This window comes from Herpailurus yagouaroundi, unplaced genomic scaffold (genome assembly GCF_014898765.1).
Source record: "Herpailurus yagouaroundi ecotype Mexico unplaced genomic scaffold, PumYag 140, whole genome shotgun sequence".
In the NCBI taxonomy this organism is placed as follows: domain Eukaryota; kingdom Metazoa; phylum Chordata; class Mammalia; order Carnivora; family Felidae; genus Herpailurus; species Herpailurus yagouaroundi.
The window spans coordinates 85,631,952-85,683,132 of record NW_024412395.1 but is presented as its reverse complement, the minus strand read 5'-3'; the positions used below and the strand labels follow the sequence as shown (position 1 = coordinate 85,683,132).

Sequence of the window (51,181 nt, the reverse complement as noted above, 5' to 3'; positions counted from 1 at the left end):
CACAAGTTCTGGGCAGCCCTGGGTTTTATTATGAATGATAAAGGAAGGAATGCAATCATTCATTCAGCACATACTTTTATTTCAGACCCTGGGTGGGTAGCACGTAGAGGCTGGAAGAAGCCCTTCCTTTCACTGTCCCCAGTAGAGAAAACAAAGCATACCAGGGAAGCTTAATAACCTCTGCCCACCAGCTGCTGGCCTCCTGCCTCTGGGAGGCAAGGATAAATCTGGTGATCCACTGACTACTCAACACGTAACAATGGCCACTGGAATGAAATTACTATTGTCTTTTCACATTTCCACTGGACCTAACCTTGCGGGTCCAGTGTTATGTCTCCGCTTCAAGTTCTCAGCTTGAACATGAGCCCTCGTTCAAATTGCGAATGATCAAAATAGATAAAATATTTAGTGTCTTTTTATTGCCCCTCTCGGCAACGTGCAAGGTCCTGGTTGGCCTCACGTAAGGAGTATGGACAAGCCACTGGCTCACTTAGCAGCGCTTATAGGCTGCTGGCAAATGGCTCTGGCAGGTGGTGCGGTGGAGGGGGAGGGCTTGCAGTCTGTCCCTGGGGACCCCGCGAGCGTCTCCGGGTAAAGTACCATCTCTCAAGCTTGAGAAGCCCAAGCTCCCTGCACCGCCCCCCCTCCTTCAGCTTATTTTTCTCTCCTGACTCATGTCTGCTGCCTCATTTGAGTTACTGTGCAAACGTTTAGCCAAGAAGCCATACCAGGCCTTGCGTTTATTTACGACCGCCCCAGGACTTTACAGCTGAGACACCGAGGCAGCATTCCGAGCCTTCTGGTCAAATAAGGACAAAGTGAACCACGCCTTCCACTCTTGGCACTGAAGCACGTCCGTTAGAATGCTGTGTGCCAGACGCAAAAGCCTCCCCTACGCTGGGCCAGTCTTCCCTGGCTCCCCAGTGACCCCCAAATCTTGGAGCCGTGAATTAGAAGAAAGAAGCACAGAATACTGCGCAGGGACCGGGGTGCCGGAGGACAGGAAGGCTTTTGTTTCTTCCTCTTTCTGGGCTTCCTGCAGGAAGTTGATTGTGTATTCTCCAAGTTCTAAGGCAAAAGTGCTTTGCCATTAGGCAGTCTGGTTTGTCAGCAGGGAGCCTTCTAGAAAAACTCAAGGAGAGGCAAACAACGCGGTTGGTCTAAGACACATGTGTCTGCGTGCACACGCATGCATGCACACCCGCGAAAGAGCCAAAGAAACGGAGATGGATGGGGCTGCCGTCCTGGAGGGATGATCAGCCTCGTGGCAGACATAAAAACTCCCCACAGGAGGAGTTTATAAACCAATGGGGGGCGGGGGTACAATTACACATAAAACTACTCTGATGATTCCAGACCAAAAAAAATGGTTTGGACAGTCAGCACTGTGGCTAAGCTTTGGTGACCAGATGAGTGAGAGCCTTTAGAAGGTTCTGATGCTTTGCTGTTCCTCCATTTGCTCAATAAAAAATAAGCGGGGGGGGGGGGGGGGGCCGCCGGGGCGGCTCAGTCGGTTAAACGAAACGTCCGACTTTGGCTCAGGTCATGATCTCACGGTTCTTGAGTTTGAGCCCGGCACCGAGGTCTGTGCTAAGAGTTCAGAGCCTGGAGTCTGCTTTGAATTCTGTGTCTCCCTCTTTCTCTGTCCTTCCCCTGCTCATTCTCTCTCTCTCTCTCTGTCTCTCTCTCTCTCTCTGTCTCTCTTAAAAAGAAACAAACATTAAAACAACTAAAAAGTAATGAAAATAAAGAATATGTCTAATTTTGCAGCAGTTAGACCTACTGTGTGCAAAACCTCAGAGACAGGGTCTGGGGGAAACTGTCAGCTGTGGCCGTGCATGGACCCCAGCCTGCCTGCAGAAGGGGCCCAGTGCTATCAGATGTGCACTGCAGGAGGGGCGGTCAGAACGAGAGAGCAAACAAAATAACGAGCACGATCCTGCCTCCAACGCTCTAAGTGCTTTGCGGCCATTTGAAGACAAGAGAGTAAACAACCTCCCATCTCCTTCCTATACATTAGTGCTCGGCAAATATTTGGATGATCTCGGCAGGGACGGTTTTCAAGGAATCCTTGTGGGGTGGGGACGGAGAAGGCTTCTTTATAAGATAAATATTTATAGCTAAAATAAAAGAGCTAAAGGAAAAGGAAATGGACTTTAGACTTCCCATAGATATTTTCTTATCTCTTGGTCATTTCCTTTTGGGGACATTGCTTCCTGTCCCATCCTCTCTGCCCCCGGCCCTCCACCTGCTCCTCTTGTCTTGTCTCTAAGGGAGTTCCTGCCATTCCCAGCTGTCCCCAGGAGTCCAGGATCCTCACTCCTGCTGGCTCGGTGAGGTAAAAAGGGCCTACACTCCATCCGGTAATCAGCTTTCAGCCCAGCACTATCTATGGGGTTTCCGAGAGTCTTTGCGGCACACATACTTTCACAGCTTGGATAACAAGGGCTTTCTGCCTCATTCTGCTTCCCACCCTTCTTCTTGGTCCCCCGCCTCCTTCCCCCTGCTGCTCAGACTTTATCTAGCCGGCAGCCTTCAGGAGCCCTGGGGACTCCCACCACCAGGGGCAGCTGGGAGGCCACACAACTTGCACGGAGCACAGACCCTTGCCCACAGCATGGCTGGGATGTGAACCGCCTGCATGTACAGCAGGGATACACGTTCCTGAAGGATCCTTTTTGGGGGAGGGAGAAGGAGAAGGAGGAGACAAAAGGAGGACAAAAGGAGAAAGGTGGACAGCTCAGGACCGCACTTCTTTATTGTTCATTTCCAAATGGGATGGCAGAGCTCTGTCAAGTCCACAGGGGCTGTGTCTGGCATGAGTCAGCAACCAGTGCAATTTACTGCCAGTTGATTAAATTAGCATTTGTTATAAGCCAGAAAGGGGAGGGGGGTGTTGTGTGCAGGGATAGATGGAGAATGAAGAAAATCTTCTTCATGCCTTTTGAATTATTTATGGCCTGGAACTTTACATGCTAAAACCTAACCAGACTTGATAGAGAGAGCCTGGGAAGGATTCTCTCTTCCCTTAAAGCCACAGAGCACATGCTTTTGGTCTCCTTGGAGGACTAGGAGAGTGCTAACAATGACGGACTCTACCGGAGCGAGTGGAACTCTCCATTTTGCTGTGACCTTGAAAACAGATACGCTGCACAGAAATCCTGCTTCCATTAGGCACAGGAAGACTGAGATTTCTCAGTAAGCTTTTGAGCAATGGATGTGAATGTGTGAATGCATTCCGCTTGGATTCTGCCGAGTGGGAACTTGGGACGGCCGTCAGATGAGTGGACAAAGGATAGGTCTCTTGGATTCCGCCCCTGGCTCCCAGCCAGATGGGAAAGAAACAAAGACTCCAGAGCCTCTGCCTTCCTTCCCCCATGCGTCTCCCTCCTCCCTCCTCTACACGCCCCCCCCCCCTTCCCCTGCCTTTACCGCCTTGCAGCCCAGTATTTGGAGAGAGTCTGCTGACTCCTCTCACGTTTTGGGAAACCATGTGTAATTGTTTAGGATGTAAAAACGAAGTGATTCAATCTCAGAAAGGGGCTCCCCTTTTGGGAGGTGGGTGCCTGCAGAAGAGCACGAATTCCACGCAGGGTGTGTGCGCAGGGAGCCTGGCAGGGTGGAGGGGAGCAGCATGTGGAGAACACCTGGACGCACTCCAGCTGGGCGTCAGGGTGGCCTGGCGAGCGTCTTTGGTCCGTGGCTCTTCTGACTGCTGGAAGCAGCAGGGCAGCCGGCACACCAGCCCAGAGGAGCTGCCTCTGTGCATAGTCAAGATCTGAAGCTTTTGTCCGGTGAAAAGGCAAACTCTTGGGGTCCTCCTATAGACTCACAGTATACTTCCAAAGCTGCTACTTCAGGATAGGGCTCCTTCTCCTTACCTGAAATGCTGCCCGTGGACCACACTGGAAGGCAGGCTTTTCGCCCAGAAGCAGGTGACTCTATCCCGAGAGGTGCAAGAAAAAAAGAGCCAGGGGAGAGTGGCTGAATGAGGCGGGATAGAAGCAGCGGGACAGATAACGGGACTGGAGTCAGACAAAGAGTGGAGATGGGTGCTTTGGTTAAAAAAAAAAAAAAAAGGAACGCAATCCTTTCCTCGCCTCATCACTGCTAGCTCGGTTTACCCATCAATGCAATATGTATATAAAACCTGAATCCAAGGCTGACCTTTTAGTAAGAACTGAGTCATTTTTTTTCCAGTCGCTAACATAAGTCTTACATTTTCAGCTGTGTATAAGCTCAGCAAAGCAGGCGATGTCCACTGGAGTCCTGGCACATGCCAAATGACCTACGAATTTATAGTGGACAACGGAAAGGATCACAGTGCCGAGCCCCAGCGCGGGGTTTCCCTGTGCCCCATCTCAGCACCAAAAGGGGTCCATCCTAGGCCACAGGGGAAGGGCTTGCTTCCTACAGCCAGGATACCGTGCACTGCCCTCTCGTTCCATCGCTGCACCAAGAAGCAAGTTGAGGTCATTTTCATAATTGAGGCAAAACCTCCCTTTCTACTCGAATTACTGAGATATTTCAGGAAATTGTAGTTTCCCAAAAAAAAAAAAAAAAAAAAATTAAATGGCGCAATTTGAGTTTGGGAACTCATTAAAAAGCAGTGAGACTTCCTGTATTGCATCAATTATAAACAATTTGGAGGGAAGAGAGGTTGCTTTTTTTCCTCTTAAAGAAATTATCTGGAAAATTACCCAGGTCTTTGCTTCCTCTTTTCAGATGAGATCTGGACAGGCTATGTTAAGTACAATAACCTCATTAGGACAGGTTGAGATGATAAAACCAGGAGAGGAAACCGAGAAGCCCAAACCCTGTCCTTAGGCTTGCCTCCAGCCTGCCTCGCCTCTGATAAATCAGTTCATCTCTCCAGGCACTAGCATCTTTTCCTTTATCCCCCACTGAAATGGAGCCAAACCCCTTTGCCACTTGTCTACGATATAGGAATGCTCTAAAAATTAATATTCACTGTGAACCCAGGAGAACCTCAAAGGAACGATCCTATCTCAACGCAAAACATTATCTGTTTTGTTTCGTCTGTCGCTCTGAGTTGGCACTGATATATTGTTCAGAATCTTTCCAAAAATCTCCTTTCTGTTTCTGACCTCTGTGACCCATGATGATTGGAAACAGTGTAGTGGAATAAATCCATGAAAGAAATGTTTTTTGCCTGTCCATCAACTCAGCCAATAGGGTTGAAAGTGACTGTGATCATTTTAAGTGGTTCAATGAATGTATAAGCCATGTACTATGGAAGGAGCGCCAGTCGTTGCCAATCTTACCCTTCTTTGCCCAGGTTTTTCTTAGTGTTCGAATTGGTATGGAGAGGAGGATGGAGATTTGGGTCTTAGGGATTTGGGGAGGTGAGTCATGCTGAGGAGCTATGTGATTTTACTTACTCAGCGTTTCTAGAATCTATCCTCACCCTTTCCATCCCTAATACCCTACTCTGACTCAGGCTTTTATGGTCTCTTGCCTGGATGTCTGAAGCCCCGTTGGAGCTGGCCCTCTTGAGTACGGTGCTACCTGCTAAGCAGTTCTCCATACTGCTGCGAAAGAGTCCTTCCAGAAAGCAGGCTTCGCCAAGTCGGTGCCTCCATTGTCCAGAAACCACAGTCCAGGCTCTCCCAGGGGAGGGACTTCCATGCTCCGTCAACGCTTTGGTGACCTGTGCGTCCAGGTTCACTTCCTGCCATTCCCTGCCCTGCACATTCCTGTTCGCGGACGGCAAACTGCCTATGCTTTCTTGACATGGCCCATGCTACTGTTTACCTTTGGGCCTTCGCTCTTGCCATCCTGTCTGTCATGGGTATCTCAGAGCGAGCAGACAAAAACAAGCAGCAAACAATCAAGGAGCACCCTTAGCTCTTCAATCATCCTCAGGATTCAGATCAGGCGGTATGGGGCACGTACCCTCTGCGCCTCATTCCCCTTTCTTGTGTTCTCCTCCAGGGTAGGGCTGTCTTCTGAAACCCCCCTACCCCCCCTACCTTGGGCAAGGCTGTAGCATCAAGGTGGCATGTAAGGTTATATGGATCTTGATTATATGTGCATGTCTACCCTCTCTGAGAAGAGGGAACTTGTCTTTTTCATTTCTGTATCTTGAGTAGTACCTAGCTCAAGAAGGGACCCAGTAAATCGTTACATACACCCCTCTTAAGTAGCTTCTATGTGTAAGGCTACTGTGTTAAATGTTTGTGGAGAAAGTTTCCAATGCTACGCTGTTCAAAGAGAAAAACTGGTAAGTATATCAATGCATATTTAAATGAATTCCTTATTTTCCTTTGAATGAATGATCCAGAGTTATGCAAATAATTAGCAGTTGGGGGGAACCCTGTGTCAACAGCGGGCCATCTGGCAGTGTGAAGTCATAGCAGGTTGCTTCGCTTTGCTGCCACCACTCTGGGCCTGGGGCTTTCTTGTGGCTGTGGCCTTGGGTATAGAGACCTCCCCCTTCTCTGGAGTTCTCTGCCTTGTGTTCTGTTGCCATGGCAACAACCCACTTTTCATTCTGGACTTCCTGCATAGGAGAAGGGAATCTTTTACTACCAGGGCATAAACGAGGAGGGGTTATTCGAGAAGTAAGTTGACAAGGTTAATCATCAACACATTATACTAGTTCCATAAATCCTGCTTGAGCGGTAGGGGAGTTTTTTAGATGTTTGTGGCAGTCCTGAAAAATAGATTCGCTGTCCGGATATGAGATTTGGGGTACCCTTTGTTTAGATATCTATGTGCCTGTTGTGATTCTATTTTTAATGAGAAAAATATTTTTGCTCTCCAAGTATATGGAAAACCTATTTTCAGTAATTCAGTGTATTAAAGACGAGAGCAAAATTTCCAGGAGGAAGGCTGAATGATCTTGCAAGGTGTGGAAGGCTGGGATAAAGCAAGATACTAACACCTGTCCAACTCTATAATAAGGCTGTTCAAATCTGTTAAGGGATTATGTGGAAACATAATAATGTATCATTTGAATACTTTATTTGGAATAGAGTCACCTTTAAAAAAAAGAAATTGCTAGCAGACTTGCTTTCTACATACCTTTCTGTATCCAGGCCTGCGAGTGCAGGTGTCTCTTGCAGAGACTGATTCACTGTTTGGGGACTACAGAAGTCTGATACAGAGACGCCATGTGCTCTAGGCAAGATGTCTTAATCTGGCTGTGTGAGCCCAGCCTCCTTGTAGCTCAGCATCTTTTCCTTTTCTCCCAGAAGAATCGAATTTCTCTTTCTAGTTCAAATACGAGCTTACCCCTGGCCTAGGCTGAGTTCCCTTTGACTTTTTACCAAGGCCGCTTCTCTTTTCCGGTGTCCAGCTTTTACTCCCAAGACAGATGGAGACCTTGCTTTGTCAAAGAGGCAGATCTCTGATGAGTTTCACGGAACGATGCGGTTCTCTGTCTTTTGCCTCCTCCTGATGCCTGGGTTCCCCTTCTCTCCGATATGCCTCGCAACTCCAGCCCATTTGTCTTCTCTCGAAGGAGCCAGACAAGATTCTCATTTATTCACTTGCAATCAGCTACCCACATCGCACAGAGGCGCACAGCATACGTGAGCATTATTATACCAGGGGCATCGTATGCTCGGGCATGGGCCAGGGAGCGGTGGGGACTTGGCTGGCAGGCTTATCTGTGACAGACGTGATCAGCAGACAGTTTTTCTGTCAAAAATGAAGGTGATGCTTTGCTTACTAGGCATCATTCTTGGTGGCTGCCCTGAGTGGGCCGCCATATTTCGTCCCCTATGACTCAGTAGGTAGCCATAGCCATTTGGATTGGGGGGCAGCTCATGGACAGAGCCAATTGGACTTTGTGCGCTGGGATTCTTAAGAAATCCCAGTGAGGTAGTGACCAATGTGAGTTTGGAGTAGCCAAAGTGGGCCATGTCCAGGCTGTAGGTACAAGGGAGTAGGAGTTAGGATTAAGTAGAAGCTGTTGGGTACAAAAAGGCAACACAGAGCATACAGAAAGAATAAACTAGTTAGTAGGCAAAGGAGAACAGAGTACACACATAAAAGAGGGGGAAGAGAAATACTAAGAGAGTCAGAGGGAGGTGTAAAGAGAAGAGTGGAAAGAGGAGGGTGGAGGGAGAGAAGGAGAGAGAGAAGGAAGTGGGGAGAAAGTTAGACGGAAGGAGGGAGAAAGGGAAAATCCTTAATCTGCTTCCATTCCATTTGGATTCCCATGGAGTAGCATAAACCAGTACTTAAAGGAACATTCCTTGAAGCCTGCCCATTTTGGTTCAAATCCTGGCTCCTTACTTGCTAGCTTTTAACCTTGGCATTACTCTTTGTTTTGTTTTGTTTTTACCTTGGCTTCCTCATCTGTATAATGGGGAGAAGTACAGTATCTCCCTCAAAGGGCTATTGTGAGGAAGAAATCAGCTAACACACGTAAAGCATTTATCAGGGTGCCTGGCATGCTGTGTAAGTGTGATCTATTTTTATTACAGAAGATCTTGGTTTCAACAGAATGTCTCTCTTACTACCTCATGGGGCTTCCTGACTTCAGTCCCCTGGCCCCCAATCCGAGTTGAACGCATTTGCGGGTATCTGCTCCTTATCATCAAAAACAGCTTAACTGCAATACCTTAAGGGTACTTTCCGGATTTTGAATCTTCTAAAAAGTCATATTTTCTTTGGCATTTTATAAATTTAGGATAAAAAGAGAAACTGTGGGCCTTGTGGGAACAGAAATAGGCAGAGTGAAAAAGGGGGCTTTTGAAGTGTGTACATTGTCCAAACAAGCCATCTCTCATTTGGGCAGGCAGAGTGGAGGGGGACCTTCCCCCCCACCTGGGGTTACTTCTGGAGGCCGAACGCCACATGAACAATGATGCTTTCTTTTATGGCAGGTTTCCTCGCTTCTTCCGTATTGAATAGACATGCTCCCTCCGATTTGCTTCCCTCCAGCATATTGCTTCATTTTTACCCTAAAGCTTGTAGCCTTCACACTACTCACCTCGTGTGATTGTGTTTCAAGTGTTCTTACAAGGGCTGGCGACACTGTTCCACTTCCAAACCCTGAGCACAAAGCCCACAGAGGGATCCCACAGTAGCTAACACTGTCCCAGAAACCTAGCTTGTGTTTTGCCCACCCGGAGAGGAGACCCCTGCTGTGACAGCGTGCTGAAGGCCTGTATTGTTTGCTGAAGCTGCCTGGCCAAAGTGTCGCAAACTGGGTGGCTTAACAGAAATTTATTTTCTCGGAATTCTGACGAGAGGCCTAAAATTGAGACATGGCGCCCTTCCGAAGGCCATGAGGCCGCGAGCGAGAGTCGGTGTTTGCCTGTCTCCCGGCTTCTGGTGGTTGGCTGACCATCTTTGGTGTTCCTTGTCTTCTGCTCCATCAACCTGATCTCGACCTTCGTTTTCACGTTGGCGGTCTCCCTGGGCGTTGGGTGTATCTCTGTTGTCCTCTTTTTATAAGACGCTGGCCATATTGAATTAGGACCCACCTTGATGGCCGCATTGTAACTGGATTACCTCTGTAAAGACCCCATCTCTAAATTAGGTCTCATTCTGAGATACCGGGGTGAGGACTCCAACATAACTTATTTTATTGACACAGTGCGACCCATAACACTGATATATCTGAGGAGTGAATGCTGAAATGACTCCTGGGGTTGACAGGTGGGTGACTGGGTATAATGCTGGTTTCCTGATAATGGTGTTCTTGTGAAGTAAGCCCAGTGACTGTAGCAGTTGTAAGTCATACCCTCATTGCTTAACACTCTCTTGGCTTTTGTAATTTCATACCCTCTTGGTTTTTCTCTACTGGCTTTTCTTCCTTAGAATCCTTGGCTGGACCCCTAAGTGTTGCTTTGCCTCGGGATCTGCACCTTGACTCCTCTTCTTCTCCATCCACATCCTTACTTTGGGGAATCTCATCCAGTTCTATGGCTTTAAATACCATCGTTAGAGTCATGTCTCTCAAATGTATACCCCTATTCTTAAGCCCTGGTCCATTTTGGAAACCCACACTCATATACTCTGTTATGTATTGCTTTATAGTCATATTCCCTTAGATGTTGAAGAGGCCTCTCAAACTTTTAATGTCCAGCACTGAAATCTTGTTTTTCTCCCATAAATATGCTCCTGCCCCTGTGTCCTCTGTCTCAGTAAATGGCACCTCTGTGGCTAGTCTAGTCCTAGGAATCTTCCTTGGCCCCTTGCTTTTCTCCTCCATTCAGCCCAACTGCAGACCTGTAGATGACGGTTGCTTTGAGACCTCCCCAGCGCCTGTGTACCTCTCACCATCCCTGTGGCCCCCATGGTGCTCCAGGCCTCCTACATCTCTTACCTGTGTGACCGCAAGAGCCTCCTAAATGATCTCCCTCCTTCTGCTCTTGTTGGCCCATCCTTCCTGATGGTTCAGACTCATGTAGGTCAGATCCTGTTCCTCCTTTGCTTTAAATTCTCCACAGGCTCCTCATTGCACTGAGAAGAAAATACAAGCTCTTTCCTCTGACCAAGTAGCCCACAATGGTCAGGCCTCTGCCCACCACTCTCCTACTCCTTGTAGAAAGTCGTCCAAGTCCGTTCCTTCTTGAGGGCTCCCACTAGCTACATCCTCTTTCTAGAGAGCTCCTCTTTCACATGTTCAGTTGACTTTACTTCTTCTTGTCGTTTATGTCACAGCTCAAACTTTACTTCCCCAGAGAGGCCCTCCCTGACCACACAACATAAAGCACAACCACACCCCATGTATTTCCAGATTAATTTTAATCCTAGCACTTATCGCTGCCTGCTATGTTTTTATTTATTTACTGCCTGTCTCCTCCCACTAGACTAGAAGCTGCATAACAGTAGGTACATTGTCCTACTTACCCATTTTATGTCCTTAGGGCCTGAAGCAGTGCCTTGCACAATTTAAGCATCAACGTGAATTTGTCGAATGAATGAATGGACATTCTGGGCAGGAAAGGTGAAGGGAACCTATGGTTAGAATATGTACCACGTGTCAGGCATGGTTCAAGCCTTTACTGCCAGGATTCATTTTGACCTTCATAAAATCCTTTATTTTATTTTATTTTTTTATTATTATTTTTTTTTATATATGAAATTTATTGTCAAATTGGTTTCCATACAACACCCAGTGCTCATCCCAAAAGGTGCCCTCCTCAATACCCATCACCCACCCTCTCCTCCCTCCCACCCCCCATCAACCCTCAGTTTGTTCTCAGTTTTTAACAGTCTCTTATGCTTTGGCTCTCTCCCACTCTAACCTCTTTTTTTTTTTTTCCTTCCCCTCCCCCATGGGTTCCTGTTAAGTTTCTCAGGATCCACGTAAGAGTGAAACCATATGGTATCTGTCTTTCTCTGTATGGCTTATTTCACTTAGCATCACACTCTCCAGTTCCATCCACGTTGCTACAAAAGGCCATATTTCATTTTTTCTCATTGCCACGTAGTATTCCATTGTGTATATAAACCACAATTTCTTTATCCATTCATCAGTTGATGGACATTTAGGCTCTTTCCATAATTTGGCTATTGTTGAGAGTGCTGCTATGAACATTGGGGTACAAGTGCCCCTATGCATCAGTACTCCTGTATCCCTTGGATAAATTCCTAGCAGTGCTATTGCTGGGTCATAGTGTAGGTCTATTTTTAATTTTCTGAGGAACCTCCACACTGCTTTCCAGAGCGGCTACACCAATTTGCATTCCCACCAACAGTGCAAGAGGGTTCCCATTTCTCCACATCCTCTCCAGCATCTATAGTCTCCTGATTTGTTCATTTTGGCCACTCTGACTGGCGTGAGGTGATACCTGAGTGTGGTTTTGATTTGTATTTCCCTGATAAGGAGCGATGCTGAACATCTTTTCATGTGCCTGTTGGCCATCCGGATGTCTTCTTTAGAGAAGTGTCTATTCATGTTTTCTGCCCATTTCTTCACTGGGTTATTTGTTTTTCAGGTGTGGAGTTTGGTGAGCTCTTTATAGATTTTGGATACTAGTCCTTTGTCCGATATGTCATTTGCAAATATCTTTTCCCATTCCGTTGGTTGCCTTTTAGTTTTGTTGGTTGTTTCCTTTGCTGTGCAGAAGCTTTTTATCTTCATAAGGTCCCAGTAATTCACTTTTGCTTTTAATTCCCTTGCCTTTGGGGATGTGTCAAGTAAGAGATTGCTACGGCTGAGGTCAGAGAGGTCTTTTCCTGCTTTCTCCTCTAAGGTTTTGATGGTTTCCTGTCTCACACTCAGGTCCTTTATCCATTTTGAGTTTATTTTTGTGAATGGTGTGAGAAAGTGGTCTAGTTTCAACCTTCTGCATGTTGCTGTCCAGTTCTCCCAGCACCATTTGTTAAAGAGACTGTCTTTTTTCCATTGGATGTTCTTTCCTGCTTTGTCAAAGATGACTTGGCCGTACGTTTGTGGGTCTAGTTCTGGGGTTTCTATTCTATTCCATTGGTCTATGTGTCTGTTTTTGTGCCAATACCATGCTGTCTTGATGATGACAGCTTTGTAGCAGAGGCTAAAGTCTGGGATTGTGATGCCTCCTGCTTTGGTCTTCTTCTTCAAAATTACTTTGGCTATTCGGGGCCTTTTGTGGTTCCATATGAATTTTAGGATTGCTTGTTCTAGTTTCGAGAAGAATGCTGGTGCAATTTTGATTGGGACTGCATTGAATGTGTAGATAGCTTTGGGCAGTATTGACATTTTGACAATATTTATTCTTCTAATCCATGAGCAGGGAATGTCTGACCTTCATAAAATCCTTTAAATTATGTGTTCTTTCCCTTTGACAGATGAGGAAACTGAGGCTTTGAGAGACTAAGGAGACTGATCCAACAGCTCATAAATTACAGAGCTGAAGTTTTAACTGGTTTCCACATGTTTTCTACTATGACATAAGCTGGAAGTGAGAAGTGCATCATATAACCGATGTTTCAGAAATAAAAGTGAAAGCAAGTGATTGAAAAGTATTAGGTACAATGGTTGCTTCTGGGTCAACTAAAGAAGCTACTTTTTTTGACTTAATCTTTCTAAAACTGGAAAGTTTAATTGGAGGATTAAAGATTTCCACAGTAGAAGTTGTGCTAAGGACAGATAACCTGAAATGGAAGTTTTGACTTTTAATGAAAGGAAACTTAGTAAAAGCAAAACAAAAAAGTGGAATATTTTTATTATTATACTGTTTTGGGATTCAGGACCAAGAGACACATTGTATGTCATGATTGGTGGCGGTGGTAGGGGTGGGGTGGAGGGAGCGTGAATGGTTTTCCAACATGCTCTATGCCTAGTACAGTGCTACCTGGGCGTAGCACCATGGCAGGTGCTCAAGAATATTTGTTGAGTGAATGAATGGGGAGAAATAAGATATGCGAGTCTTTGCCTCCTTCCGTGTGCTCTTCACAATGAGCAAAGGTGGGATGGGGAAACTTCAACTGGCTGGGTGACTGGAAACAAGTTAAGAGACCTCACCAGGTTGCATCAGCAAGCCCCTGTGCTCAAAGTGTGTGGACGTTCCCCTCCCCGTTCCTAGGGTGCATTCCCCCCCCCCGCCGCCCCGACCTGCATGCTTGTTTATCCCTCTTATGCCTGTGAGGGAGTGAAGACGTGATGTGTTACTTTGTAAAGATTGCCGACTCTCTCTTATTATCCTCTAATGACCCAGCATCCATCTTTTGTTGGTTGTGGTTATGTTTTGGGAGAGCATGATTTAATCCATGATGCAGTGCATTCTTGGTGATAATGAGCTATGAAGAATGGGGTCCTACTGTAATTTATTTCAGTATTCAATAGATTTCAAATTACTGTATAGAAATACCAGGAATAATCTCATGAATAAAAGAAATAAAGGGGGAATTTATGCGATCTTTACATTCCCTAAGGAAATAATTCAAGTACAAAAAGAAGAAACTAAATTTAGGTAATCAAAAATCAAGGTGTTTAAAGAAGAGCTGTTGTTTTGCAAGATCTGAAATAAGCATGTGGAATGCAGCAAAAAGTGGGAAGGGTGCCAGTTTACAGGAAGCCAGTAGCATGAACCAGAACAACTGTTTGCAGAGAAAATTATCCAGGTCAAAACAAAGTAGGTGATTCAATTTACAAAGGACATAAAAGACAATAGGAAAAGATTCTTTATATACCCAGCAGAAAGCACCAGGGAAGCTTTACCTCCTGATTAGATGTGGAGATGTCAGGGTAGGCAACACCAAAGACATATTTTAATGGAAAGTTGTGCTAACACTGGGATTGTAGGCCAGGTTCCCCAGGCAGTAGACTCTGCAGCGGATATTTGCATGCAAGTGTTTTGGGGGCAGTGCGGTGGGAACAGCCCCTGTTTGGAGGGTGAGGGGATTGAACAGTGATGCACCCGCAACAGAGGCCTCAGTGGGTTTTACCTGGAGCTCTGGAGCTGGGATGGCCCTTCAGAGATGTCCCAAGTTGAGACAAGGGGATGGGGCCTTTGTACCCCTATACCAACCAGTTAATCAGACGTGCACTGTTCCCAGGAGGGGGCATAACCTCGAGTAAGGCAGCTCCCTTCTGTAATTCCTGGGGAGGAACTTAGCTGTGAGCCGTCAAGAGCTAACACTTTTGGCAGCTGGAGGAAGAGAGGGCTCAGTCTCGAAGGGGTGGGACCTCCACAGAGCACCATAGTGTCTAGTCTACTGGAACCAGCACTGAGGGCTTGAAAAGGAAAAAGATGATAGACTATTGCTTAACATAAGATACATACATTTTCTAAAGATTTTATTTTTGAATAATCTCTACACCCAACATGGGGCGGGCTCAAACGCACACTCCTGAGATCAAGGGTCACACGCTCCACCAACTGAGCCAGCTAGGCATCCCTGCATAAGATATTTTCTAAATGTGATTCCCTGTTGACCATCCACTTTTCCCGGGGTCACAAAAGTAGCCTTACTACAGCTCTCTCTCACTTGCATGCTTGGCCCCCTTTAGACTACAGGTGGAACAGTCTGGAAACACAAATCAAATTCTCTCATATCTCTGCTTAATATCCTTCCTGATTTTCTATCTTTCATATGATAAAATCCCAACTCTTTGGCCTGCCCTTTAAAAATAGGATGGCCATATAATTTATTATGCAAACCAGGACACTTTTGAGAATAAAGAGCCTTATCAGTAATTACTCAGGGACAACGGTCTAAATGAGGACTGTTCTTAGCAAACTGGGATGGATGTTCACCCAACCTGTAAGCTTCCTGATAATATGACCACCCCTTACCTTCATTTCACCCTCTTTCCAAAGTCCACTCCCATTTGCCTTCCATTAGGTGCTAGACCAGAAGAGGACCTCAGGGCCCTTGCATCCATCACTTCCTTCTACTCACTTTTTAAGGCTGTCCCTCCCTCTTGCACTCTCCAGAGCTCAGCTTAAAATGCTCCTATTCAGGGGCGCCTGGGTGGCGCAGTCGGTTAAGTGTCCGACTTCAACCAGGTCACGATCTCGCGGTCCGTGAGTTCGAGCCCCGCGTCGGGCTCTGGGCTGATGGCTCAGAGCCTGGAGCCTGTTTCCGATTCTGTGTCTCCCTCTCTCTCTGCCCCTCCCCCGTTCATGCTCTGTCTCTCTCTGTCCCCAAAATAAATAAACGTTGAAAAAAAAAAATGCTCCTATTCAGAAAGGCAGTCACATTTATTTTCCATCATAGCACCTGTTTATTTTATCCACGGTCCTAACTACAATCTGAAATTATAGTCACTAGCGTTTATGCTGTCTTGCATACCAATGTATCCCCAGTGATTAGCCCAGTGCTAGTTCATACATGTTTGGTAGTCAGTAAATACAAAGAAGTGAACGAAGGAAGAGCTTGGGAAATTGTTTTGAAACAAAACAGTGTGTGTGTGTGTGTGTGTGTGTGTGTGTGTGTGTTTTCAATGAAACACCCAAAGACCAGCAAAGGACAAACACATCACCTACACTGGGAATTGTAGATGTGCCTGCTGACCCTGGAAATGTGGACATAGAAGAATGCAAAACATTAAACAATCAATTTGCAAACACCTAGAGGATCACAAGCTGCTGGATAATAACCAGCAGTTTAGCGATGAAGAGATATTGTCAGAACAATCTAATTTCCTTTTAAGACAGAGGGACCTTCATCAAAAGCATTTATTAAGTGTCTGCACACAGCCAGGAGAAGCTGTCAGAGGTGGAGGGGCTTGTATTCATCTGTGAAGCATCAGATTTAATATGTGTCTTGACTTCAGCTAAAATCTGATTTTGTTTCTGCGATAATTTCCTTTCACAGGCCAAGCAAATGTGAGTTATTTACGGTAGAAAGTGGTAGCAGAAAGTTAGAGGGGTGAGCCCAGAATAATTACCAAGGCCTTTAAAAGTTGCCAAAACCCTCATGATTCTAGGTGAAATCAGTTTAAAGGTGAAAAAGGGTGGCCTTTTGTTCAGATCAACTGAGGCTGACTTTTCAGTGCTCTGCCTCCTAACACCTGCTTGTCCTGGGAAACAGAGTTGCCCTCCGATTAGCAGCTGATTTATTCTAGGTGCATTTGGAACGGTTACCGAATGCCCCTCTCTGAGAGAGGGTCCAAATGAACTATTGGAAGCACAAACTCTGATACTGATTCACACACAAGCCTCAAGGTCAAAATTGTAGGGTAAAAGTAATACCCTTGCAGAGATCCCAAAGCCACATGGATGCTCCCAGATACCGGTGCTAGGCACTGTAACCTTGACTTTTAGACACAGGCAACGTTTTGGGCCGAGCTGACACAGACTCAGCCTAGCATCCAGCCACACAGACCATGCATATGTGTGAATTGAATACAAAGCAGCTGAAAAATTCTGCAAGAAACACTTATGAAATCTTAAAGGTAAAGTCCTGGGAGATGGGACCCTCAGACATAATTTGGGGGTACGATTTGTCCCAACCGTGGGGATGGGCAGGTCACCAGGAAAGTCTCGTCGGCCAATGAGAAGTCCACATCAGAGAAGTCACTAGCAGTACCAGGAAACTGGCCATAGAGCAGCACTTGATGCTACACAGATTGAAGAGCGAGACAGGATCCTAACCCTGAGAAGCCTCAGTTTGGAGAATATTGAAAAAATGCCTCACATCTATCCACAGGGGGATAAGGTGGTGGCAGCTTGGTTACCAGAAGAAGCCATGTATAGTATTGATGATAGGAGGTCAAATGGGATTTAATGTTTATTCATGGACTCAAGTTTTGTGAGAATTTATTTGTGGGTGGGTACTGCAGTGGCGGCTGGGATACCGTGTAAACAGGATGGATGCCATCTTTGTTTTCAAGAAACTTATAGATTCCAGAGAATCCTATAGGGATTCACCTGAGGGGTCTTCATATTTCTGGGCCTTTGGAAAATCATGAAATTTGAGGAATAACTGAACCTATGAGAACAGAGATTAAGAGGAGTGGGGACAGCTGGTATTAAGGAATTCAACTATCCAGTGACAGAAGGCTGCTTTGACAGAGAGACTAGAGAATAATTTCACAATCCATTTTATGTTTGGGGTGTATCATTGTCCTGGAGAGGGCAATTCAATTGCCAAATTCAATGGTTTCAGGAAGGTTCTTGTCCTCTGTATCAGTCAGGAGTATTCAATACCATAGAGTAGAACCTCCTTTCTCTCTATTTTGCCCTCTTGATTTTTTTGGTGACACCATATGTCCCTCGTCATTTGCCCCTTCCTTTACTCTCTGTTCCTTCTCAGTCTGTTTTGCGGGAGCCTTCTCAGCTGCTCGGCCCATCGGTGGGGGTGTGTCCCAAGGCTCATCCTTGTGTATGCTGCTTTTCTAATTACTGTCCTCAGTGACCTCATCTAGTCCAACGCTTGTGGCATGTGCATGCCAGTGACCCCCAACCTATTCTGCAGTGCTGACCCCTCCCTAGGACTTTAGGCCCATGTGGCCTCCCACACACTTGGCCTCTCCCTGTCCTAACGGATGGACGTCCAAGACTCAAGCAGCCCAACCCTCAGGCCTGCCCTTACCCTGGATTCCAGTCTCTCCTTTGACTCCACACGGAACTCATCCCAAGACCGATTATTTCTTCCCCTAAACCATGTTTCTCTTAATCTTAATTACTATAACCATGGCCCAAGCTAAATTATTGCAGGAGCTTCTTAACTGATTTTCTTCTTCCACTTTTGACCCTTGAAAACTGCTCTATGTCTGGGAGAGCCGGGGTGGCTCAGTCGGTTACGTGTCTGACTTCCGCTCAGGTCATGATCTCACGGTTCCTGAATTCAAGCCCTGCGTCGGGCTCTGTGCTGACAGCTCAGAGCCTGGAGCCTACTTTGGATTCTGTGTCTCACTCTCTCTCTGCCCCTCCTCTGCTCATAGTCTGTCTCTCTCTCCCTCAAAAATAAACATTAAAAAACAACAAAACCATGTCTGCCACCAGCGGGATTCATTTAAACATCAATCACATTATGTTAGACTCTTGTTTCAAAAAAGTGATAACTAGGGGTTCCTGGGTGGCTCAGTCGGTTAAGTGTCTGACTCTTGATTTCAGCTCAGGTCATGAATGATCTCATGGTGGTGGGATCGAGCCCCGTGTCGAGCTCTGTGCTGAGCATGGAGCCTGCTTAAGATTCTCTCTCTCTCTCCCTCTAACTTTGCTCCTCTCCTCCTCTCATGCATTCTCTCTCTCTCTCTCAAAAATAAATAAACAATTAAATTAAATTAAATTAAATTAAATTAAATTAAATTAAAAAGTGATAATAGCTCACTTAATGCATTTGACATGAAAATCTTAATTCTTTTCCTGGCTTAAAAGCCCTCTGTGCTCTGTACCTCCTCTCGCCTAAATTAAACCTTTCTTCAAGAAGGAAGGCTTCCCTGGCCATAAAGCCAAAGTAGCCACACAGTTACTCTTTATCACATGCCCTTTCAGCGGCTCTGTGCATTACTGCTAGCTGATATTTTTATTATTTTATTGACTCATTTATTTATTTGTGGTTTGCGTTCCCAGACTGGGATGCAAACTCGAAGAGAGCAGGGACCTTGCATCCTCAGAATTTGGAGCAGTACCGGTTACAGAGCAGAAGTTCAACCACGATCTGTGGAATAAATGAGTACGTGGACGCCCGAAGGGTGGTATTACACCATCCCGTCATGCTGTGCCCTCTCCCTGAATCAAGTAAGTGTAACACTTGGCTCTTGCTGTGTTACAAGTCACCCGAAGTTAATGACTTACCACGACAGGCATTTGCTTTTGCTCACAGGTCTACGGCTCAGCTGGGCAGTGCTCTTAACTTGGGCCAGGTTTGGTTGATCCTGATTTGGCTTCCTCGGATCTGTGGTCAGCGGGCAGATGGGCCAAGGGATGCCTGGTCTAGGAAGGCCTCACTCAGAAGTCTGGCAGTTGTTTGGCTGTCAGGGAGAGTGACAGGGGGACCGGGGCAGTGTCTCTTTCATCCAGCAGCGCAGCTTGCTCCCGTGGTCCAGGAGAAAGAGCACAATCATAGGTCAATCATGGGTCCAAGAGAAAGGGCACAAGTGCTCAATGCCTCTTGAGGCTGAGGTTTAGAACTGGCGCACCATCACTGACCCTATATTCTGTTGGTCAAAGTGAGTCACAAGACCAGTCCAGATTTACAAGCACAGGGAGACACTTACTGGTGGGAGGAAATGCAACGTCACGCTGCAGAGGTGTGGCTTCGTGGCAGGGTGAAGAGTTGGGGACATGTTTGCAATCACTCTACCACATTAAGAATGATGACAAAAATGGTCACTGCATCTTGCTACGTTCTCCTTTCCGGACAAGCACATAAAGAGCATGTATAGGGCCCAGAAGGGCTTTTCCTTCAGTCCACAGAGGGTGGGTCACAAGATCCAACGTGTCCTTGGCTGCATAGCTGTGGTGACAGGAGTGGCAGGAACCGGCCCCTGGGCACACTGCTGTCCACACAAATGTGCAGACTCCTCTGTCGCCGATGGGAGCCGCGAGACTCTGGTCCTTCCTGATTCTCCCGCACTGTCATGGGTTCACCACCTAATTCCACACTGCATGTAAGGCAGGGCCTAGGAAGGTGCTAGTGCCTCTGTGAACCCGCCGCAGGGGCTGTAAACATCTGGGCTACCTGTTGTGCCAACTTGCATGCATTTGGTGAGAAACAGTGTTAAATCGAAAAGTGCTCCTTTTTTTTTTTTTTTTTACCCCCTTGGAGAACACTCATATGACTCAGAATCAAAAGGCCTTGACACAGGCATCTTAAGAAAACCCCTTAAAAAGTGAGGAGAACGGTATGCTCAGCTTTGTCCGCGCCTTCCGAGCACAGTGGTCTGTCTGCATCCTGAGAGGTTCAAGGCTAAAGCAAAAAGAGCAAGTGTTTGTTCCAACAGATAAAGTCTTTCTCAAAAAATGCATACGCTGTCTTGACTATCAAAGTTATTCACCGCACCTCGACGATCTGAAGCTTGTCATTGAATCACGGGATCCAGATGCGAACTCTAGGGGATTGACCATTGTTGCAGGTCCCTCACTTGGTGGCAAAGAGCTCCCCTGTCCTAGCTCCTTGTCTGATTCCTCTCTCACCCTCCCAGTTGCCAGCTCAGGTTTAAGTTCTTTCTCCACGCTCAGATGCCGATGACCGTGTTTGATTTGAACATATTGATTCCAGGCAGGTGACAGTGGACATAGCAATTCAGCTGGACAAATATTTAGATCAGTGAAATGTCCTTTGGCATCACTGGAGCCAAATGTTTCCTTTTCCCAACCATTTCGCTCGGCGACCTACCTCCCCAGCACAGAAGATTCAAATTCTTTCTAAATTTCATCTATTAAGAAAATACTTCTAGGCTCCAGCTACATGATATCCCCACTGGGAGCCTTGTTCTTCTCCATGCACTGAGCAAATCGAATCTGAAACAGATTGAAATGACTCAGCAGCAGGCCTCGGGCCTCTGTGTCTACCTACTCGTGCAGTTCACCAACCTTCAGGGCCCTCTTGCCATCCAGCCTGGAAAGAAAGGAAAAAAGTCAGTGGCCCCATTCTATTGCTTTTGAAACTCTTCTTGCCGCCCACAGACACATTCCTGAAGGCACCAGTCATGGATGAAGAACTCCACTGGGGTCAGAGTTGGATCCCACGAGGCTGTCTGGGACTTGTGGGGGAAGCAGCAGAAACGCAGTGTTCTTAGTGCCTCTTGCTCCTGATTCATGGCTCTCCACCCTGAGCTGCGAGACGTGCCCACATTCACCACAGAAGGAAACAAACTCTGAGCTTGGAGGGCCAGGGAGGAAACCAGAGGCATGCCTGGGATGATTAGGCACATGAAAAAACACTGTGGAAAGCTTTGCTCGTCCTCCTCTCTGGCTGGAGATGCACAGAATACAATAGATAATACTGGAATGTGGCAGATGAAGGGGCTGACGTTGGATGTCTGTGTACAGTGAAGGCTTTCTGTCATCTTTGCTGGAGCAAAGGAAGGCTCTGGATAGCACAGGTGGTTTCGTGATGGAACAAAAGGGCCAGTGTGGGCGTAGTGATTAGGAAGGGCTTCCTATTTCTCTACGTGGAGAGAGCCCACTTCTCTGGACCAATGGAAGCTAAGGTCCTTGATGGTGCCCTAGTTACTGACCTCTTATCACTAGGACAGAACAAGCATGAGTGGTTCTGGTAGATCAGATATCTCCTGACACCCTTAAAAAGGGACTAGGATATTTGGTGCGTGGGCATAACGAATAGATCCCCAAGCTTTACCAGCCAGTGAGCAGGAATAGGTACCATTATGTTCGGTACTCACATCTCCACCAACTCCATGAAAGTTTGCAAAGCTCTTCTCCATCCTCAGCACCCTTTCACCAAAGTGTAGTCCTGAGAGTGCCTAAGGGGTACCTTACAGGGCCCACACATCAGCCCCAGCCCCTGACCTTAATGACCTGGTTGGCCTCTGTCCTGGCGTCCACTACTCCCCAGCTACACAGGCCTTGACAACTTGGCAGGCTTTGGTAAAAAAGAGGAGAACCCTTCTTCCATGTGCTGATCAGCTACAGAAGATCCTACGGCAGGGTTGCATACGCCCCCGGTTATGATAGGGTTTAATAAGGGTTTATTTCATACACTGAATTCTTTCTCTCCCTGGCACATGCACGTGGAGCGGCTGGGATGGGGTCATCCAACTACCTGCAACCAGTTTGAGTCAGAAGCATGACTTCTCCCAGATTTTTAGCACGTGTTGCTGAATCTGGTTTACACTCCAGGCTCTTCCCGTCACTGTGTGGCCTTTCTCGGGTGCCCTGCTTTCCCTCCATGCAAACTGACTCAGGGTGCCTTCCCTTCCCCACTTCCTCCCATTCCACCTGCTATGCCCATATGTCTGGATCCCGATTGTACACAGAAATCACATGCTCCCTTGAGGTCCCCTCAGGCCCCAGGTAAATCAGTTGGCATAAATACCAGCAGGGATGGGGGCGTCTCCTGGCCTCATCTGCCAGCCACACGCAGACCTGGTTCCAGCGCGGTGGAGAATTTTGTAATTGCTGCCATTCCTATTTGCTGCTTTGTCAGTGGTTTCCTGGTGTCTGAGTCACTGCACTCACAGGGCCACCAGGGTTGGCTCAGTCAGGATACCAGCCGCACGGCGCGTCCCAGGGGGCAAGAGCTGTGTTGCCCGTGAGATGCGATGCAGGCTTTGGAAAGCCAGAGCAAGGGCAGCTGAGGCTCAAGTGCTGGTGAGATCTTGTTCAAACCAGGTTGGCCTAAAAAGGGTTGCAGATCCAGGGATCCAGAAGTGGTGCTGAGATCAAGCAAATGGTGTTTGGCGGTGATTTTCCTAAACATCGACGATTGTCTACTACTCGCCTGCACAGGCCAGATCACGCTTGCTCTGCCGATGGGCCAGGCTGATGTAGAGGACCAACACACCCCAGACAGGTGTTATCCAGTGGCTAAACTCCCCCCTTATGCTTAGGGGGGCTGTTCATAAGCACAAAGAGAACCAAAGACCTTAGTTCCTTTGTAGTGTTGGGCTTAACATAGCAACTAACAATATTCTACCCGGAATGGAAATTGGGGATTTTCTCTGCAGATTAGGTTCTTTTGCGTTTCAGCTGCATACACAGTAGCCCCCCACTCTCATATGTGGGAGAGAGATGACAGTCTGGGCGTTCTGTTATTGAAGCAAAAGATAATCACTTCTTCGTGGACTCAAGTCTCATCCTCCTTTTCACACAGACACTTGTGTTGTATTTTGCTTTCTTTTTCCACTGTCATCCAGGGGGGTCTCGGATACCTCCTCAGTGTCACCCTTAGATCTTCGCACACCTGTTGTGTGTGACCTATAGCTGCTTAGGGGAAATGTGACTTGGGTGGCCTGCAAAAAATGAGCTAAAGGTTATTATCTCCATTTCTAGCTCTACAGCTGAGCAGCAGCACCACCACTAACCGACCAACCAATCGTTCATTTAATCATTTAATTGGAACCTACTGTATGCCCATCACTCTCCTTGGCCTTGTGGACAGACGTGGCGTCTGTCCTCCAGTTGCTCAAACATCAGTTGGAGACACAAAAGTTACCCCTGTGAAACAGCTAGCAATCCCCTAAGAGCTCGACAGCACAACAACCCTGAACAGAAAAGAGGGAGAGCCTCTTCAGGAAGGAGATGGCATGAGAGGTAGAAAGAACCTGAGTCTCAGCAATTCTTGTGCATCTATTTCCAACCGGGAGAAAGTGAGACGCGATTGCACTTATTACAGCCCAGCGTTGAGTACCAGTGGCGCTGATGTGGTTACTAAGGGGTCCTGGGTGCCAAGGCGGGGATTAGGAAGGGAAACCAAGATATTTAGGCACGTGCATGACTTTGAGAATGAGCACCTCTTTAAATTTGGTGTCTCTGTGTCCTCAACCTGGTCCTATCGTTCGATGGGTCCTGTCACTCTGATGCACACGCTCTCTTTCTATTTCGTTCTGTAGCCCCACCTCCTCTGTATTTTTCTTTTTATTAGTATCTTCCTCCTTCCTGGCTGTTTCTCTCCATTCTTTCTCTTCTGTTCCTTTCTCCTTTCACCAGTCTGTCCCTAGTTCCCTTTCAGCGCCCCTCAGTGATGCTCCAAACATTTCTAGATTCTGAAGTAGGCTGTTGCGCAGAGGTCATTGAGTGAGCGCAAGCAATGGCTGTGACCTGCATTAGCATTCTTATGTTTAATACTGTGGTGAAAATAATACTGTTTTGTATTAGAACCTGTAAGTCTTTGGATCTGGTTCCCAGGAAAGTCTAAGTTCTTTCTATGTAAGAACTCCTTTCTAAAGGAGTAAGGTGATTTAAGTTGCATGGAAAAATTAACTTTAACAAAGGGAGATATTCTTAGCCAACTAATGCTTCCAAACATCTTCCCTTTGGAATATAAGCTCCTTGGTTATCGACCTGGTTCTCTACTGACCCCTCTCTCTACTTTATCTCCAACACCTAAAATAGGGCTTGGTACACGTGACGTGCTTAATACATGTTTGTCAAATAAATGAATGTAGAGTTTTAGGAGTCGAAGGGGTTAAAATGAGGGAGAGGCTGAGGCACAAATAATCCCAGGTATGGGGCAAAATTATTAAAAAAAAAAAAAAGATGAAGTTTGAAATGGAAGCTGTGTTAAAGCTCAATATCCTTGACCTCTGCAGTACGAACTGGCATATAAACTTGGTCTCATCATGTAACCTTTGTCTATAAAAGGGATGAGAAACAATGTGGAAGATCTATCTGCTTAAAAAAAAAACCCTCCCTTTCCTTTTCAACGTGCGGTTTGGGTGGTCCCATCGGAAGTGACTTTATTTGGTTTGGATTTTGAATTTGTTGCCTTGCTACCACTTTTGTCTCCACTTGGTACCTGGACGACCCTTTGATCAGAGCCTCAGAGGACCAACCGACGTATAGACGGCATCGGTGAAACAAAGCCTTGCTTAGGAGCTTTGGGAGTAGAACTAAGTTTCTCATCCTCTTTTTCACAGTTGAAGCCTGTGTTTTCTTAGTTTTATTCTGTGTTACTTTTGGTTACAAACATTTAATGCACAGGTTGTTCCTTTGGTTCCTGCGCTCCTTCCTTCATAGTCATAATGTCTTGTTAAATGACATAAATCAGCTGAGCGGGTGGCCTGAGAATCAAAGTCTGTATGGCCTACAAGGAAGAGGGTAGATCATAACCCCAGCCCACCCCACATTCTCTGGGCCCCTCTGGGTAAAGTGCTGGGCATTTGCTTGGTAGAGTTAAGGTATTCAATAGATGCTCATGCTTTCCTTTTCCTCAAGAAGGAAGGAGGAAGCTATCTTTAGATGCCGAAGTCTGATTTTGTATAAAGAACTGGGTTATCACATCTGAACAATCTTGGAGGTCTTTACCCTGCCTTTTGTGCTTTGCTCACTGGTATTCAACATTTTTCTTTTTCCACTTAGTCAATTCCTTCCCCTCCATCTTGGCAGTTGCACTGACTTACTTTTCTGAGCCTGAAATGGCGAGAGGGAGGGTGGCAGCAAAGAGGAGAGGGGTATGTGGGAGGCCACTCTCTGACATGGAATAAAACATAAACATAGCTGGGAGACTGATCCATCCGTGAGTGTGAACAGTGGTAGAAGCAGGTGATTGCTTGAGGTAATCTCAGAAGGTCCCCATCTTTAAGAGTGGGGGTTGCAAATTGGCACCCCGGGAGTCAAATCCAGCCACAGACATAATGGTTTAGCCAGCAAAGGGTTTGGAAATGTTTTTGCTGGGTCAAGACTAGAAGAGGTCCCACTCCCTATTGTCTTGTCCTGGACAAGTAACATGCTTATGCAAATCTGCTTACGCCGTCTTTCTAAGTGGACTTTAACAGTCCAGACTCGAATGTCAGTTGAAGCTCCTTGATGGAGGCTCTCCCACGTAAAGAAGACCTACACCAACTCATCACCAGCTCCCTTATTCCTCATCTTGGTATTTCCCAGAGTGGTTTAGGCCATGATCACAAAGTTTGAGGACCATATCTGCAGACAGTCACTGCAAAAATTAACATCCTGATTGACTGCTAGAAATTGTCTGACTCCATCTTTCACAGCCTCTCCTTCTACTTTTCCCTGCTATTCTAGATATGTGACAAGCCAAACTCTTCCTGTGTCAATCTTCACCGTGTTGAGCTCTGTTGGAAGCCTCTGGGAGCTCAGTGTGCAAAGGAGATAAGCCAGGGGCATGACGCTTGTTTAACGGTTCTCTCTGTAGTGTCCTTGTATTTTCAACCCTTTTTTCTTGCCCATTTCCTTGGCCTTTTATCATAAATTCCCTGTGTTGTTTCTATACCACTCTTGGCAGAAGGACCCACTGTATTCCTTTATTAGCTCGACTTTGTAAGGAAAAGGACGCCAGGGTACCATTTGATGATTTTTCTCGGCTAGATTTTGGACACTCATATTTATTGGACCATCACATTTTAATACCTTTACATATCATCCTTTTGCCCCTTCCAGAAGCTAAGCTGTTCTCTTTTTTGTGGTCCTTTGTTTATCACATTACAGTGTTGATGTCTACTTTGGTGTCAGAGATGGACTTCCCTAACGTCTCACCACCTCCTTTTAACTCCTGCATGAGAATGTAGAACCCCAAACACTGGGAAGTTTCCATGGAAGGCCGCTTGATTCTCTCTTAAGGATATCACAGAGGGGATTTCTACAGTCACAGAATATGAGGGTGGGTTCCAAGACCACTTCGGTCTACTCCAGCTTAAAAAAAAATATTTTAATAAGTTTATTGGGGGAGTATTCTTGGGATCACCATCGTTGAGGGAATAATAGAACAGGATTGAGCAGAGGGGGATGTTGAACTACAATGCCATCATGGCATATTTCTACCATTTTTTTTAAATAGGGCACTCTGAAGCTGAATGTATTTTCAAAGATATCTCAAGTCAGGCAAGGGAGCCACGTGGATCAGTAAATTGCTGTGGATGCCCTCGGGAAGGGGGCATGACCTTGGCCATATTCCAGCCTTTAGATTCTGAAAATGTGTTAAAGGATGTGTTTGGCCGTTTATACAAAGGAGTCTATATATACCCAAAGTGCATACCCAAAGCCCTCAGGATGTGATGCCTCACTCAAGTTTTCTATGATGATTGCCTTGAAAATATTGTCTGTTGATGACACTTGTAGGCACACTTATTAGTAACAAAGTATTCATCTCAGCTAGAAGCGAGGGGACAAAGGGAGACGCAGCATGCCAGTAGGTAAGACTGGACCCCAGAGAGGATGACAGGGGCTAGGGTGGGGTATGAAGAAGGAGGCCTCACCTTGCAATACTCCTCTCAGAATGGGACCTGCTCAATTTTTAATTTTCTGCCTTGGGCATGGAACATGCTTTGTTTTATCTTTAGCTTCTGCTTCGAGGGGTCGGAGTATTTTCTCAGCTTACCTTTTCCAGTGTCTCAGGCTGTTCACTCTGGGGTGCCTTGCTTGTGGTTTTAACCTTTTATCTTTCTTTGTGATGGTTGTTTTGAGTTTACAACGAATCAAATATTCCACGGGCACCCTGGGGTGTGACCGGTCAGTGAGGAGCCAGAGACAATTCAAAGCCGATTTCCCACTTTCCAGTCTCACCGAGTGATTTGAGGGAAGGAGGGAGCTCCTAACACATGGAGTGTGAATTGTGTGCATAAGCCACTTGAAACCCAGGCAACCTTCAGCTCAGGACTTCCTGTTAATCAGCTGGGTTTTCTGGCATAGCAATGAGCAAATGGCATTAATGAGGTAGGCATAGAAGATAGCACAGGGGCTTGAACAGTCAGTAGGAGCTGGGCCCTGCAACAGTAGAGAAACAATAAAAGAGGGGGTTATTTTATCCTCTTCCCTTTTTTCTTTCTTTCTTTTTTTTTTTTTTTTTTTTTTTTTTTTTTTTACAGTCGCAACTTTTTGGCTGATTAAAGTACTTTTCCTGGTTCCAAAAGGGAAGTGTCTTTTGTATTACACGCTAGAATGTCAGTTCTCATTACTAAGCCCTAGCTGTTCAAATGCTGTCGGAATCTCCCCAAGGCCTCCTTGGGGAGACTGTAGGCAGAAATTTCAAGGAGCTTATGCCAATTATTTTCCTTCTATCTACATATTGATGGCTGACCCACAGTAATCATGTGAGTCAGGTGCTATGAACACTGTTTCCTTTATTTCATTCATGGCTTTTAAGGCAGATAAGATTTTTTTTGTTGTTGTTTCTAAAGACTCCTTTTCCCTTGGTTTCTTGCAACTACCATTTTTGTTTTCTACTTGAAAATGACACGGCCGACCAGAGACAGAGTGACCCAGGCTTTTTTTTTCCTTTTCTTTCAATTATTTGGGCCTTTTTCACACTGATTACCAGAGTTAGTAGAGGGTGTATAACATAAACATATTCTGAGGCCTCAGTGGTGGGAGCAGGTGTAGAACTCCAGGCTTCATTGTTCAAAAGTCTATAATTTTGGGTCCTTTAAAATTTTTTTTTAATGTTTATTTATTCTGGAGGGAGAAAGAGAGAGCATGAGCAGGGGAGGGGCAGAGAGAGAGGGAGACACAGAATTTGAAGCAGGCTCCAGGCTCCGAGCTGTCAGCACAGAGCCTGACGTGGAGCTTGAACTCATGAACCATGAAATCATGACCCGAGGGGAAGCCGGAGGCTTAACTGACTGAGCCACTCAGGTGCCCCAGGCGGTTTGGGTCCTTTTATTGTTAAGTTACAGATATTAACCTGGCGACTCACAAGGGAATACAATTAATTGAAGGATATGTAGTAGTCATTTATTAAGAGCCAAAACCCAAGACCAAGTATCAGAAAGCATGAGCACCTGGGAATGTAGGTAGCAGAAAGTAAGGGACACTGTCTTCAGGGAAGTTACCAGGGTTTTGGGTCATCTTCAGTTTAGGTCTTTGTTCTGTTCACGATTAAAATTTCCATGGCAATCTAGGTTGACCCAGCTTGGGCCCATGCCAACCTCTTGGCTAGATAAGGGTGAAGAACCTTAGCTGATAGTCCTTCTGAAAGTGCTCAAAACAAGGGAAACATGCAGAGCATAGCAGGTTTAGACAGGCTAAATCAGCAGATGCCTTTCACAAGCTGAGAGGTCCCAGATTGCCCGGGAAAGGGACGTCCAATGCTAATCTTACACTGACTCATGTCATTATGATGAAATAGCAGGAGCGTCTGAATGTTTGTGTCCATCCCCAAATTCATCTCTCGAAGCCCTAATCCCCAAGGTGATGGTATTTGGAAGTAAAACCTTTGGGAAGTAATTAGAGTTAGATGAAGGCATGAGGGTAAGGTCCTCATGATGGGATTAATGCCCTTCTAAAATGAAGATCAGAAAAGAGCTCTGTCTCCCTCCACCACATACACATCAAGGGAAGGCCGTGGGAGGACATAATGAGAAGATGGCCATCTGAAAACCAGGAAGAGGGCTCTCAACAGACACTGAATCTGCTAGTGCCTTCATCTTGGACTCCCCAGACTTCTTGGGAAGTGTCCTTGGACCCTCCCAGAGCTGTGAGAAAAAGATGTTTGTTGTTTAAGCTATCAGTCTGTGGTGTTTTGTTATAACAGGCCATACTACCTATGATGGAACCTCCTTCTCCTTTTCTCAAAGCAGCCAGATGAGCTCCATATTACCTGTTTTGGAAGGAAGATGAACCACAGATACTCTTCTGAACAGTAAACTGATCCCCGAGAGCAATCAGGTTCAGCAGATTCCATCCCAGCTGAGAGGAGAAGTCAGGGTACATGGTGAGCACAGACCCTACCTTCCTAGGTTCTGAAGATTTTTCTTGAGTGGCTGGAAATCCCAGAAGGTGGGTGATGAGTCTCCCAATCTCCTGTCTCCCGATTGTCCTCTTTAGCTGATCAGACAGGCTTCTATCAAGTCTTAGCAGGCCTCATGTGTATTATTTATTTGATTAAAAAAAATTGTGTCATTTGCTTTTAAGGAGCCTCTGGGAATGAGCATAATTAAGCATAGATTAAAATGTCTGAAAGATTGAAAACCACCATGATGATATAGTGAAACACATGCAAGAAGCTTAAAAACATCCCCACATTGCCATTCCATCAAAGCATCCCAGTTTACAGTGATAGCCGAAAAACCAAGCCTCACTGGAAATGGTCAAATTGGGATTTCAGCGGTAGAACACGGGCAACAATTCTAATAATTTGGGGAGGTTAATTTGGAAAAGAGCTCATCTGTAACGCCAAGGAAAGCTAAAGGGCGTCAGGTGGATTCAAAGGAGGAGAAGGAAGAGAAGAAAAAAGAAAGGGAGGAGAAAAAAAAAAGAAGGAAAGGGAGGAGGAAGAGAAGGGGGAGAAGGAGGAAGAGGTGGGGAGGAGAAGAGGAGAAGGAGCCACTGAGACACCATAACAAACACAGCTGGGGATGAGCAGGGGTTTGGACACCAATGTCTGAGCACTTGCTATGAGCCAGGTGATGTTCTAGGTGAGTAAGATGGGCACGCTGTCCAGCGCACAGAAATTTTAAACAATGAAGACACTTGCACAGCACGAGACGTTCTATGAAGGAAACATAGTGAGTAAGACACAGTTAGTGGGTGGCTACTCAAGGTTGGGTGGCAGGGATTGTCTCTATCAAGGTGACTTTGAGGTGGGTGAAGGGAAGAAAGCAGCCCCGTGAAGATATGGGGAGAGGCTTTCCCTGCCGAAGGGGTGGGGATTGCAAAGGCCAGGAACTGAGGCGGGATGATGGCCAGGGTATCCTTCCTGGAGACTCTTGGGGAGGGGAACCGATGCTGTGCACGTCAGGGTGGGGCAAGCGGTGGCCAACATGGAGCACAAGTTGTCACTGAGCACCTTTTCTGGAGGGCTGCTTTTGGGTAACCCTATCAGTCGGCTGCCTTGGGCCATAAGTAATGGAAAACCCAACCGGTGGTAGGTTAATTGTATAAACTCAAAAGTTTTGTTTGGTTTTGTTTTCACCAAACAACCTGAAAATTGCCAGCTCCAGGATCGGCACAGTAACTCGCTGATCAAGTTCCTGGGGACGTTTCTTTCCGCGTTTTTTTTCCCCGTAGGATGTCAGAGGCAAATTCTCTCACAGTTCGAAGAGCCTGCAGCTCTAAGCTCTGCGTCATCACATAGCGGTGGAACAAGCAGGCAAGAGGATGCGTCCTCTGACACCTGCCTCAACAGGGCTGACTAGCCAGACACGTACCCCTAGACTAGAAGGGCCCCGAGAGTGTTAGCTCAGGCATAGCCCTTTCTGCGCTCAGCACAGAGCTGTCTCCAAGGTGGCATTTGGAGATCCTCTTAGGAGAGAAAACTTCTGGAATAACGGAAATAGGGAGGGTGTTCCAGGGGAGCCCATTGCTTCATGCTCCCGAGGAGGAACAGAGCCACAGTGGTCTTAGCTGGGCTTTGGTGGAGTGGGAGGAAGGGGATGCTGGGGTGCTAGAAAGGACACACCAGTGTCTCCATCTTGGAGTGTAAGACGGAGAGTGGGGGAGAGAGTGAGCAGAAGAGGGTAGTGTTAGCAGGGTGGAGGTGCAGAGTCCAAGGCTGGAGGGAAGAGGTGTAGGCTCTGGGCAGCCTCCGTGGGCGCCTATCCTAGCCTCTCTCCTGACCACTGGCTAGCCATGCTCTGCCCTGTACGTCACCGTCTATGCCATGGGGGTGATGTAATACTTGTCTCCTAGGGTCTTAGGACAAGCAGGCATTCAGTACATATGAAAACACACAGAGCAATCTTGGTAGAAAGCAATCAGTAGGCAAAGGATGGCTATGCTTTAACTGCTATTCTCTACCACTCACCTCTTCCAGGGTTAGATTAGCCTACACGTATTTGCAGATCTGACGTTTGCTGTACAGATCTTGAAGAATCCTCACATGTGCTACCTCACGGGGTCCCTGGTCACACTGCTCTCTTTACAGCAAACTCGTGGCTATAAAGCCTGAGAAATCTTTTGGCGGTGTCAGAGCCATAGATGGTACCCAAGAGCCTTTGAGGGAGGCTGCCCAGGGTTCCTTTCAGGAGCCGCTCACCCAAGGGGGAGTTCTCTGGGCGTGTGGAGGAGAGCAGTCTTGGACCCTGCCTCAGTTAGAGCCAGTAAACGCAGCAGCAGCTTTTTTGATGTTCATGGGGTCAGGAGTGCTCTTGGCATTGCCTCAGCTGCTTCTCACTGTGCCTGGGAGGCTGGGGTGCGGGGGAGGGCAAGGGGGGAGAGGTGTGAATAGAGAAGCAGGACCTTTTGATTTCTTTCCTTACCAACAGGAGCATTTACTCCCTCCAGAATCTGGGCATCTGTGAGAGAGCTGAACTCTGTTTTATGAGAGGATTTTTTTCCTTCTTCTTTTTTTTTTTCTTTTCCCATCAACACTTGTCAGGGATTCAAGGCAAAAAGCCTGGCAAAGGCCTGGGCTTCTGCACCAGCTCCGGCAAAAGATGGGTCTAAACAGGGAACAGAGAGAGGCATTGTTCCAAACACTGCAGAGTGGGAAAAGTAGGTCAGGGAAGAAAATGCAGGTTTGACAGAGCTGGGAATTGAACTTGTCACCTCAGAGCTCATTGGTGTAGAAAGTGAACAGCCAGCAAGGGACGAGGGAGTAACTGAAGTCTGCTGCCAGGGCAGGGGCAGACACACGCTGTGAAAAGCTGCCTGCGTGATGGTCATTGCCTCCTTCCAGGGCCAAACGCCCCCATCTTCCCTCCTGCCCCACCCTCAAAACCCCTTCCCTGGGAAACTAAACCAAGTGATGATTCTAGACGAGAAGAGCAGCTGAGACTGTCTCTGGAGAGAGTGCCAGGCGGCAACTTCCCAGCCACCAGCTGCATTTGCAGGACTGGGAATTGAGACAACCCCCACCCTCCCGGAGAAGAGGCTCTAATTACAATCAACATCACCTTCTAGGAAACTTCTGGGTGGATGGCTACCAGCAGGGAAAAGCTTTCTCCTCACTGCCCTCCAATTGGTGCTGGAGCCAGGGGTCCTGGCTGTAGCCTGGGAAGAGAAAAAATACCTCTAACAACTTGCCCAAACCTTGGTACTTCTCCTTTCTCCCAGAGTCAAGGTTCTGAGCTATTTTGGATGAAGGGTGTTTTCTCCCTGACTCTTACACCATTTCGTTTGGAAACATCTCCAATTTCTTGTTCTGGACGCAGCTTTTGCCTAATAAACACGTCAACCTGCTCCTTGTGGGTCTCAAACATCTTTCCGTTGCAATAAGGGTGACTTTGAATCTATCATTCCAGATCTGCCTGCCCCACTGTTGGTACCAAGAAGTACAAGTTCATTGGGTATTCCAACGTGCGCTTGGATCTGATAGAAACTTGTAGCTAAAGACCACAAACCTCTGTGGTTACCACTCATTGTTGGACTTTCTTTTGTAATTAATGACCCGTTTTCCCTCTCTGTGGAATGGGGACAGCAGTGGGAATAAGACCACTTATTTAAAATGGAAAGACTATTGGACAGGATCCAAAGACTCAGATTCCATTTCTGCCAGATATTCATCTAGTGACTTTAGGCCATTTATTGAAATTCATCACTTTCAGCTTCCTCAGCTATAAAATGGGAATAATATCATTTATAACAGAGTTGTAAGGTTTCAACCAAGCACAGATGAGGTTCGTGTGTAAAGGCACCTTTCCCAATCTTGGTGCCTAGAGGATGCTTAATCCGATGTTTGCTTCCTTCTTTCCCCATTGCTGATAATACTAAAAGAATTTCTGGAGGATGTGTTTGAAGTTAGATATACTTAAGACTAGTTTTTAAAAAATGGAGCAAGGAATAGGATACGTCTTGACCTCTAGTCCTGCACTGTTCAATAGAGTAGCCACGAGCCCTGTGTGGCCATTTAAATTTAAAATCATTAAAACTAAAATTAAAAAACACAAGTCCTCAGTCGTACTTGCCGCAATTCAAGTTCTCAACGGCCACAGGTGGCTACTGGGTATCATACTGGGCAACGAAAATAAAGAAAACTTCCATCATTGCCGAAGGTTCTGTTGGACAACGTTGAAAGGATTCCTGCAGAAATTGCTTTATCGTGATGTTATTTACCAAAAGAACAGGTTTCTTAAGGCAAAACTCTGATGTATTTTTGTCTCAGAGTGTACAGTCTTCTTTCAGTGGCATATCCTTTAAGTCACACAGTCACAGAGCCCAAGGTGGGGCTCAAACTCACGAACCGCGGGATCAAGACCTGAGCCGAAGTCGTACATTCAACCGACTGAGCCACCCAGGAACCCCTATTTCTTGTGTTTTTTATTTCAGCCCTTCTGACCGGGGTGAGGTGGTATCTCACTGTGGGTTTGATTTGCATCTCCCTGATGATGAGTGATGTCGAACATCACGTCGGTTGGCCAACTCCTCCTGCCAACCTCAGCAGAGAGAAAAGGCCTGCAAATACGATTTAGGTGAAGATACAACTTTCATAGTGTGCTTCCCTGTATGGCTTTGTGAATGGAAGGTGAGGGAGACGAGGCCACCACACTCTGTCATCGTACTGTGGGACAGAAGAGGTGACTTTAAAGCAGGTGGGAATCCCTACCTTTGCGGCCTTTCAAGAGCAGAGTTAGAAGGGAGGATTTGGGGGTGGAGGGTGAAGGAGGTTGTTGTTGCTGTCGGGGGTAATGTGAGTGAGGAGGCCGGAAAAAAAATTCTCAGACAAAATGAGTGTTGTGAAACCGGGAAGAGGGGCCTTTTCTAAACCCCAAATTGCTTTCGCCTCCTGGCTATCTGTATTAGTGGAAAAACTTTTGGTGTTCATTTTCCACCCCAAGGACCCAAGTGCCCCAAGGACCTGTCACTTTAGGCTTCCATATGACACCCCTTCCCTCAGGGCAGCGAGCACAAGTTATCCACCTGCTCTCACTTTCTGTGATCCAAATAGAGCAGAAGAAGTTTCCTGGAGGGATTAAAATGCACACCTGAATGACTCTAGCCCGCTCCAGCCTGGAAAGAAGCAGAAGTCGGGGTGATGGGGGGGCATGAAACGAGTCAAGGTTAATTCAGCATGGGAGGGAAGTCTGAATTATTCATTTCCTGACCCCGTACCGGGTACTTTTCACCGCAGTCTGTTACAGTCTCTTTCGGGGCAGTGTAGTCGCCCGGGGTTTCTCAGTCACCTTTTAAAACCATGCCTTGGGGCGCCTGGGTGGCGCAGTCGGTTAAGCGGCCGACTTCAGCCAGGTCACGATCTCGCGGTCCGCGAGTTCGAGCCCCGCGTCGGGCTCTGGCCTGATGGCTCAGAGCCTGGAGCCTGTTTCCGATTCTGTGTCTCCCTCTCTCTCTGCCCCTCCCCCGTTCATGCTCTGTCTCTCTCTGTCCCAAAAATAAATGAACGTTGAAAAAAAAAATAAATAAAACCATGCCTTGTCCTCCAGTGTCCAGCAAAGGGATTGCTAACATCGGGCTCTTGTGCCAGCAGCCGTCTGGAAGCTGCCTTTTAGGGGCGCCGAGATGTGGGCCAGCTGGGGGCGGGGGGGGGGGGGGGAAGAGCAGCCACTTAGCACTTGAGTCCCATTCGGGCCGAGTGGTTGGGGAGGACAAGAAGGGAGATTACAAACCAGAAGTGAGAAAAGCATCTGAGGGTTCGGAGGAGGGTGGGAAGGAGGAGGGAGTTTCATAGAAGATGTGCGATTTGGTTTCCTTACGTCACTGGAGCTCTTTTGTCTTTAAGTGACATTTCCAATGGGAAGTTCATCTGAACGAGAAACAAAATCCAGACAAAGCTTTCCTGACCTAAGTTAAGCAGGGGTCATCCCAGAAAGGGGCTTGGGCTGCTTCAGAGAAATCAGAACCGTCGGCCTTGGCGAGGCTGTTCTTGGTCGGGGCTATTTCTCACGTCCCTGCTGCCCCGTGAAGTACGCGTCACAAAATATGCCAAGCGCTTTCTGGATCTCTGAGATGCTTTGGCTGGCATTTTATTTAACTCGTGACATTTTTGACTGTTCTTATTCTGGTGGGCATCAATACTGCCCAAGCCTGCAGTTGTCGCAGAACTGAAAGCCGCGTTGGGGTACCGCTTTGTCGTTAATTGTCGCTTCGTGGCCACCACTCCTGACCGGGCTGAAATAGCCGAGCGAGTGTACGAGGCACCGTGCAAGGCCAGAGGCCAACCTTTCAGGGCCACCCACTGGGGAGGGTCCATGGGCAAACTGCGCTTACGAGCTCAGGATGTTAACCTGGTCTTCCTGGGCGAGCCTAACTCAGAAGCCATTTAAGGTCAAGGTCTCAAGCCCAAATGCCTCCAGGGTCCGTGGAGAAGTAAATGGGGGGGGGGCCCCCCGCGCACACTGGTAGTGAGCGCTGAGGACGGTGGTAAACGGGAGAGCACAAGGTGGGTATCAGAGTGAAGCTGGCACTCAGCTGTAGCAGATTGGTGTCGTAAAGGAATGCCAGCCCGGCATTTTCAGACTTGCCAGGGTTTTGTGAAGTCTCCAGATTTTTTTTTTTTTTTTTTCACGTTGGCCCAAAGTCAGGCCAAGCAGGAAAAAAACGTCCGTGGGCCAGACTCAGCTAGCGGGACACCGGTTTGCAAACCATGGTCTGGGCTTATCTGTGACGAGGCTGCTTCGGGTACACTGATTTGCACAGGTAGTTTTTGTTTGTTTGTTTGTTTCATGGCCCCTATGATCCTGAAATCCACCCCCCCCCCCGCACACACACCCCCAAATGGCACTAGTATCAAATAAGGCCAAGGGGTGAACACCGGCCTCCTCTCATGTGGCGCTGTTCTGCTAAGTGGTTCTTACCAGCCCTCAGCTGTACAGCTCGTCACCCCGTTCCAAGCGCGGCCTGGTCCTTCTTGGGGATTGGAAATGGTGCTCTTGCTCCTTTTCCAGCTAATTGCTTTAATGCATCCTGAATGTGTCTAGGCTGCCGCCCCTAACCACTGGGTCATCATTTATTCACAGGCCTGAAGTCCCTTAAGCAGCCTCCTGCTGGCCCTCACGCTGCAGGGGATTAATGTAGTCTGGTTGGTGAGTCAAAAAGAAAGATGACATCATTTTCATGTCAGGAATGAGGATGTGCGTTTGTGTATGTGAGGGTTACGGAGTGCAAAGTGAGGAAAACTAAAGCTACTTCTCTTCCAAAGTGGCACGGTGCTCCCCCCCACCCCCACCCCCTTCTTTTGCTTTCAATCCAATCTGGCTTCTCCCAAGTGAGTTATTAATATGGGACACAGCCTGGCTTCCTCCCTTCTGTCTCCTCATATAAATCCAACTAATTAATTTACTTTAACAAGAGGAATCTTTTTCTATCTCTCCCAATCTTCATCGCTCAGCTTAGATTCTCGTGATTCAAACACAAGACACGCAGCTGTAATAATCACACATAGAATCTTATCTGGATTATCAGATCTGCTGTCAAAACCTTGGGGGGGGGAAGGAATCTTAAATAAAGGGACTATCGAATGAAAAGACAGGTTAACTATCAGGTGAAGGCTGGAATTCACATTCCGTCCGGTCCAATTAATGAAAGTGGAAAGTATCCTGCGTGTGCTGGAAATCTGACAACGTGAAGAGGTGTACAAATGGTGTTTGCAAAGCCCCGCGACATTGAGTTCATTCAGCAACCATAGAATGGTGACATGACAAGGCCTCCTCCCAAACGATCAGTTAAATTTTGTGTCCCCTTTCTGTGTATGAATGGAAAACCCACCCCAACACGCCATTTTAGGAAACTACTCCCCCCCCCCAATAGACGTCCCCCCCGCCCCCGAGACAATCAGGGCTGTGTTGGGGTCAGCATTGCCCTGTTTTCTGGGACAGTGGCAGCACCCACAAGGTCAATGAGGTTGATCTCGCAGGGGAAATTCAGGTCAGAGGACAAAGGTAAGGGCAATCCGAGGGGAGGCAGGAAGGTGTAGGACAGATGTCCCATGTGAATGAGGATGGGTGGACCTTCCCAGATCATTCCTTAGAGCTCCTTTCGTTCTTTCCTTGGTGCTGCAAGGGATTTTCTTTCTTTGTGGAAAGTGTCAGTGCCTGTCTTTCAAAAGCCAAAAAAAAAAAAAAAAAAAAAAAGAAAAAAAGAGGTTTTGCAAAAACAAGCGCCATGCTGCCCATTTGCACATTGGTGCAGAGGGAGAAGTCAGGAACTGCTAATGAATGTACCAGCTGTGTGTGGAAAATCAGCCAAGCTTGGGCTTTGGGCTTTTTATGTCTCTGCGGAGATCCCGATTCTAGACTCCCCGTGAGAAACATGAGCATGGCTTCAACCACAACGTGAATAACGAGTAAAGGTAACAAAGGTGAGGCTATCCTGAAATACTAGTTGAAACCGAACCCCGTGTCGAGGAAAAGCAGCTATCATTCTGTTATCACTTTCTGATTTGGTAACAACTTAAAGCCAGGCAAAACCCTTCTCTTCTTCTTAGGACCCGAGACTTGAATTCCCCTTTCTTAGATTTGAGGACTGGGAAGTTTAGTTGTTTTTTAAAGGTATGTTCCCTGTTTTCCTCTCTTTCTCTGTCTCTCTCTTCTCTCTCTGTCTCTATCTCTCTGTTTCTGTCTCTGTCTCTTCCTCTCTCTCTTCCCCATTCCCTACTCACCCCCCAGCCCCGATCCCTCCCCGACTTCTTCTCCCTCCTTCTCTTTTTTTCTCTTCATCTTCTTTTTCTCTCTAGATTTATTGAGGTGTAATTGACAAAATTATAATACATTTAAGGAATACGGCATGATGGTTTGCTATACATATACGTTGTGAAGCGATTCCCACCATGGAGCTAATTAACACATCCATCACCCCATATACTCACCTTTATTTTGGTGAGAACCCTTAAATTCCACTCTCTTAGCAAATTTCAATTATACAATTCAGTATTATCAACTGTAGTCATCATGTTATACATTAGATATTCAGACCTCACTCGTAACTGAAAGTTTGGGTCCTTCTATCAGCCTCTCCCTACTTCATTCTTCACACCAGACCAGCCTGCCCACCACCCACACCAGACTCTGACAACCACAATCCTAGTCTGTTTCTATGAGTTCAATCTTTCTTTCTTTCTTTTTTTTTTTTTTTTATGGTCCACCACTAAGTGATACTATGCAGTATTTGTTTTTCTTATCTGGCTTATTTCACTTAGCATAATGCCCTCCAGTTTTATCCAGGTCACAAATGGCAAGGTTTCCTTTTTTTTTTTTTTTTTTTTTTTAATGGATGAATAATATCAAACTGTACACATATAGCACGTATTCTTTATCCATTCATATGTCGACTGACACTCGGGTCGTTTCCATACCCTGGCTATTTCCAAACCTTGGCTATTGTGAATAATGCTGCAACTGACAGGGGAACACAGATATCTCTTTGAGACAGCGATTTTGTTTCCTTTGGAGACATACCCAGACATGGGATTGCTGGATCACATGATAGGTTTATTTTTATTTTCTTGAGGAACCTTTGTGCTATTTTCCACAGTGGCTGCACCCGTTTACATTCCCACCAATAGTATGCAAGGATTCCCTTTTCTCTACATCCTCACCAGCATTTCCTCTCTTTTTGATAGTAAACATCATAACAGGTGTGAGGTGATATCTCACTGTAATTTTGATTTGCGTTTACCTGCTGATTAGTGATATTAAACACCTTTTCATGTACCCGTTGGTCATTTGTATGCCTTCTTTAAAAAAAATGTCTATTCAGGTCCTTTGCCCACTTTTTAACTGGTTGTGAGTGGTTTTTGTTTTGTTTTGCTTTGTTTTGAATTACATGAGTTTCTTATGTATTTTGGATATTAACCCCTTATCTATTGGATATGTGGTTTGCAAATATTTCCTCCTATTCCATAGGTTACCTTTCCTATCGCTGATGGCTTCTCTTGCTGTGCAGAGGCTTTTTAGTTTGGTAGAGTCCCATATTTTTCTTTTTGCTTTGGTTGCCTTTGTTTTGGTTGCAAATCCAAAAAAATTATTGCCATCATCAATTTCATGGAGTTTACCAATTGTTTTCTTCTAGGAGTTTTATGGCTTGAGGTCTTACGCTTAAGTTTAATCCATTTTGAGTGCTTCTTGTGTATCATGTAAATAGGGGGCTAGTTTCGTTCATTTCTTCCTTTTTAGTGCCAGAGATGACATATCTACTCTTTGACTGGAATAGATCAAAATCACACTGTGCGTGAACTTAGGGATGACTGCAAACTCGAGTATGTCCATAGTCACGTGCATATGTGAGGTGAAACATATGTTTCATCCTTTGTGCGGCTCTCCTGCACATTCACTTCTTTAATAATACTAGCCACTGTTTATTGAGCACTTAGTATGCACAGAGCACCATAGTGAGAGCTTTGCATATACTTTCTCATTTAAGTGCAATTACTAAAACTAGGGAGAAGTGGAACATCTCCTTTCTGCATTTCAGTAATTCTTTATTAATGGATTTCTTCATAGATAGGATTATGCCACTGTGCCTAGCCTAAACCCACATGGTGACTGTTGCCAAGGATAAAGTCATTTTAGTGCATAAATATTATTCTCATTCTAGAGGAGGGAGAGCAAATACATTTTTCAAAACCACGAGTCCGTGCCCATTTGGAGGGACTTTGCTCACCAGGGACTTGGATGCCTCCAAGTGGATTAAATTATTTGCTCCCAAAGTTTGGTCTTGGGCAAGGTACCCCATCCATTGTGCTCTAATTTCCTCATTTGTAAAATGAGATTTAATATGAGTATATGTAAGGGGCTCAGAACAGCGCATGGCATATTGTGAACATTCGATGCATGTTAGCTGTTATCATTGTTATCATTATTAAATAATCACAACAACACGCGGATGAAGGTATTCTTAATCCCCATTTTATACATGGGGAAACTAAGGCAAAAGGATTTAACAGCTTGCCCAAGGTGATACAGCCAGTCAGTGATTGGAGGTAATAATTCTAACCTTATGTCATTCTCACTGGGGAGCTTGCAACTAAAATTCAATGGTACCACTCATTATGGAAAGTAAGGTCTGGTCATGGCTGTCTAGAATACAATTTCTTTCTCTTATAGGACACCTGAGCTGTGAAACCAGCATAAAATGTCCTGAAGAGTGGACACACGTCACACGAGAAGCATTTTCGATCCCTCTGGTAGAGAGGGAGTGCTTAATTACCATGTGCCACTGCTGTTAACCTCTGCAAATAAGTCTAATTATCACAGATTAATGAACAGAGCTTAGGCACATCTAAAGGGGCTTTGCTGAGGGGTTTTCATTTCTGCATTTCATTATCTCCATAAACGCTGTTGTTCCCCATGCACACGGTTATGGAACTTTTATTATTTTTTTAGCTGCGCTCTGTGGACTATCAACAACAGTGCCTGCGAAATAGCTCAGGGCAGGGATCGCTTTCCAGGAAATCTTCAGGAAGCCTGCAAGTTGGGTGGCTGCTGCTTCGCTGTTTACTGATGCATCATGCCACATTGGTTCATAGGGAATAAAGCTTAGACGGTTGCCAAGGAAACAGGCTGAGATTTTTGAAATATCTGAAACCATGGTGAAATTTCTAGGAAAAAATCAATGTCTTAGTCAAGAGTCAGGTTAAGCCTTCTCTGCATCAGGGTGGGTAGCAACAATGCAGATACAGCTGGAAAGATTCATTCCTGTTTGCACCATGGCTTAAACCCACACACTCGATGTTGTGATTCCCAGAGAATGTTTTCTACAAATAGAAGTAATCGTGTTGGCTATCATCGTACCAGGAAGTGGCCATCATACTGGTCCTTAGAGCAGGGCTGAGTCTGGCAGCCATCTTTGAATGTGCCTGTGAGCTCAGAGAGTCCCTGGTGAGGACCTTGGAAATCCCAATGTCATATTGTGGCAAGAGAGCAGGCCGGCAGCTAGCAAAGGGCTTTAGCCATGCAGAGGCTGGGACCTAAGGAAGATCTTGGGCACAATCCACCAGACACGTTTCATTAATAAATGATTAGATTTGCAAATCTTGTCAGTAGAGATTGCTATCACAGAATTAATGAAATAAATAATGAAACATTTCCAGTGTTTCTGGCTGGCGCTCAGAGCAGAGTAGATCTCTGCCTTTGTTGCAATTTATGGCTGTCTCTTTGATCAACTCCTGGGGAGTTCAAGGAACGATTTTCCTGCTTCCAACACCCGCCTTCGGCTTTTAGGTTTGCCTTTTTTTTTTTTTTTTAAACTTGACTTTTCATATCATTTTGTACTTCAAACACAAAGGTTCCCCAGGATAATTTCAGATAAAGAAACCCCACAGGGTGAATAATCTGCAGTGAAGAAAATCTGAATCATACTTGAAGAAACAATCCATTTGACACTGGGTTAGGAAAGGGGTAGGGGAGGGATTTTGCTTACAAATGAACACAAAAAAGTTCACAATTTTATTTGAATGTCTCCATTTTGCACAGCCTAAAGCCAAGAGCATTTCCTGATCCAGAAGCAAACCAAGATGCCACCCAGTGTGGATAACCCAGCAGGCAGACAAAGCATATGTTCAGGACATTAGCAATGCAGGGGTAGCTCACATTTCTTTTGTTGAAAAGGGGAAAAAAAAAAAACAAACCCCAGATTTTTCATATCTCAGAAAAAGTCTCAAAATAGTCGTGGAGAAAGCAGATCCTTATTGGGTTTCTTATACTTGTTTTCTGACTTAGTGTTATTTTGATGTGAATTCCTATTCAAGATTGGGGGGGGGGTGGAGCCCCAACATCTATTCACTGTACGGAAACTTTAAAGGGCTTCCTGGGATGGGATTTCATCCTTGACCCATACTGGTCATAAGGTGATACAGCCATTATCTCTACCCCTGACACTTTGGGTAATCTTTTAGAGATTGATACTGTATTATACTAGTATTGATAATCTACATGAATTTTCAGTTCTCTCCCGCTGCAAACCCATCCAGCACATTAATGGGCACACAGACTCACTGTCTCTTGGAAATCACAGTGAGTCCAAAGGTTGGGGTTCTGATGGATTATCTGCTCCTGGGCTTATCTTCCTGAGAGCTCCTGTTGTGCTCCTTATTAGGTTTTGCCATTGGGCAAGTTACAATGAAATGAAGTTCAGATCCATCCAATTTTTAAAGATCCAATTTAAAAAGTACCTTAGAGTATCTTTATCTTTTCTAGTTTCATCCTGTGGCATGGCAATTCCATGGGCAGAACCCAGTGGACATTTCCTGTCTACATGATTTAGATCATTCCTTCTGGAACCAGATACCTTCCCAGTAGACACAGCTTTGAAAAATTAGTGAGTTGCTCAGTTGAGGAGACAAAATTAATACTAAAATTACAAGGATCAGAACAAAGCAATAAGAACTTCCTTTAGGGCTCAGGGCTCAGAGAGGGGGTGTAAGGCGATAAGTGTTCTTATGGTGTAGTTTTAGGATACACCTTTTGCCTCATGTCCCACACTGGCCAGTTCTTTAATGGGAGTATGAACACAGAGTCGGTTCTACTCTCCAAGATGAAAAGTAGATTTTATTGTTATCAAATTATTTCTGCATTTGTTTGATTCTAAGATGCACCATTTTTTTCAAATTTTCACATGATTTTTGAAGTCAGGAGGCATATCAAAATCATCATCAGCCTGGTCACAGTGGTGATGGGGCTCTCAGCACTATGCACACGGGTATTACAGTGTCCAGAATGGGTGCCAGCTACTGCAAAGGAAGTCCTGGAGGCAATAAGACTGACACTTGTTTGTTTGTTTTTTAATTTTTGTTAATTTTTGAGAGACAGAGTGTGAGCAGGAGAGGGGCAGAGGAAGAGGGAGACACAGAATCCGAAGCAGGCTCCAGGCTCCGAGCTGTCAGCACAGAACCCGACACGGGGCTTGAACCCACGAACTGTGAGATCGTGACTTGAGCTGCAGTCGGACGCTCAACCGACTGAGCCACGCAGGCGCCCCTTCATCACCCACACTTGTAAGGACACAGAACATGATGTTGGTGGAAAATATGGACGTTGATGACAATGGGTAGGAAATAAAACAGAAACCACAGCTTGCAAAACCATAGTGACTGGCAAAGCAGACAAACTATACAGACCGTGATAGGCACAGCAAACCAAGTTGAAAGTGTTTTTTTTTTTAAATTTTTTTTTTAACGTTTATTTATTTTTGAGACAGAGAGAGACAGAGCATGAACAGGGGAGGGGCAGAGAGAGAAGGAGACACAGAATCCGAAACTGGCTCCGGGCTCCAAGCTGTCAGCACAGAGCCCGACGCGGGGCTCGAACTCACGGACCGTGAGATCATGACCTGAGCCGAAGTCGGACGCCTAACCGACCAAGCCACCCAGGCGCCCCAAGTTGAAAGTGTTTTAACATCAGCTTGTTCTGACCCATTCGCGCCTGGCTAAGATCACTGGCTTCCAGCGACTCCTCTCATTACAAATTCTGACCTGTTCTCACCCAACCCTCACTATCTTCTGCCCCAACCCACCTTATGACTACTGAAGACTTCCCTGAGCCCCACAAGTACCCTCCCCTGACTCCTCTTTTGAAAACACTGCTAAGACGCTATCAAGCTGGTGCGTTCTCTTGCTCAGCAAGTTTAATAAACCCAGTTTTGTGTGATCAGCAGTGTTCCACGGTGGTCTTGGTACAGAGCTCTGGTAATTCAAAAAGAGATTCAGTAGAATCAGGCCCTAATGCTGAGAAGTTTGAGGAATACATTCAAGCATTTCTTTAACTTACATTTCCCTTTTGACATATGTACAAGAATGATCTACGATAAAATATGTATCTAATAAGTTTAGAAGAACTTTTGACACAGTATAAAATGAAGGACTGCAAGAAAGTATTGTGTTACCTACTTGTGTATTGACATCAATGTTCCTTTCTTTTTTTTTTTATTTTTAAAAAAAAAATTTTTCTTTTAAACGTTTATTTATTTTTGAGACAGAGAGAGACAGAGCATGAACGGGGGAGGGTCAGAGAGAGGGAGACACAGAATCTGAAACAGGCTCCAGGCTCTGAGCTGTCAGCACAGAGCCCGACGCGGGGCTCGAACTCACGGACCGCGAGATCATGACCTGAGCCGAAGTCGGCCGCTTAACAGACTGAGCCACCCAGGCGCCCCAATGTTCCTTTCTTAGTGGCACATGAAATAATGGTTTATTTGTACAAGGGATGGCATTTTGCATTTGATAAAATACGGTAATAATAGCTAGCTAACTTATACTGGACATTTCTCATGAGCCAAGCACCGTGCTGAGTGCTTTACCTGCACTCATTTAATTCTTACAGCATTGCTAAGAGGTAGGTCACATGATTACCCACATTTTCTAGATATATAAACTGAGGTGCGGAGACAGTCCGTGGCTGCCTTGAAATACATGGCTAATATCTGGGGGAGGAGTTAGGGCTCAGGTCCAGGCAATGTGCCTCTGCTGGGCTAGCATAGGAGGGGAGAAATGGGGCACGCAGCACTATTTTCTCGAAAGTGGCAGAAAGCATTAATTAGAATGATAGTACTTGCACACGGCATGTACTAAATTTTGGGATTTGGGCTTTTAAGGGTAATCCATTAGCCGGTTCTTTGGTGCTTCTGGAAGTAAAATTGTTTCCCTTGGGTATTTAAGAAAAGGTGCATTCAGAACCTAAAATATTTGCCAGTTTATTTCTCCTAGAAAAGAGAGTTCCTCGGTGTTCAAAGCCATATATCAGGGTTAAAAAACAAGCAACCAAATAAAAACAAACCCAGCACTGGGGTCATCCATTTAAGTCACTGCTTGACAGCTGTTCTGGGAATGGCTGTTGCCACGGGTTACTACGGAGCACTCAGCATTTCAGCCTTACCCATCACTTCCAGGCTGTGCTCCTGTCTCTCCGGAGAGACGACCCTTCCTTCTTTTCCCCACCCCACCCCCACCTTGGCGGCTCATATTAAAGATTGTTTTTTTTCCTTTGAACAAGAAATGAAATAATAATATGCTGAAAATTCCCTAGCTGTTGCCTAGGGTATTCTCTGCCTTTGATGCTTTTGTTGCCCCGTTTTTCCTTGTAGATCACAGCATCAGCACCGCTTTTTCTAGAAACCTCAAAACAGGGTTCCAACCTGCTGCCTTCTGCGGGTGGAGCCACAATCAGGCATTGTCCATCAGTGAATGAACCAACCTAGATGTCCCTCAATTAATAAGTTCTTAATTGGATTCTTCAGATAGTTGGCCATGGCGGTGTGTTTTCAGGACTTTTGTTGTCTTTGTTCTTCTTCTCCTTTTTTTTTTTTTTCCCCTTTTAAACATTCTCCTCTTATCCCGTCAGCGCATTCACATATCCTTTTGACCAAGAGATTTGACCAAGATGCACCGATTTTCCTTCTGCCACCTACTTCCCATTCTTTCATTCTTTTCACACTGAAGGGTTCAGAAATCCATTAAAATGCCGGTTCATCCCTACCTTTTTCTGTTTTGCGAAAGGGGGCGGGGGCGCTTAGGGCAGCACGTCTTACTTAGGTAGTGCTATTCACTGGAAGCAGGCACGCAAAATACCAACCTTACATATAATCTACTAGGCTCATTGTATTCAACGTTCATGGTCACTAACGCCTTCAAAATCGTGAAGCTGTATGTGTCCTCTATTACACTTACAAAAAAGGTAATTTGTGGAAAGTGCTTTGAGATTCTTATAAGAAATTTAGGATATTAACGTTCCCTTGTTTCGGGTATTGGATAATGTTTAAGAACCGTAGCTTCCACCAATGCTTTGAGTCAAACCAAGGCTCATTAAATATGCGGTTGGCTTCTCTGACATTGTAGAAAAAGGAATTTGCTACCCGTTACACTTTTTTTCCTTGCCTTTTCTTCCTATCACCTGCTCCCCCACCATTACTTTCTAGTCAACACATGCCCCTTTTCTATGGTTTGCTTATAGATTATTAAGAAAAAAGATGTAAACTCACAGGGAGGATTAAGGTAGACACAGCTGGTGTCAACGAAAACAGAGAGAAATGAAAGAGTATTGAGCCCGGCTGAATGGACAGCCCATGGGGCTTTCTCGTGACTCATCCTTGACCTTTACCCTCCCAAATCGCGCCTGAGGCAAGTAAACAGCTTTTCAAAGCAGACTACCTTCTGGGACACTTCGTACATTTTCATTTTAATCTCGTTGCAAAGTGGTCAAAAATAAATGTCCCCATGAAGAGAGGTACTACTGACAAAAGTTGAATTTAAAATGACATGGAATCACTCTGTTACCCATCACACAGAGGGTCCTAAACTGCTTAGCGGTTTATTCCAAATGAAAAGGAAAGGAAACCATCTTCAATGAGCGTTTTAAACATCTCTGTACGATTCAAAATGGTTACATGGGCCTTTGAAAATATTGCCTGGAGGCATTATGGGTAATTTAAGTTTTTCTTTGTATTTTCCAGATTATCTATCTATAACGAGCAGGCATTACTTCTGTCATCCACAAAAAGACTTTCAACAGAAATGGCATTACAGTACAGATTTTTAAAATATGAAAATGCCACCCAATGAGTTATTTTTATAAATGACTGGAATAAAGAAAACTATTTAATAATGTAGACAAAGTGTCATATGCCTAAGAAATCTTTGTCTGATATAAAAGGTGAGTTAAAGATGGGCTGGAATGTTCTTAGTAACCAGGTAAATATTATACCCAAAATTAAACAACTACTCTCCCTTTGTATATCACTCAGCCCGAAGACAAAAGAGGAAATGTTTCCACCACAACGGTCATCAGATACACTTAGCTGTGTGAAAAGAAACATAAGACCCCACATCATTTAACTTGTAAAATCTCAGTCAATACTTGACAACAAATGGGGTGATGTGTGGATAGAGGTCTGCAATCATCACCCCCACCCCACCCCACCCCCGCCATCTCATTTCCCGTGATTTTTTTCCACTTTATGTAATGTCCTAATGTGTTAAATACTGAAAATGTGGGTAAGGTAGTTTAATTAGTCCTCAGTGTCAATACAGAGAGATTAAGAAAACAGTCCTGTTTTCATGTTGTAGGAAAATGACTTCTAACAATCACCGTATCCAGTGAAGGGAAAACATACCCAAACAAAACAATAAAACTTAACTTCAGGTAAAGCAAACTGTTGAGAAATCGAATAGAGAAATGTGCTCCACGTGCTCGTTACACTAAATCCTAAACATCCAGCTTTTTACAGACTCGCAAATCAAATCGCTTTACGGTTAGGGGAGCGTTTAATACAGTGTGACCAGTTTAAAGTTAACATTTTGTATTCAGGATGATTAATGACACCATATTGTATTTCAATTACTACAAGATACTTCTCTGTAATAAACGATGGCAATAATATTCACATTAAGTCAATAAAAAGCATCTTCAAAGTGTGATGTATAAGTGCCATTATTATAGTATAAGTTGATCACATCATACAATGAATTATCAACAGTGTAACAGGAAATCTCTATACCAGAGCATATATTTGCATCTCAGTGCACAGGGAGTTTGGTGGCGAACCCTCATTAGGATTAATAGTAGTCAAATGAAAGCATTCACACACACTAGCAAGGGGACTATTCCTTCTTCCCCCAGCCTTCCTATACTCCATTCTCTGCCAACTGCATTGTTGCGGGTTCAAGGATGAGAAACCAACTTCTCAGAGCATTCAAGGCCAAAGGGAAATAGATGCAGCAAATGACTTAATGATTTATGTGGTAGAAAACCAATAGTTGGGGAAAACAAGTCCCAAACAGTAGGTGTTTCTTTTCCTAAAGGATCTGTCCACTTTAGGGAGAAATTTGCACATGCACCGGGAAACTTGGAGAAGCCTCTGAATGATAAATCCCCTCAGGGGTCACGTCTTTTTAAATTGCTCTGACTAGTGCCTGGTTGTAGAAGTGAGGTCATAGATGAGATGGCCCAGGAAGCTCAGGAAAGCAGGCTTAGGGGAGAGGGTAGGGTAAATGGATATTTTCTGCCCCCTCTGTCTGCCCTCCTGTCCTTCCCCAACATGGTTTCAGCTGAGTTGGTCATTCTGAGGGGAGGCATCATTAGGATAGTATAGGGAGGGGGCCAAGGCCATTGATCTGACTCCACAGCACTTCTAATTTGGAGCGGCACCCTGTCTAGAGGGATGGTTGCAGGAGGAAGTGAGAATCAGACGAGGGAACAAGGCACAAATGTGCGGGGATAGTGATACTTGTCGGTAAAGCTGTCTCCTGCGTGCCTGGATAGACATGTAATTGTCTGGTTGCACTTCCATAATTGTTATGCACGAATATGATCTGCATACTAAAGAGAGGACAGCATGATCGCCTTGTCTTCTTGGACCATTAAAAAAAATTAGTTTTTTAAACAAAATTCTCTCTTGCAGGCCTCATGGTACCATAAGTCCAGGTAATTGCTGGTGATGTTGCAGAGTCAAATGAGTTTTTAAATAACTTTAGATATAATCCCTAAAATTAGTCGTTAGAAAAAAATGGAGTAACTGGCATGAATGATAAGTATCAGAGTAAGAGGACCTGTTTACTCAACTGTAACCCAAAGTCATCGAGGAAGAATTCATCTTAAGATAGAAACCTTTCGGAGCAGTGGGCAAGGCCCATAAAGCAGCGATATGAGATGAACACAGACTCCAGAGTATAGTTAAATTAGATCAACATCAAATGAAAATTTTCTTGGGAAACCTGGATTCACTGCATACAAATGGCTTTGCCATGTGACTCCCTTTATAGTCAGAAAAAGGAGGATTCCTACATATGTCCAAATCCTGTACCTACCTATAGCTGTGGTTTGCAAGCTGTGAGCGGGTTACAAGATTACTATGAGAATATTGTTAACTTCTGGGGGCCTCAGTTTCCTCTTTTTGCAGCAGAGTTGACGCTCATCGTCCAAGACCCAATCTTCCGGGTATGTGAAGGTCCTCACTTACTCCGTAACTTCACATTCCCTAAGTGCTCTTTTTGTCCACTGTGTCGTTTGTCATTCTGAAAGCCCCCAAATTTGAAAAAAGCAAAAAAAAAAAAACAAAAAAAAAAAAACCACGAAAAAACAAAACACAAAAGTTGTTTTGTTTGTGTATAAATTGGTGTCAAGATCCATATGGTGGCAAAGCCAGACCCTGGACTGACATGAGGTTATTTACTGGCTCCATTGAATCCCGTTTACTGTGTTTTGCTGCAGAAATAGTAATGCATTATAATTAATTTAATTGCCATATCTAAAACCAAAAATTCTGAATTCCAGGACGCGTCTAGGGCTCAGGGGTTCAGACCAGGGGACTGCAGGTTTGTAGAATGATGGTGAAGATGACAGTCCCAACACTTTTGCTTCTCATTAGCTAGCTTCTTTGTCCTGGTTATGATAACTGGTTCTCGGTTTTTGGCATCTTTATCTCCCAAAGACCCCCCCCTGGATTGTTCCTTTGCTGTCACGGTGACACAGTTTCTGGGAATAACCTACCACCGCTTTCTCCTGGTTCCTGGTACGGCTCTGCACATCCCTGGTTTTGATTTGGCTCCCCCTCTGGTGCTCTGGGCCAACTGTCAGTGGCTTTTGGGAATGAGAAATTTGGCTTTATACTTGTCAAATGGATCAGGACAAAGATTTTGTTGTTCAGTTTGGCTGGAAAAAAAACAGATGGCTTGCTTAATAAGGATGGAAGAAAGACATGGGTGAGGACAATTCATCACCTTATAAAATAGAATCCATTCACACACGGGTACTTTCTTTCTTTTTTTTTTTTTAATTTTTTTTTTTAACGTTTATTTATTTTTGAGATAGAGAGAGACCAAGCATGAACGGGAGAGGGTCAGAGAGAGGGAGACACAGAATCTGAAACAGGCTCCAGGCTCTGAGCTGTCAGCACAGAGCCCGACGCGGGGCTTGAACTCACGGACTGCAAGGTTGTGACCTGAGCCGAAGTCGACCGCTTAACCGACTGAGCCACCCAGGCGCCCCGGTACTTTATCTCTTATTCGTTATGATTCATTGTATACAAAAAAGGCTCCATTCAAACAACACGCTTTGTGGTATGAGTTCTATTATCAAAAACAAGAGTATTACGGGAGGCCCATGGATGTTGTCTAGGATGGGGTTCCCTCCTTCTGCTCCCTCAACATGTGAGGTGGGTTATGGCTCCTTGGTCTCTGCTTCATGAGATGAAGACATCTATCCGTTGACATATGGCCATAACCCAGGGAACATTTTTCCTGTCTCCAGGGACCTGCCTCAGACACCTGGGGGAAGAACCCTCCTCTGCCTCGAAGAAGGGGCCTCTTCCTAAAATATTCACTGGTGGCTTCACCTCAGCTGCTACCAAGCAAGCATTGAGGATTCTGAAATCTTCTCAGGCCTTTCTGGGTCCAAGCTTAAATGTTTAAAGTCATTTTCTTC

The 51,181-nt window shown here is 45.5% G+C and overlaps 2 long non-coding RNA genes across 4 annotated transcripts; one reads left to right on the top strand and one right to left on the bottom strand.

Annotated features, from left to right (window-relative positions):
- Positions 1-6,391: 6,391 nt before the first annotated feature.
- LOC121030972 (uncharacterized) lies at positions 6,392-21,111 on the bottom strand. 2 transcript variants are annotated; one of them, XR_005790483.1, is made up of 4 exons: positions 19,158-21,111; positions 10,834-10,941; positions 10,307-10,443; positions 6,392-9,906 (listed from the first exon to the last, which is right to left on the bottom strand). It is a non-coding gene; the product is annotated as an uncharacterized LOC121030972 (long non-coding RNA). The 2 variants fall into 2 exon arrangements; XR_005790482.1 differs by having other exon boundaries at positions 6,392-10,443; positions 19,158-21,109.
- On the top strand, positions 6,525-47,628 carry LOC121030973 (uncharacterized). Of its 2 annotated transcripts, none has more exons than XR_005790484.1 (3): positions 6,525-6,584; positions 29,519-29,655; positions 47,214-47,628. It is a non-coding gene; the product is annotated as an uncharacterized LOC121030973 (long non-coding RNA). The 2 variants fall into 2 exon arrangements; XR_005790485.1 differs by lacking the exon at positions 6,525-6,584 and adding an exon at positions 18,994-19,100.
- The last annotated feature ends 3,553 nt before the right edge of the window (positions 47,629-51,181 follow it).